The sequence below is a fragment of the Squalius cephalus genome (assembly GCF_949319135.1).
Source record: "Squalius cephalus genome assembly, chromosome: 13".
In the NCBI taxonomy this organism is placed as follows: domain Eukaryota; kingdom Metazoa; phylum Chordata; class Actinopteri; order Cypriniformes; family Leuciscidae; genus Squalius; species Squalius cephalus.
In genome coordinates, this window is record NC_137134.1 from 19,843,183 (window position 1) to 19,914,120 (window position 70,938).

The 70,938-nt window shown below is 37.5% G+C and overlaps 2 protein-coding genes across 6 annotated transcripts; one reads left to right on the top strand and one right to left on the bottom strand.

The window, feature by feature from the left end:
• Positions 1–34,519: 34,519 nt before the first annotated feature.
• On the top strand, positions 34,520–45,800 carry cirbpb (cold inducible RNA binding protein b). Of its 5 annotated transcripts, XR_013823043.1 has the most exons (8): positions 34,520–34,593; positions 35,239–35,345; positions 35,439–35,545; positions 36,035–36,152; positions 36,321–36,528; positions 36,633–36,691; positions 38,888–38,978; positions 39,134–40,630. XR_013823043.1 is itself a non-coding variant. In XM_079889536.1 (7 exons), exons 2-7 carry the CDS (start codon positions 35,246–35,248, stop codon positions 45,689–45,691), a joined length of 633 nt encoding a protein of 210 aa, XP_079745662.1. In that variant the 5' UTR covers positions 34,520–34,593; positions 35,239–35,245; the 3' UTR covers positions 45,692–45,800. The 5 variants fall into 5 exon arrangements, 2 of the variants coding, with proteins under 2 accessions (XP_079745662.1, XP_079745663.1); XR_013823042.1 differs by lacking the exons at positions 38,888–38,978; positions 39,134–40,630 and adding an exon at positions 45,651–45,800 and having other exon boundaries at positions 36,321–36,527; positions 36,625–36,691; XR_013823044.1 differs by lacking the exons at positions 38,888–38,978; positions 39,134–40,630 and adding an exon at positions 37,041–37,207 and having other exon boundaries at positions 36,321–36,527; positions 36,625–36,691.
• LOC307169110 (granzyme-like protein 1) lies at positions 40,646–45,077 on the bottom strand (the record flags this gene model as incomplete). The annotated part of the gene is made up of 5 exons (XM_079889535.1): positions 42,194–45,077; positions 41,946–42,102; positions 41,381–41,504; positions 40,936–41,169; positions 40,646–40,843 (listed from the first exon to the last, which is right to left on the bottom strand). Exons 1-5 carry the CDS (start codon positions 42,246–42,248, stop codon positions 40,646–40,648), a joined length of 768 nt encoding a protein of 255 aa, XP_079745661.1. The 5' UTR covers positions 42,249–45,077.
• Positions 45,801–70,938: the final 25,138 nt, after the last annotated feature.

Here is a 70,938-nt window from a genome sequence, read left to right on the forward strand (position 1 = left end):
TGTCTTCTTCCCTCATCCTTTGCCCATGTGACCACGCCTGCTCTGAGAGCAACTGCAGTCTCACTGCCAGAGGATTCTGCCAGAATACGAATGAGAATCCAGCTCTTCCAGGGAGAAACGTGGCTGCAAAATAGGAGGACACTGCACATACAAACACACTTACAGATATTGATGTGCCACATTGATTGATTCTGTGACAAATACTGGGTTAGGAATAGTTCTCATTTTAAACAGAGATGGTACACCCCAAGGGCTCTAATAGCCGGCGTATTTAATGTCGTTGTGCATTCTCTTTCCGTGATAGTTTAATATTGACCGTCTGATCGATAATAAAGATTGCATTCATATGGCGAGTCCTATCTGAAATTGATATACGCACGGAAAGTGACCTCGGATATCTATTAAAAATATTCAAAGCCCAAACATTACGTGATGAACAAGTATATTGATTTCTGGAGAGAGAAATAAACCATGTGTATGCCTTAGAAAGGCCACAGAATTCTCATTTGAGCCACATAGAGTTTGGCATACCCTAAATACTGCTTGTTTAAAACAGAAATCTATGCTGCTATATTGCCGCCCATTGAAGGATGGTGCTTCTCAATTCAGAAAGCTTTATTGGCATGACTCTGACAGGATGACGAGGCCTTAACCTTAATCTTACAGAGCCTGCAAGAACGATCAGCCTGTCAGGCACAAAGCGGTGCATCTTTCAGATATCTGCCATATTTCCTATTAAAACAGCATACTTTAATAAACATCACAGCCTGGCAAATCCATACAAAACTACTTTCTTCACAATCAATTGATCAATCGCTCATTATAAAAAACGTATTATATGCAATACTCACAAGTATTTCTAAATGTAGGGAGAGTCTAAATCACACTTCAGAATCTCGTCGAAAGTTGTAGGGAATCCGGGTACTTTTTTCCCTACTCTTTTATGAGTACAGTGAATTCGGACATAACATACTTCTTTTGTCACATACTGTTTTCCACCTACTATATAGTAGGGAAGTATGCAATTTTGGATGCAGCTCTTGTCATTCTAAAAAGCATTTGATTAGACAAAAATGTGCACCACGTCATCAATATTTTCCTGAAGAGAAAGACTTTACATTTTTAAATTGGCCTATGTATGTGCTAGAAGTTGATTTTGTCAGTGTTTCGGATAACACTAGTGTAACCCCTCCACCCGGGTCCTACTCTACTAGACTGCAGCCTCTAGCGCTAGAGCGCCTATTGAGATCAGAGGAGTGAGGTTTACTCGTACAGCGACTACTAGCTGGCCTCAGTTACACTCACCCCCCTTAAACCTCACTCCAATCCGGGTCACGGCACCAATGTAACCCCTCCACCCGGGTCCTACTCGCCCAGCTCTGTGCAGTCCTTGAACACGGGTCTCCGGCGTGAGAGTCAGGCACTCTAACAAGGAGGCTAAAGACTGCAGCCTCTAACGCTAGAGCGCCATCATTCAGAATGAGCGCCTCATTCCTCTGATCTGATTGAGATCAGAGGAATGAGGTTTACCCACACAGGGACTACTAGCTGGCCTCCATTACACTAGCATAAATTATTAGCCTGGGTGCCAGCCCGAACCCCGCCCACAATATTTTTTGGTCGGGAAGTTCGGTCTGGACTCGCTCCGTTGAGGAGCTATTATGCCCGAACAAAAATTGTTCGGACCAATCAAATTGTCAGGGCGGGCTTTATACGATGATGGACAGATGAGCAACGGTAACGTAATCACCTACGTCACCAAAGAGTGCTTGATTTGAATTAGTTTACAACAAAGACGAGTGCAGCTGGAGAATTGAGATTTCACGAGTTCACATTTACAAATAAGTCAGATAGAATAAATGCATATATAAGATTTCACGAGTTCACACAAATAAGTCAGATAGATTAAATGCGTATATGACGTGCTGTCCGAGGGCTGTGGGCTCGGTAGCCATACTCCCCCGTGTTCCTGGTTGTGAGAGAACAAGACAAGAGTGAGGATTCGGGGTGGTGGAGGGATGCTGAAAAACTGTCAAGGAGTGTTAGGTAAGTTGACAGAGTGAATATGCTTCCTCGGTAACGTTAGACATGGTATTGTTTGATGACAAGTTGATATTGGATTGATTATTTGCACGTGCTTCTCCCGAACTTTGTTTATGAAACATCATGTGTAGATTCCGCCATCGCGTCTGTTATAGAAGATATCCACAGCGCATTCATTTTAAAAGAGGAACAGAGAGCCGCGACATTTTGTTGGTTGAAAATATGAATGAAGAACATTTACTCCGTTGCTCTGATTGGTTGTAGGTCTATCCAATTGAGTGCAGAGTTTTTTTTTTTCCTGGTTCGGTTGAGACACGCCCCATAATCAAATCTCTATGGAGCAGTCTCAGACTCACATTCTGACTAGAATATGAGTATGACGAAGTCAGGCTAATAAATTATCTTAAAAGTAATAAACATAGAATAAAACCCAGAAAAGTTAAGTGCTTTGTGTGACTATAACTATACACGAGAGTTGATCAAGAAAAAAATATATTATATAAAAAACTTACTATTGTCAAACTACATCGCTTTCCAAAATAATTCGTGGTTAAGCGTTTATATTTACCTCAGAATCATACGGCCTCTCGGACAGGACAGTAATTCGTCCAAGCTCTTTGAGGTAAAGATTGACATTTGATACGCCATAACAAACAGTGTTTGGAGTAACACATTGCAGTTATGTTACTTCGTACAATATTTTACGTGGAATCCATGTAAAACATGAATATCTGCATTTCTATGACAGTTAAAAAAACACGCGTACCTCACACGAGCCGCCGTCGCGCCAATTCCAGTCCAGCTGCATTGATAATAGAAGCGCGCATTAATTGCGATCTAGTTTTGACGTGTTGCTCGCTTGCAGTGTAGTAAACACTGTGTAAATGGTGCATTAAAGCACAAATCAACTTTCCAATGCAGTAAACTCCAGACATGAAGATTGCAGCTTTATCTTTATCTCAGGTAGGCTGGGTGGGTGTACGTGGGCGTTTTTCTGTCATGGACGTTCTGTTGATCAATTGCGTTTTATATATTTCCCTTAACTTTAAATCACAGAAAACTTTCTTCAGTTTTATATTGTCATTAATACATAATTTATTATAATTTTTTCATTAATTTACATGTTTAAATTACATTTAAATTAATTTGTCAGTGATTTATTAAGTTGCTTGGCTGGCTGGTCCTCACAGTGTAGCTCTATACTCAGTTCTAGATTTCTTAATTTAGTGGTTGTAGGCATATCTCATTATTCATAAGCATTAGGGACCACCTACACTAAACCCCAAACAAAACAGGCTAGATCTGTGCCTGATACAAATGCTTTGTTATTCAAACATGTCAAAGTGTATGGAAAAACCAGGTCGAATGTAACAATGTGCAACTTATGTTCAAAGTGAAATTATACTGAAGTCGTTCTACATTTTTACAAAATACCACCTGGTATTGATAGACCACACTTGTGAGTTATTGACCACAGCAAAAATATATCTCTGTCTAAAACATTATCTTTTAAAATGACATTTTTTCTAAACTTTCGCCCCTGCTCTCCCCTACACCTTCAGTACAGTAAAATAATTGAATGTGGTACAAATCATTATTTTATTTTTTTTGGCATAGTATAAGATCTTTTCACAATTCCTGTGTGGTCTCGTTTTTCATTCTCATTCAACACATGCCTTGTGTGTGTTTACTCTTTTTTTTTTTCTTTTTTTTTTAAATCCAGAATGTCACATCTGTCTCCATGGCCGCGGAAAGCTCATCTCTCCTACGCTGATCCGAGACCAGCCTCTCCAGACGAACCCAAACAAGAACCATTGTGAAGGTAATCTCAAAACCAGTCTGAAATCAGGGTGAAAGAGTGATTTCCACCAATACCATCCCCATGGCAGTGGAAACAGGATCAGCACAAGAAAGACCCTTGTCCTGGCATATAAAAACGAGCCTTCTCGGCGCAAAGCAAAAACAAACACTCCCACCCTTTCAACGAGGCATTGAGGCACAGATTATGAGGCAGTGCACAAGACAAACCATGTTCCACGAACAGACAATCACTCAGAGACCACCCTGAGGACATTTCAACTCTGGAGCCCCCGACAAGGCTTCTTTGTCGTGTTCACTCAGCCTTGCCTGATTTTAGCTCTTTTCCAAAACCTAGCGAGCTGCTTCCATTTTGCCTTCTTATGCAGTCTACGTTATGTTCATTTTTTATATGCATTTTTTTATATTATGTTTTTTAATATTTTAAATCATTCACTTACGAGGTTCTGTTTATCTCTATATTTAGGCAACAACTGGCAGCTCACTAGGTTTTAGAACAGAATTACTCACTCCTATGTGATGTGTTCCCCCTCAGTCCTAGCGTGACTGACCTTCACCATCATGTGACTCAACCATTGTGGTCTTGTGGGTCCTGGTGTCATGACTAAGCTTGATTGTATGAAAAGAGAGCGGGCATCAGCATTGGTATTAGCAATGCCCTGGGCATCACAGAGGAGCAGCTGGCCATGAACGCTCCAGCGAGACTCAGCCAGGCTCTGGAGCACAGCACAAATGGACTGATTTGGAATGAATGGTCTGTTGAACATGTGCTAATTTTCCAGCAGTGCTGCTGCATGATCTGAGGCCTGGAGGTGAGGGACGTTGGGGTTTGTTTGGTTCATAAAGGGTGCTGTGAAAGCTGGAGATTCCAGATGATGTCCACAGTCAAGGAAGACATGGGACCCTACCATACACCCGGCGCAATGCAGTGCCTTTCGCCGACACAAGTGTTTTTTGCTAGTTTCAGCCCGACGCAGTTATCATTTTCACGTCCTTCATCACGTTGTTTTAATAGCAAATGCATTTGTGACCATCTGTTCGCCCATGGGCGTGCAGGTCTGAAAACGAGGTGTGTTCGGGGACATTGTTGGCACGTTGCTATTTTGAGGCAATATTTTTTTTGTTATTTAAAGACCGCGTTAGTAATATGCGCCTATAGGCGGGTCCACAACGCACATACACTTTGTCCCATAGATGGTTAAAGCGAGCAAGCAGATCCGTTTCCTCGCTAGAGAAGCTTTCAGTTTTTCCACTTGCAAATTCCGCCATGTAAATAGCGAATCCGCCATGGCACAAGCGCAACTGGCTTTTAAAGGGAATGGGAGATTCTGATTGGTTTATTGCATGTTACGCCCAAAACACACCCATGACTCATTAATAGGGACAACCCTTTTAGACCATGTGCTGGGCGTGCCAACCATATTTCCCGTAGTTAAACTAGCAAAAGTGGATTCGGACACGCCCTAAGTGCACTTTAGACCATGCGCTTAGATCGTTAAAATAGGACCCATAGTGTGTGGTGTTCTTATAGTGATAGTTGACCCAAAAAAACTTTCTTCTGTGGAACATCAAAGAAGATATTTTGAGAAACGGCTCAGTGGTTTTTAGTCTATACAGTGTGTCAAAGGTAACCAAAATTGTTTGGTCACCATCATTCTTCAAAATATCTTCTTTTGTGTCTCGCAGAAGAATGAAATGAATACAGATTTGGAAACGACACGAGGGTGAATAAATAATGGCAGAATTTTCATTTTTGGTTGAACTACCCCTTTAAATTTAACATGAAAATGTGCATTTTTGAGTAAAGCAGAATATTCAGCCAACGTGCTATTATTATAAATTGTGCACAGTAAAAAAAATATATATATTAAAGTCAAATGTCATAATCATTCATCAAATAATGTAACTTTTTTTTGCCTCCAAAACATTGTATTTTATTTATTTTCTATTGATGAAGTAAAATGTAAAATAATATTATCCAATAATATCATAGACAACTTTTCAAGAACCAATCAAATCCTGGTGGATAAAAAAAGCATAAAATTCCCTCCCTCTATTTCTCTCTCTCTCTCCATCCCCACCTTAGCAAAGACAAACTAATTTCCATATAAATGGAGTGTAGGCCTGCAGCCCAGGGACCAGGCAGAATTGCAAATATTTCATCTCTTGCCTGGAGAGCCCGCTGCTGTTTCTTTGTCGCCATCAACCATTGCTTCATTCCCATCTCTCTCTCTCTCTCTCTCTCTCTCATTTCAAGCTGCTTCATTGTCGTGCTGTTATGCACACCTGACCACATCACCCAAGCACCTGCAGGGGTCAAACCAGGCTCTTTGGCTGTGATCAGCCATCAGCTGTTGTAGCCAGGTTTGAATACAGAGGACGCCAGGAGATCTTTGGCTAAAACAGGGGAGTGAGCAAACAAACTCACTCTCTCTCTCTCTCTCTATCCTTCACCATCCACCCACAATACTTTTCTGTTTTTATTCTACCCCCTCTACCCAGAGGCACCTGACATCCTGATTTAAATCTTTTTAAGCAATATCACACTCGCAATCATGCTTTTAGTACTGAATTTCTGTGCAACTGTGATTCGGCCACAGGTCATTTTGCTTTTATATGACAGTTCAATAAAGTAAGTTGATAAGAAATATTCCGGGTTCAACACAATTTAAGCTCAATAGTACCAGGTTGAGTACCATGAAAAATACTTCTGAATCGTCCCTTGTTTTTTTAAAAAAAGAAAGAAAGAAAGGCTTTGAAGTACTAAAATTACATATTATTTTAATATGTTTGTGGAGGTTCACTTATAATATGAAATAAAGTTTGTTGCATAAAAAAAAATTACAAATAAACCATCCGCTTGTTTCCGACGCTAGGATCCTTCTGAAGTCTGTACAGAGACACAGCCGAGCTGTTTAAACTAGACAAGCGTTTAAAAGGCTAAAGTTTATTCACTCTTTCAGTTGTCCTGTTGTCGACAGATTAAAGTGCGCTGAACTGAACGCACATCTGTATACTGTATCCAGTGTAGACAGCGTCAGTGATTATAATGGGTTCTATTTGCTTTTGATGCAACACTCACATCCAGTGTTGGCAAATGTCAGCCGTTAAGCAACTAAACGCCAGTGGGCGGGGCCTATGGTGCGATGATGTGTAACTATTCGTCGATTCTTGCTCTGGAGGCGGGCATATGAAAATGTATTTAATTTGACCACAGATCCCGCAATATCAAAACGAGCTGTTTTTAGAGCGCGATTAAATAAATGCTTTGTTTATAATGAGGACGACATTTTAAGCTGTTTTAATGGTACAAAAAACTCTTATATGTCAAAAGATCAATGCAAATTTGATTTCTGATGTCATCATGACCCCTTTAAACTAAATCTGAAATAAAATAAATTAGCTAAATAGAAATATCTAACAAAATATAATATCTAAAGATAATATCTAAAATAACACTGGACCCTACTTTATTAATAATCATCCATGGGATGATTTATCCATCATCAAAATGTACTAACTTTCTGTGACAAAGTCAATATTATTACCGCAAATTTTTGTGGTTAGCAACAAATGCTGTCGATTGAGCTTGCATTGAATTTATTTATTTATTAATCCTTTATTGAAACAGGATAATTCCATTGAGAGCTTACATTCGCTTCTTCCAGAGGGAATTGAACCCAGAATATTCCTTAGTTAAGTTGATACCGTTTAGTACTCTTGGAACGCTGCTTTGCCAATCAGATTAGAGGACTGGAACTAACTGTTGTATAATTGTTTTTTGCCATAAACCTACTCTTCCAAATAACATTTTCCCCTTTTCTGTTTAGACATTAGTAAAGCGCTACAGATGGCCAGTGTGTAATATGGTTAGTTATAGTTACTCCAGTGCCAGCAGTTCAGATTACATGATCTAATTCCCTTCTCCGTGTGTGGCTCTTTGTCACACTCCATGATTTCCGACGACACTGTCCACATTTCACCGCCCAGAGGAGAGCTGGAGAGCCAGACCGCGGCAGAAAGAGGCAAGATAGCAGGATAGTGGGGGTAGAACACCATCTAATTGAGGAAGCATTATTTTTCCACCAGGAGAGTGCAATAAAAATTGAATGAGGAAATAAATAATTCAGTTTTAGTTTCCAGCAAGAAAACGGCTTTTCTCTGACTGATAGCAAAGAAATCAATGCTTTCTTACTCCTCAAGCGCTCGGAGCTGAGGGCTGGTGTGTGTGTGTGTGTGTGTGTGGGGGGGGGGGGGCAACTTGAGTGCGGCTCTGAAATGATGTGTGCGTGAGACAAAGCAAAAGTCTGTTATTAAACAATGTAGTGTGTCCCAGTAGCTACAAGTGACTGATGACAAATCACATGGAGAAATATGATTGACTTGATTTAATATTACGTTTTAAATAATTAATTTTTAAAATTATGTTAAAGGGACTATATAATGTTGGGACTATTTTTTATTTGCACACATATATATATATATATATATATATATATATATATATATATATATATATATATATATATATATATACATCATTTATTACAATTTATTTCATTGAAAAAAAAATTTTAATCCAAAAACTTGTTTTCAAGGTGGTCTCAGACAACTGTATTTCGTATATTTCAATATATAAGTCTCCTTTATAGAAGTTGGCAGTTTGATAAAAATAATAATTATAATATTCATAATTAGAATATTCATTCGCATAATTATAGCATTCAATTTTTGGAATTTATTTTTTTATCTAAACTCTTAAATTCTTAATTCTAAAATTCTGATTTTCAATACCGTGTTAAAATTGACATTTGGGTACAAAATGTAAATACTTGCATTATAGTTCACATAATACTTACAAATACACTACATACATTTTTCATGACGTCTCAGTTTTTGCATTTTTTTTTTGGTTGATGGTTTGATGGTTATTGGTCCCCATCATGGGATGCTGGTTGATGGTTTGATGGTCCACATCATGGGATGCTGGTTGATGGTTTGATAGTCCCCATCATGGGATGCTGGTTGATGGTTTTATGGTCCCCATCATGGGATGCTGGTTGATGGTTTGCTGGTTCCCAGCATGGGATGCTGATTGCTAGTAGACCAGCATATGTTGTCTTCTGGGTGCCGGTATGATCCCAGAAAGACCACAACAAAACTTGTGTATGTGTTACATGTCATGTTTCTATGTGTTAATAGTTAAATAAAGTCAATTATCCAATTAATTTTAATAGATTTTTTAATAAAGAAAAACACATGATTCAGGTTACAAAACCCTCAATGTTAAACTAACATTAAACTAACTTACTCTATAGAGTAAAAGTAACTGAAGCAGTGTTGCAGATAGTGAAATAAAATAGTGAAATAAAATAGATAAATTTTCATTCAGCAATTGATGAAAGTGCATGATATCACTATTGTCTGTAATATGTCATGCTCCTGACTGCAATAACATACCTTTTACTATTTACTATGCTGGATTTTGACACGTGAGTTATCTAGTTGCTATTAACTGCTTCTAACTTAACACATACTCAACCCCGCAAGCATGCTGGAGAACCAGCTTCACCTGCTTCAGTTTGCATGACTATGCTGGTCCACCAGCTAGACCAGTGCTATACCAGCACAAACCAGCCTGGACCGGCATAGAGGACATGCTGGTTTATGCTGGTTTTTCATCAGGGTTGCTTTCAGTTCCTTAGGTAGGAGTTTATAAAATATAGTTATGTACGAGCTGTGGTGGATTTCTTTTAGCTTACAGTTGGTATTCTCATGGGTGTTTCGTTATTTGTCAGATGTCATGCTCATAGAGTTACCCATGCAGGAGGATACACATGATAGACTGTCTAAAAATTGATTTTTAACCCCCTACGTGGAAACAGCAATATCAATCTGTGTGTGGCACAAACATCAGAATGGCAGAGCAATTAAAATGAGACTTCAATGAACAATTTTCAAACCAAACCAAAAATATGGCATGAATCAGTTAATTATAATGAAACAAATAGTAGAATGAAGAAATATATAGAATATTTCTCCTAACTTGCCTTTTCTGTTTAACATTTTACTGTAATATTTTTGTATTTTCTGTCAAATCTGTCCATTTTTGTTTAATATTCCATTAGGAAAGGGCTCTTGGAAGTGGTAAATCTTTGGTCTGGAATGCTGTAGTTTTAATATGAATCATGAGAAAACCACTGGAATGTTAATGAATTAACGAACGGCCTAAAAGATCATTCATAATGATATTACAGCTTTTTTTTTACCACATCGATGTTCTGTGGTCCATGGTTTGAGTTGAATTATAGCTTTGGTTTACACCTACGAAGAAACATTAGTTGAAGCCATTTGATCCTACACTGTTTTGAGTGTGTGTTTGTGTAATCTGTCAACGCAGGGTTCGGTTTACCATTTGCAGACATCTACGATGTTGTTTAATAGCCTGTCTGTGCAACCCAGGGAAAGACAATGCAAGGTTAATGAAGCGCTACTCCATCTCGCTGGCAGACGTAAACGCTAACTTCTGTTTATTTGGAAAATCCTAATTCCCCTAAGAGAGACGATGCTGGACAGGCATATGGGAAAAAGAGGGGGAAGGATGGATAGCGAGCAAAAACACAAAAGAGAACAAATGGATGATGCTCTAATCCCACTCTGACACCCACTCATCCTGCTGAGCCATCATTCCATGCGCCGAGGGAAGCCGAGTCTGTTGTCCTTCCTCTGTCAACAGTTCCTTTCCTCCATCCCTCACTCTTGTCTCTCTCTCCCACTTTCCTTCCTACTCAACGGCTCAAAGCTCACACCTAGGCAACGTACCACAATGTTGTAAGATTTGCCCTTTATGGTGACCATGTGAAAAAAAAAACCTTTCCAAATCAAACCTCAAACGTTATGAAAAAAGGGATATGCACAGAAAGTCACAGAGAACCACTTCCCCCAATCCACATAACTTCTTCCGCCAACTCGCTGATAGTTTCGCAAAGCCAGAGTTTCGCCTATTTGCATGAAACTTTGTCAGCATTACATAATTTTGGCCAAGAACAAAACCAAACTTTTTATGCATTTTGGCCTAAAATGTTTTGCGGGCATGAAAACGCAAGCTTTTGAAAACGGGTTTCAAAGTGGAAGTTTTTGAAAATGATACCGTTATCGTCCCGTGTAAACTTGAAAAACACGAATCTGTGAAAACGGTGACGTCATGTGCATGCATATTACATGTTCAGTCTATAGGCGTGTAGAGTTTCTTTACAAAGTGACATCGCCACCTACTGGCCTGGCATGAATAATACAGGATTTTTAGTCATTTTCGTGGATCCGTGTGAACGGGGATCATTTTGACAACATTGTCCTTTGTACGAGATAAACGCAAAGAAAAAACTTTTCTGTTTTTAGTGCATTGTTGTGTAAATGTACCTTTATACTGGAAGTGTTTAGTTTGTTTGCCTTTTAAGCGAGTTCATCTGAAATTGGACGTAACTCTGTAGGACTGGGTATCCATACAGATTTCATGATTAGATTCAGTTTAGATGATGATTCAGATCTTGATTCGATTTTCTGATTCATTTTTGCTTATACTATTTAATTTTGGGATTTTTTATTGTATTATTATTTTCATTTTTCATTTTTTATTTCCCCCTAAAAAAAAACATTAAAACTCAGATTATCAATGTGGTCTCAGACTTTTTAGACCATGCTATATTTTATTTAAATTAATATTTAAATCTCCTTTGGAAGTATACATTTGAATACAATTGCTTAATTATACTGTTTGATTTTTGGATTATTTATTTATTAATTTATTTTCTCCAAAACAACTTTAAATCTCAGATTTTCAATGTGATCTCCGACTGTTTAGACCCAACTGTATTATTGTATTATTATTTTATTTAAGGATCCATCAGACGGAATCAAACAGTAACTCTTGAGTTTGTGAGTCTTTTTGCATGATTCATAAAAAAAAAATTGGTTCTTACGAGTCATTTGTTTGTGAATCAAATATTAGTCTGAATAAAAACTGAATAGAAAAAGGTGCTTTCTTGCCATTATCTTATGATAGCATGGCCCTTATATCTTGTCACATTCAATCCAGTTTGCAGAAAGTACAAGATCGATTGATATAAATCAGTATTTTTACCCTAACTCTGAGAACAAAACATACGTGGACACAATATATGAATCTACAAATGTTTACAATTCTAAAAATTGAGTTGTTTTCTGTGTTCCAGAGAATCATTGCTCATATACAGCGATGAGTAACTCCCATGATGCATCAGGATGAATCATGCCCACCCTGGTGATTGGCTTTGGCTTAATGTCTTGCTTCTGTTTCCACTATAGGCTCTTATGGTTTCGTATCTCGGTAAAAGACGAGTGGACTAACACCGTTAGCCGTAGCACGTGGAGGGTGCTGCGAACTCGCACCATTATTCACTCTTGGAGACCCATAATTAATCTACTGATCTGTGGCTAATTGCCGTTTCAGGGTTGAAAGAATCCGCTGAGCTGGAGCTTTTTCCCTAAAAAGAGTGTCAACCACAGCAGAAAGGAAGCTGTGCAATCCTGGACTTCACAGAGAGATGAGAAAAGTTGTGTTTTCCAGAAAAAAGAAAGAAAAAAAAAACTTAAGGCCTGTCAAAATAACTGGGAATTCATCTGCAAAATTGAGGCGACCAATGACGCAAGAACTGTGGGAAAAATATATGTTTGTGCCACTAAATCTCATCACAAGGAAACCGAAGAAAGTAAATCGTTGCGCATTCAGTAACAATGACATCATATTCCAAGTAAATTTCTGGGAAACTAATCAGTGTTGTTTTTTCCCCCCATTTCTTTCCAAGGTGTAAACGGGGTGAGCGTGTCGCAGCATGCTCTACATGCAAAGAACATGGGAAGCAGGAAACGCTGCATTCAGACCACCCCGTGGTTGATGTGACTCAAAGGAAGAACATGTTCCTCTCAAAATGTAGCTTCCCTACGATGACCAAACCCTTAAGAACTGGCCCTCTCATGCCCCTTATACAGCAAGTCCTGTCATGAGCAAGCATATTTTCCAGTAAGACTTCACCACAGGGACGCACTGAATCCAGAGCAGTTAGGAAATAGACATTCTGGATCCTAAAAAAAATAGAGCGTGAACTATAAGGAATTCATTTAGCCAGCTGTTACGTGATTGTGAATTCTCAAAGGGTGGCAAATTATGCTCAAAATACACACATGCATGCAGAGACATATTCCGTATGATGAACTAGTGACTTAAATAAAGCGAGACAACAACCAATTTTTTTGGCGACACAAAGGAAAAAGCAATTTGCTGCTGAAACAAGCCTTCGTTGAGGTCAAAACAGGGTCTTTGGGATGTTTGTTTACGCCTCACAGCTCCAAATACGGATGCATTTATGGGCAGAAATAGACTCTGGTAGGTGTGGTTCGCATTTGTCCTTTGACATTTGTCGACGTAACTGCTTTTTCACAGGCAACATGAACATGCTGCAAATGATGATATTCAAGCTTGTTGAGTAACCTCACGTTGCGCTGTCTAAACAATAAACACGTACATGCAACACATTAGCTCTGTTACAAAACCTGGTGAGCTGCCTGTCTGAATACATTTTGGTCAAAGTATTAGGCAGCATCACACGTGTCCTTTTGCGGTACAGTAAATCTCAGTTTGTGGAAAGTTTATTGAGAGAAAAATCCATTTAAGATGGCAGACAAAGTGAAAGTATTGTCAATTATGAGTAAAAATTTTGAATAAAGTTCAACAAAATATATCAGTTCAATTAAACAATGCACCATTTTACAAGATATTCATGTAAATGTAGTACTCCCAGATTATTTATTTATTACATTTAATATAGTACATTTATTAGCAGCTGGAGTATACTCTTATTTGTAGCTAAAAGCATGCAAATTTGGTTAATTTAATATATTAAATGAGTCTTACTTGTAGCATTAAAACCATTTAACACATTTGTTTAATTTATTTAAGTGAGAATACTAAACTCTTATTACTATCCAAAATCATTAACTAAATTTACTTTTGTATGTATCTTGTAATGGAATGTATTTAACAAATAAGAGTGTTGTATGCTCACCTAATAAATGTAGGCTAAATAAATAAACTGGATTAATGCTTTCAGCTACAAATAAGAGTGTAGTACTCTCGCTTAATCAATTTTACGTCATTTTTAAATCATTTTTCCACAAAATTTAGCTTAGGAAATACATTCACATTCTCTGTCTGGGCCTACTTTTTAGATTATTGTGTTATTTGCTTATCAACATGTTGGTTTCCAATGCGAGTCGAGTCTCATATGCAGAGCGCTATATGCATTGTCGCATGAATTTGCTGCCTGTATAGAGCAAGTAGCAGGCGAGTGCTCAATAAGGGTTTACACGACAACGATGTACTAAAAACGGAAAAGTTTTTCCTTAGCTTTTTTCGTGTATAGACGACAACGCTGTCAAAACGATCCCCATTCACATGAATCTACAAAAACGACTAAAAAGGCTGTATTATGCTGCCAGGCCAGTAGGTGTCACTTTGTAAAGAAACTCCACGCACCTATAGACTGAACATGTAATACGCATGCGCATGACGTCACCGTTTTCACAAATTCACGTTTTTGTAGTGTACATGGAAACAATAACAATATCATTTTCAAAAACTAGCACTTGAAACCCATTTTCAAAAGCTTGCATTTTCAAGCCCCCAAAACGCCGTTGGCGTGTAAATGAACGGCCAAACCGCAAGTTTTAACAGCTAGATTTAAAACGAAAGCTTCTCACATTTTAAATCTAGACAAATTTTTACTGCTTCACACTAATGACGTAGTAAGAGTCTCTCATGCAGTGTCTACATTATATATGAAGAGTCAAGCACTTCCTGTCTATTTAATGCTGCATGTTCTAAAGAAGGTGTTTCAGTGTGGGAGTGCACCATGACTAAAAGCTTTATCTGGGGAATTCACAATGGCGGACGCCTCGAATCAGGCATGTTCCACAGTGGATCACTTAAACGCGACTCATATCTGAGTTAGCACTCATTAACATATGAACTATCATGAATGAGGCAATTAAAATGTGCATGTGAGGTCCTTTCCTATCAGTCTGCTCGCATCTGCTGCGCGTCGGTTTGTTGCTGTTGTGTCAGACTGAAGTGCTGTGAGTTCTTGGCACGAGATGCCTATAATCACAACCCACACCCATAACCCACACAGTACAGAGTAACACCCACCCACACACACACAGCAGTCACATGAACATCCTGTCATCCCCCTGAACAGGACTGGACAGACCACAGGCATTTACACCATCTCACACAGTGAAATACTCACAAACAAAGTGTGCCTGTCCTAAACAGACAACGGACACAGAAACACACATGGATGAGAGACATCCAACCCACTCACACAATGCTACACCACCTACTTAAAGGGATAGTTCACCCAAAAATGAAAATGTTGTTATTATATACTCGCATGATTTTGTAATGACAGTATTTTCATTCTTGGGTGAACTTTTCCTTTAAGCCCTTGTTTTGATTCCTCTTTGACTGTTGCTAAACTCCCTTCCCATCTTCCTGTCACGGGACTGCAAGAGGAAAAGGGAATGAGTTAATTTTTTTCTTTCCCTCTAAGTTCATCACGTTCACTCCCCGACAATGACTAAACAGCTCAACAACTTTCACAACGCATGACTCACAAACGCACAATCGAATCTGTTGCCGCAGAGGGCGCGCTGATCCTCTCGCACACTTTTAGTCCTTACACGTTTGAGGCCTCGCTCACATTTTCCTGATTTTCTTTTTATGAGCTGGCCGGCTCGGTTTATGACTCGCCACTGCCAATCATACTTCCCATAGTTTGGAAAATAGCTGTCTGCCTGACAGTGAACTCAACTTGAGACTTATGATATTAAAATTACAGATAAGCTGACAAATGGCTGAGATTCACAGGCAAAAAAAAAAAGAAACTGAGGAGACAAAACAACAGACACAACAAACAACTGGAGACACAACAACAATAGAACTATTGTTTAACTCTTTCCCCACCAGCGTTTTTCTTAAAAAATTGCCAGCCACTGCCAGCATTTTTGATCATTTTCACAAACTTTCATGGCCCCCAGAATATTTTGTTGTATAAATATCTGAACATGCAATATATCAAAAGAAATAACAGAGCCTCTGCTTTTAAACAAACAACAGAAAAAAAAAAAAGATTCTAGCTTCTTGCATTCTTTTTTTATCAACACTTGAATGTGGGTAAGTTTTTTAAAAAAAATAAACATTTTGAGCAAAAAGTTGAGAAAATCGTGTTTTTGTCAAAGACTACAACGTGCATAATGCTTCTATCGTTTGTTTCTGCTTCTCGTTCACCTGTGTTTTGATCTGGAGATTCTGTTCTCTTTCAGAAGATACGTACTAGCGCCCCCCTACCGTATAACAGTGAAAACATGGATTGCTGGAAAATTCCGTATTAATAGCGGTTAAAGAGTTAAACAAGTTACAAAGACATTTTATTGTCCATAACTTCTGGAGAGAAATGGCACAGACACTGGACAATGACCAAATTTTCTAGTTCACATGTCGAGCACCTATCAAAAAAGTATCTTTTAAAGTCTATTTTTTCAGCTGTATGTATACGCTAAGCATTTGTTTCTAAACTGAGGAATACTTTGACTTCTAGTTGCTCCACAGGAACTGAGTGGCCTTCATATTAAAATATTGGCACAGAATCTTGACTGCCAAAGTTCATGATCCTAACAAACCTTCCCATGAAGATCTAACTATTTTGTCCGTATGGTCTGACGCTAAACCACTGCATTTGGAATGGACCAACAGGCAGTTTCATGCAAAAGGTCATGTTCTTTTGCTGGATGTAGGCCTGCATTTCCCAGGCTCCTGCATCCATGATATTGCCAAGTAGAACATGTTCCTGGATCAACAAAATACATTCCTGTCTGAAAAGTTAGTCCTAACCCTTTCCCCTACTCCAAAACATAACAATATCCATAACGTATCCCTTAAATCAGAGGGAAATTATAGGTGAATAAAACTTGACATAAACTGTAAACTTATCCCTTAAAGGTACAATATTATGTAAGAATTTTGTAATAAAATATCCAAAAATCAATTGCACAGTGTGATCTATTTCCTGCAGTTGTGTACTTACAATATCCCAAAAGTTACCAAAGAGAAATTCCAATTTTAAATAATGGCTCGTCCCTGGTCAGTGTCGCCTGTCAATGACGTAATATCCGCGTTATCCCTGGTTTCCGCTCGTACTGCCATAGTAACCATGGCGACAGACGTGGACAACAGTGTTATGTCTAGCGGCACGTTCACGCTGTTGTTGTTTCGTTCGAACATTATGGACCATGGCAAGCAGACTTTGGGACAAAAGGAGAACTAAAACGAGAATCAATATCGGCGTGGTGTTTTCGACGTCCGCGACTAACTTTGACTTGACAGAGGCGCTGCTCTTGCATGTACTTTATTAGAGAGGTGAGCAAATGTACATAAAACTAATCAATGTTATATAGCTCAACATGATGAAATGTTAGAATATGATCTGTATGTTATTCTAATGTTGATCTAGCTTACTGCTACTTTCATACAGCCAACAAGCTAACACATAGAATAACTTTCAACACACTCAAATGCAGTTTAGTGTGATAGTGTAGTAGACCAAGTGAAACAGCGCTGCGTTACCTCACAAGTTTCATTCGTCTAATAAACTGACCTGTGTGAGTAGTAATACAGCACTTGCGGGCAGAGGCGAACCAACACTGTGTGGGGGCCCCAGGCAAAATTAATCAATGAGGCCCTTTTTTTAATATGTATTTTATAAATGTTTTATACACTACGTGCGTGCGTGTGCGGTAGGCTAGTCGAGATGGCCATGCCTAAAGGACAGTGAGATGTATCATCAGGCTACTGTGGTAATATATAATATATACACTTTAGAATAGATTTGTTTTGTTAATACATCTTAATACATCTACACAAAACATCTAAAAGAGCATTTGTTTAATTTTTACAACGTGTTTTTTAATTAATTAAAAAATTAAAAAAAAAATAATTAACGAAAGGTCCATCTTCATCTTTATAACAGAAGATGCAATTCAACAATCTTCAAGATAGCCTACAGTAAATCTTCTAACGTGTAACAGATTGTCACCTTAAAACAGTAATTTAAATTACGTGGTGGAACAATGCTAAATAGAAATATATAGTTAACATCTTAATTTAATCTTATTTATTTTTTTAGTTAATAATTAAATTGTTTTTTAAAGCTATTAGTATTTTTTTCTACTAATACTAATAGCACGTTTATATTAATTTCTGCTAAATACTGGGTGAATGGAGGAATACATGCTGCGCCCAAGCGCATGCATAAATCTCGCCGCAAAAGCAGGCTAAATATGTCTTACATAAGGAGGCATTTTAATTTATTCTAAATTAGTGATTTCGACCTCCTCGAGCTTTTATTTTGGCACTTCCAGTTACCGGCATTTTAAATTTGCATATTAGTTAAATATTTAGTTTCACTCGTAACATTTAGATTCAACATTTAGATTTAGATTCAGATTTAACATTTAGATTTAACATTTAGATTTAGATTCAGCATTTAAATTTAACATTTAGGTGTAACATTTAATATTTAGATTTAACTATTTAAAATATCTCTAAGTTGACAAATATTGTTGTAAATGTGCTAAAAAGTGACATACCAAAAATTCATACCAGTTTTTTAAACATTGTTTGAAGCTAAATGTGACAAAATGTTGCTGTTATTTTCAGCGTGCTGCAAACATATCTTCATTCATTTCTGCTGTAAAGTGCATGTGCCTTTAGAAAGAAATTCATCTTTCATACCATACGGATTACATAATCAGATGATAATTGCTTTCCATTCAAATTTTTTCGTTTAAAAGTGGACATATCAAGCATAGGCTATATCATGTATGTGAGGCTAGTATACCCTACGCCGTGTTTCTGTTTATTTTTGAGACACGCTCCAGTTCACGGAGACCACGAAAGCGCGCCCTGATTGTTTATTTTATTTTACGAAAGCACAACGTTTACTTGTTATTGTGAGTTTACACAAGTAAAAGTAGTTGCGACTGATGCATCATTCTTTTCTGTATGGACAAAAATATAGTATTTTTTTAGTCATTTCCACTGTTTATAGCAAAATGCAAGTAATCGCGTTGCCGCCTCATGCAGTGCCCTGCCAGACGGATAAGTCCTCTTCGTGTTTAACAAATCGAATCATGGATTTTCTACATACCCGCGAATCGCTGCTCCGGTTTGAAAAAGGCGGCTGAGGCGAGACGGTAAAAGCATAACCAGCGTAACGAGAAAGGGGCCCCATTAAGGGGGATGCAGAGCTGTCGCTGCGGCTTTATATTAACATTCCTGATTATTTGAATGATCAGCCCTCGGGGGGCCCCCTTAAAATGTGGGGCCCCAGGCAATTGCCTGGCTTGCCTGCCCTATTGCGGCGCCTCTGCTTGCGGGTAGTTCAGTAGAATAAAAAATTTCCTTATTTCTTTATATCCGTGGGACTCGCGTGTTGCGCTGATATGTCTCTCATTAGCAATCGCGACCTGCTTCATACACACAGTCATGTTTAAAACATCAATGTATTCACTCATCCATAAACATTATTATATCAATCGGCATGATGACAAGTTCCATAATTCCGCTTATGCGTCATCAACCTACGCCTTTGTTATTGTAAGAGGTTAGCGACCCCTAGCGGTGAAAAAATTTACATATTGTGGCTTTAAATCTGATTGGTTGATTTGGAATGTTGTTCCAGGATCAACAGACATTTTGATCTGGGAACATGTTGTACTTGATGAAAATACCTTATCCATCATGGGCAACACAAGGCCTGACCTGGGATTTGCTGAAGGTCTCCTTTAATTGTTTTCAGCAGGCCACAGAAACTAAATAATTAAAGCGGCCATATACCTCTCCTGGCGTTTGAAGTTTAGGGCCTCTTCCTCAACCTTCACTTGGAATCTTTTCTTCCTCGCATTTCTTTTTTCTTTCTTTCGAGGCTACCTCTTCACTCCTCCGCGTTCCTCCCCATTCGCTCTCTCTTTTTCTGCCCACAGGCACTACACCCCCTCTTCTGTTTGACAGACTTCCTCCTACTCCTTTGCCCCCTGGCCTCGTCCCCAGGGCCTCATGCACCCCCTACATTCTTCCACACTGACGTGCCGTGTTTACACGGACGTCGTACTGGAAATGCGCACTCACCAAGCTCGAGAATGACATTCAAGCATGCAAAAATTCCTTTTTACTGCAATTTTGCCATTTAAGGTTTCAGATTTGCAAATTAAAGTCAGGGAGTTAAAGATAGAAAGGACACTTTGACTTTATAAGCGCACAACACAATAGCAGCCTTTGTGAAATGACATTTTGGAGCTCGCTTTATTCCTTCTTATTGTTCGTTCATGGCAAGTCGTTCAGAGCATCATTGGTTATTTTTTGTGAAGTTTTGAGTGATAACAGACTTTCAAAAGAGCAGGGTTTTAGTTTTTAAAACATTTGTGACTAATTAAAATGCTTAAATAGGCACGTTTTGGCAGCTAGCAGGAGTGCAGAACATGCATTAGCAGTGCCCCTATCGAGAAGGTCATCTTTTTCCATCACATACACATGCGTGCTGCCTCCTAGACAGTCAGCACATTCAAATGTCATTGTCTGCAGACCTGTTGCATAATTCACACTTTGGAAAAAAAAGGGTCATAGAGTTCTAACTGCTCCCGGCCTCTGGTTGCTTCCCATTGTGCAATGTCTTCCAAACCTGTTTCTTTAAAAACTGCCATTGGGGTATTATTTGTAAGGAACACTGATTTGGAAACCAAAAACTATATATAAAAAGGTCATTGGGCCACCTTTAAATATGCAGAAACCACACCATGACCTTCTCAAGTGTGTAACCACACGCTCTATACACGTGAGTTTCACACTTGGTTCAATTGGTTGGTCCGAACAAGCGTTCACATTCGCCTCACTCCCTCTGCCCCCGCAGATCTCCGAGCCTCCATAGCATGAATATCGCTGTTAGACTAGGTATTGAAGACAGTATTTGTACCTTTTGTCCACCAAAACTTTACACTGAAGAGCAGTTGACATTCTTTCTTTCTTTCACACCATTTGCAAACCGAATTGGAGTTCAGATTAACCGAACAGTGGGTGTTTGCTTAAAGTGTTTAAAAACCAACCAAGTCTAGTGTGTGCAAGCAGCCTAAAGCACAAATGCACTAACAATTACAGCAATTGTAAAGCGACTCGATTTCAATCAGACGTTCAGTTTTCTCTCGCCCAGCCAGACATGCATTCTGATTCCAGCAGCCTCTCTGGGGGCGGTTAAGTACAGACACACACATTCATTGCCCGAGTTGGAGTGTGAAAACAGGGGGGTTGCGAATGGGGAGTGGGAGGCAGCCACAGTGAGCGTCCGGCTCAAAGGTGACAAGGCTCAGGGCCGCTGAATCGGCTCTGCACAGACGTTGCCCTTTGCACAGAAACACCCATGCACCACCATCCCGCCTACACCCAGCGCTCTCCACTCTAAACGGAGCGCTTCTCCCTCTCTCTCCCCTCGTTAACCGGCGTCGCCTGTTTTTCGAAAGCCAGCGTCTGGCTGAGGCGTCCGGCCTCCGCCAAAGAGACGCGCACAGTCCTTAAAGGCACTTTCGGTTTGAGTAGGCATGAAGTGAGTGGGAAATATAGGCTCTCTCGAAACATGGATTTATGTGCTTGATGTTAATCAAGGGCTCAGCGTGTGTTTTGCCAGCTTAGCTTTGACTCATCGTTATGTCGTATTAAAGCAGTCGTAAAAATCCAACTTGGCAGAGGGAAGAAGGAAGATAAGGATACCGAAGACGGTGAACTTACACTTACTCCGATATAGTGCACTTAACCAAATTAACACATATTATCATAGTAACAGTGCAAAGTTCATTTAGCCTTTTTCTCATTTAACACTATTTTTATTACAAATGATATGAGCACAACAGTTGAGTTACAAGTTAAAAATGAATATGAATTTGAGAATGACTTGGTATTTGTTGCTGATTATTTGATAAGTCCCTTATATTGCAGAATCTTTTTTTTATAATGTTCCTTTATTAGAGTATTTTATAAACACCTAAAATGTTGTTTATTTCCAATTATATTTTGAATTCCAGATTTTCAATGTGGACTCAGACTTCTAGATCCCACTGTATATTTCAAATATACCTTCCTTCAACTGTGGAACATATGTCTTATGCTAAATATGCTAAATGCTAAAGGTTCTTTAATATGACTCTTTCCCATTAAGAGGCGTTAACACTGACAACGATTTGCATAAGACAATAAAAATAAGTCATTTTTAATGACAGCTAGCAATTTGTAGACAGATAAGTGACAGAGACTGTTAGAGTTTAGCAGAGTTCAATGTTATGTTATGTAAGTGCAGTGACACAATGAACAGCTGTTTTTTAAAGATTCCTTTAAAGTTGGCGTGAAGTTGCGATAGTCTTTTCTTCTCGATATTGTGACGTATATCTGAGTAAATTGACTTCTCGACAAAGAACAAATGTGGGGTGGGACTTTGGAATGACAAGATTGTGAGTAAATAATGACTGAAATGTTTTGGTTGAATGCTCATTGCTGACTTATAGGGCTAAATTACATGTTACTCACAGACTGGAATGTGGGGACACAAATTTGGTGGGCTACCCTTCCCACTGACTGGATTACTGGCAGTATGGAACGTCCTAGAGTGGTCAGTACTTCGCTTGAAATAGCAATGCTTGCGTGTTCCACCTCTATTTCGTAGGATACCTCGGAGAGGAGAGGCCTTGCTCCAGGCCACCTGTGCCTAAAGAGGGGTCATTATGTCCTCTGTCAACACCACCTGCCCTGGCTTGTGTGGACTGAGTTCAAACGACTCCCACAAATAGAGCCGAACCCTACCTCATACTGTGTGTTGGTTAGTTAAGTGTGTGTGTGTGTGATTCCCATTTGCAAATCACCAGCATTGCATACCAAATATGGCCATTCCTTAGTATTTCTTGATGGAAAATCATTCACACCCAGCGCCAGCTGGACACAAATTATTACAGACATTCCCAGAGATCCTTGAGCTTTAAGGTTGTACTGCATGTCAATGAAGACTGAATTTCAATCATTACAATAATAAGGCTGCAAGACATGACTGTGTGAAAGTAATATTTAGTGAGGTTTATGCTTGAAACAAGTGCTTGAAAACTCCCAGTGGAACATAAAAAATATTCAAATATTCACAAATCTTAATCTCATTTTTGCATGTATAAGGATGCAGAGTGCTTAAATCTCACTGTAAAACAATGGCTCTTTTTCTGCCAAAGTATCTCCGATTTATTCTCTTGTAGACATTTAAAAAATTGTTCATTGTAGAGTTTTCAGCCTTGAGCCAGACCAATCCCGAGACGAATCACAACATGACAACATTTAGTTCCAATTAAAAAAAGTGACAATATTGTGTAGGTAGGGAGTGAATGAACAGCAAACAAAAGAAAAAGCAACAAAATGTTATTTTAAATACAAAAGCTTTGCATATTCGCTTGACAGTGTGGGTAGACAGCTTTGTTTGTCATTTGCAATGCTTTAGGTGAATGTTAAATATGAGGGGTATTCAGGGTCCATGAACAATTTGAGGGTTTGAAAATGTTTCAGTAACCCTTATTTAGTAGATACAACTTTCAAATGCAGCACCACAATAAGTGACAACACGTGTATTTTTAAAGTGCTTTTTATGATTGTGAATTATCATCCCAAACTAAAACTAAAACTAAACCAAGAATTTTCTGTTAAGGAAGTTTGATCAAGGTGAAACGTTCAGTTGAGGCGTAATACAATACTTGGTTTTGAAATGATTCACCGCTCACTTGACATCAAAGGAATGTTCTGAATGCACATATCGCTTGGCCTTCGAGAACATATATTGTTCACAATGAACTCTCCTTGCAGATAGTGAGAGCCCTGATGCTGTTTTCCATCTGCAGACAAAAGCCCATGTGTGTGCGCTGTGAAGGCATGCAGCATGACCTGAGGGTCCGTTTCAGCGCATGACAAAACAAGCTCGAGTGCTGGATGAGGCACAGAATGGGGATCTAGCGCTTGTTCCATGACTTCAAACTCCCTTTCCCCTCTTCTTTTTCCCCCCTCCTTTCTGGTCCCATCTTTATTTTTGTTGTATCGTGAGTTTCTTCCAGCATTTTTGCTCGGTTTTCCCGGTCCCCCCTCTCCGAGCATTCCTTTGTGGGTGGAAGGTTGAATGGGCATGTGTGAGTCCAAAGGGGGCAGATGAAGGAATGGCTAACACACGGTGAAGGGGGTTGAGGGGGAGGGCAGCTGCTCGGCCTTTCCACGAAAGAGGGATGCCGTGCAAGGTACCCGAGGTGGAGTGAAGTCCCGACCACGGGGGTGGGGGGGGGGGGGGGGAGGAAACGTGCCTTAGACAGCTGTCCTCCGCTAAGATCAGCTACTCTACCCAAGAGGCCGTCATCCTTTCCTCTTGCCCTAGAGGTGAGCTGATCAGTGGGAGACCCCTACTGGTGTGGTTATGCCACTGCAATGTCTTTACAGCACTTTCGTGCTCTAACACAAAGTACAGTATCATGTGTTGATGGATATATTAAATCAAGGCCATATCCATATCTTGAACAATGGGTTGACCAAACCAATGGCCACTCCAATGTTCATGGTCATTTTATTTAAAGAAAGATTTAAAGGGATAAAGCACTAGAATTGATCTTTTTGCAAATGCAAAAATGATTAAAAAGATTATTTTGCACAAATTTCCCTCACCATAACCGTAAAATTAATGTTTCTTGTCACATTCAATTAATAATAACACAAAAATGTTAGCCTACATTTCCAATTAAAAACACAAAATGTGACATAAAAGCCAAGTAGTTTGCATCACTGTCGGTCGGTTAATTTCTATTGTCATTTCTATTGTCAAATAATAAATGTTTAGCTACTTTCATCATAATGGTGTGTATATATATATCATTGTTTTTATATATTATTATTATTAATATGATGTAGGCTAAAAATTTGATAATGCATAAATTCAAGGTTTGATTTACACCTGAGCCTATATTTAATGTGGGTTCATATTCTATTTTACTTTGCATTATATATATGGTTTTCGATTATGAGGGCATGTCACGCAACCTGTTCATGGGATCTGTATATATATATAAACATATATATATATATTAGTAAAAATACACCACTAATGCATTTGCATTAGTTCCGTTTTTGCACCGTGACCCACCAGTTCAGAACCTCTGACATAGTGATTTTCTCAAACGAGTTCCTGCCACAAATATGTATTGTTCTTGGCTTTCTCCGAATGCATGAAGAGTACTATATCAGGTCAAACATGCAGAACTCACATGTTGCGCAAATGAAATTCACGGCAGACGTTTGGCACGGGCTCAGGGTGCTGACTCAAGTGCATTATCTTATTGTGCGCCGAACAATGGCAGTGAATCAGAAGCCGAAATGAATTCTGGTTTGTTAAGCAATTAAGGAGGGTTAGCAAACAAGGCGGTGTTGTTGTACCAAGGTGTCAGTGTGTATGTGTGTGTGTCACCCAGCATTTCCCATCAAACCTTCTTTATTTACGGCTACTTTGCACCCCTCCATCTCATCGCATGTTTGTTTGGTTTCATGTCCTCTCCCCAATCAAACAGGTTTTTTCGAGGCCGAGCTGGTCTGTGGGCTGCTGGTGAGGGGGCGGGACAGGAAGAGGTGGGCGACCAGAGAATTGCATTTCCTTGTGCGTCTCCACTCCCTGCCCTCAGGTTATCGATTCAGCTCCTACTAAAACAGCACACACCCACGTGGGCTGGCGCAATACACACACGTTTGTTTGGCCGTGGACTCACACATGTACAAGAAATACACATGTACGTAATGCACTTGATCCGCCGAGCTCTACTAATAAAAAGCTTTTTGCGTTTTTGGCTTGTTTGCAGTTGTTCATTTTACACCATTTTCTCTCCCCCAGCTCACACATTAGAGCCCACACAGATATGATACATGCACACACACACACATACACACACCTCTACATGCCTCTTCACTCAGACAGCTCATCCAAAGGGACAGTACTGAAACATTGTGACTCACACAGCCTAATTATCTAAATTAGGAAAATAGAAAAGGTGTTGGATCAAATCAGGACAGGGTCTATTTATAACTCATAATGTCTTGAATGCATTTCCAGAGGACTGTTGCACAATGATGTCTTTGTTCATGCCGTTTGCCAAACATGGTCTGCAAGTCAGGTGTGTTATGTGGTAAACACTGTGTAACTGCTTGAAGAGATAATTGCATATTTGTGTGTTTGTCTGAATGACGATGCAAGTGCGAATCTCACATAAACACAAAACCAGGTCATGGTGACATTTCATAGCAAAATGTCACCGTGAAAAGGAAAAAAAAAAATTAACCCAAAAAAAGGGGGCTATTTTTTTTGACCACTAATCTTTGTTGCTTTGTGACATTTCATGACAATTAAGCACATTTATCCCTCCAATTCTCATTACCATAATGAGTTCATGGTTTATAGTATTTTTTTGTTGCTGTATTACAGTAAAAAGGCTTTAATACAAATATTTTATTATTTATGAACACATGCATTTATATTCATTTATATAACAATATATTATTTTTATTTGTATTATGGAAATGACATTACAATACTTTAATTTAAGTAATGTATTGTCATTACCATAATACAAATAAAAATAATATATTGTTATATAAATGAATATAGTAAATAGTAAAGTATTTATACTTTAATAGTAAAGTATTTATAAATTAGTAGCCTATTTGTTAATCAAAAAATGACCATTGTGGTAAAGATAATGAGATGATTTATACAATAAATAAATAAATAAATAAAACTATTTCATTGTTATTACCATAATGCACATACAAATATTACCGTATTAGTTAAATTATGAAGTACTCATAAATCATGTTAGTATTTGTTAATCTCATTATCATTACTGTAATGCAAAGAAAAATATATTGCTTAAATTGTAAAGTATTTGCAAATCATGTTAGTATTTGTTAAACTCATTACCGTAATGGTCATTCTTTGATTAACAAATAGGCTACTAATTTATAAATACTTTACTATTAAGTAGCCTATTATTATTCGCATTACAGTAATGAGAATGACATATTTTTGTTGCATTACGGTAATGAGAATAAAATTACGGTAATGAGAATGGGGGGGGGGATGAATCTTTAAACCTCTCTGTCAGGATTTTAATGTTTTCTTTTCTCCACCCCCAGGTAAATTATCAACCATCTCCTGACATCAAAGCAGCTTTCATCATATTATCATTCTCTGTGGCGCACACATCTTGAAAGCCTTTCGGTAAATACTTGATTAATATCGCGTCCATCAACGTGATGATCAGCAACTCTCTGAGCGCTGAGAGAGAGGAGGGCAGACAAGAAAACAGTAATGTTTCATTGGCACCAGCTAGTGTATAATTGGCTCGTAAAAGTCTAATTAGTCTTACAACCTGCAGGAAGGCAGAGAGCACAAACAAAATTATAATAAGCAATGCACTATAGCTGATGGGCAAAGTTGATTTTCCATCAGCATCTGTCAGTCATGCACTGTACATATGCTTCGATTCGCTCAAAGCAAATTGTGTTTGACAGGGGATTCCAAATGTTTAATCTGTCTCTCTATTGTTTATCTTTCCCTCTATTGTTTCATATTTGTTTTTACACAGTATTTTTTTGGTAAATAATGATTTGGGAAGTTTGTAATTCCAGTCACAGCCATCATTATTCCTCATGTACGATGACAACACAATGTCTGTTGGTTGCCAAGGCAGCGGCATGTCCTGTCAGCCGCGCGCTCACCTTGTATGAATGGAGACCTGTGGGATTCGCGTAACAGCCTTTAGAGACTGCGGAAGGAGGGTGGAGTGGAAGTGCGTCAATCACCCAGTGTCGGTACACCCCCACGGCAACGAGCGTTGTTTGTGTACGGCCCAGGATACTGAAAGACACAGCAGCTGCCTCTTTCCCAGGTCTCACCTCAGCGACAGCTCACAACAAACCAACAACCTTCTTTTCAGAGTGTATTCTTATTAAGGATGACATGTTCTCCTTTAGTTTATACATATCGTATTCCAAGTGCCTCATTTGGGGTAAGCCCTGTTTACACCATAGAAAAACATAGATTCCTCATTAGTGGCCGTCTGCCATATTGGAACAGTCAAAACTCTATATCTGCAATAGACTTCTTTTGCTAAACTAACACAATAGAGTGGTGCAGGTATGACGTCACTTTGTAGGCCAACCGGCAGTTAGCATCACATTGGTTCCCTCAGAAAAACCCAACAGGATTTTCCCATAGGCTTTTGGATTACCTATCACAAAAAAACAAACTCTGTGATCAACAAAGGTTTATGATACTTGCACGTTTTGTCCATCAAGATAATTATCACAGATGAACACAACTTTTATGAATTTTGAAGCCTAAATGCAGTTGGCAGAAATAAAAAGCTAAAGGTATAGGCTATAAACTAACTACACCATGGTCGCTCGCCCTCAACGTCACCATCACTAAGCTTCGACAATCCCAGTTCTTCAGGAATTTAATTCTCGGCAGTTTCACAAGCAGAAGTTACGCAATGTTGTGGCATCGTTGATTCTTACTGTGAGTGACGACACACTGATCGTTCCAAGATGGCGGGCGCAGCGACGTGTCTTGAGCAGTCGAATGTGAAATCTACATATACATAACTATGGTTCACACCAAGAACTCTGGCTGCATCCAAAATCACATACTTCCCTAGTTGGCGAAAAACAGTATGTTACAAAAGAAGTATGTCCGAATTCACACTACTCATAAAAGAGTAGGCGAAAAGTACCCGGATGACCTACTACTTCCGGCGAGATTCTGAAGTGTGCAAACAATGGGGCGCTTTACTATCCCATGATGCCACGGGAGAGGATTTATGAATGTCAGTGAAGCGACGCAACTGACACTGGTAGGTCACATGATAATGACAACATGCAAATGTAGTACGTCCAGACTACATTCATACTACACACATGCATAGAACGTACTTTTTTAGCGGTCGCGTATTTTATTCAAATTAAGTACCTACTCAAGAGATTATAATTTCGGACGCAGCCAATGACTTGGTGTCCACACCAACTTTTTATAATAAGCGTGTGCCGCAGTTATCATCTGCCACTTTAAATGCTTGCGCTCTTTAAAGTTGGGTGGATTCTGATTGGCCAGCAATGTTTTTATCGTTTCATGTATACATATTCGTCCTGAAAGTGATTTGAACGACATTTGTTCCTCTGTGGCGTATGGTTTCCTAAAACGATTATCAAAACTTTATTATAGTTATCGTCCTTGGTGTGAATAGGCAGGTTTGATCAGTTGCTATGACAACAGGCCAGCATGTCCTTCTCTTCGGTGGTGCTAGAAAAGGTCTCTCGTAGCCGGGTAGGGGAATCGGGTAGACATGATGTTCAGCTGGACAGGGAAACAGCTTGTCATCTCCATGGATGGCAGGATATTTAGAGCTTGGCTGCGAGACTGACGCACAACTGCTGCGTTACACCTGCACAAGAGTGTAATCATGGACAAATATGCCCTATCAAGGCATTGTCCATCAAGGACATTTTGCTGAGGCGGATATGATTACTAATAGCTTCCATTCAACGACTTATCAAAGAGAAAGTGGTTATATCATGATTAAGCAATCGTCTGCATGTGAAATGAGGTCACTTCTTTAAAGTAATACCATCAGCTTTTACAATGCTAAATATGAGGTTGTATCGATACAATAAACCTGGATCTGGACTGTTTTGGACTTTCATGGTAGCATATAAATATACACACAGATATATCACTTCTAACATAAAAGTTTGTGATTATATTATACATAAACTATAGGCCCTATAAGGGAACTCACCAGTTCACCAGCATCCAAAACACAACATATGCTGCTGACAGCAAGAAGGGAGGACTTTAACGGCTTTTATAGAACATATAGACTGAAAACAAGTGGTGAGTCATAGGTGTTTGTCTGAATATATACAAGCACACATTGCATGAGTCATACGCATCCAATAATAATGTGTGAGAATTATGTTTTTTTTTTCTTTTGCAGGTGGTGTTCAGGGCATAAACTTGACAGTATCAAAATGTCCTATTTGAAATATAGCCTCACCTAACAGAGCTATGAGTCATCCTCCACCAACACTGATAAATCTGTGCAATGAACCTGCTGTAAAAGTTGCAATGTCCTCGCTTTTTCCCAGAAATGGCACAATAGCGGCAATCACTTGTGATTTAATGATTTTGAGGATGTAAAATGTAAGTCGGTGCCAGGAGTGTGAAGCTCGGAAATGCTCATAAATTTCATTCTCAGAATGTTATGTAACCCAACTTTTCAATGTGAATGAAGATATATGCTTGTGTTCATACGCTAGCACGCCATGGTCTTGCTGTGCAACCAACAAAGGCAGTAACCACCGTCAATCCACCCCCACAGTAAGCTTGTAAACAAAACATGAGCTCATGCCTTACAAGCTGCAAAATGTGTGCTTACACAAATGTCAGACGAAATCTTACCAGTACAGTCAATATATAACATAATGTAAGGAATTAATATTCCATAAATAGGCTCTCTCTCTCTCTCTCTCTCTCTCTCTCTATATCTATATATATATATATATGGAGATATGTGTGTGTGTATATGTATGTATGTATGTAAAGTAAACATATATAATACTAAATATACAGGCTAGCTTGATTAGCATGTTGACTGTCTATGTATATAGACTATATGGTGGAATTTTGAATATGGTAGAGAGAGAGAGAGAGTGTGTGTGTGTGTGTGTGTGTGTAGCCTAACATAGATGTATAGCATATACGTCAACAAACAATATGTTGCATATAGGCATGTATATATTAGACATATATACAGTCAATACATCTCTTCTGTTCCATATATAGCTATCTAGAGAGTCAACCGGCTGATCTAAGCTTGCTTGATAAGAGGCACAAGATCAGACATGCAATTACTGCCCTCCACTGGTCAAATAGTTAAATGGAACAACACATTTCTGATATCTGCGATGGCAGCCCCTGTCTCTGCATTGTAATACAATGCATGAGGTTTTTATCTGTGCGTGTAAGTGTGTGTGTGTGTGTGTGTGTGTGTGTGTGTGTGTGTGTGTGTGTGTGTGTGTGTGTGTGATTCTTGTCATTTAAGGTAGTAAGCTACATTTTAATATTGTTTTATATAACCATGTCATATCATGATATATTGACCGTGCTGAGTGGCTGGGGAAGGGTTTGTTCGAGAAATGGAAAGTTGTGGTAAGGTGCAGGAAGCGCATGCGTGGGTGTTTGAAGCGGAGGACAGTTCTCAAGGTCCCAAGGCTACGATATTTATAACTCAGCTTGTTCACCCTTGCTCTAGCTTGCTTTCTCTTGCCTTATAGATGAAGGAACATTTTTATCCAGGTCACTGCACAATTCTGAGAGAAGTTATTTTTAGCTTCTTGACGTTCTTGCATGAGCAGATAAGGCGCTGTGCATTTTGCGTGTGTAGAATAGGCCTACCACAAATGCTGATTTGCAATTTTTCCATGACCACGAGAAACCTGATATAACCAACATGGGTGTGTTTTATTATTGTTGTACTTAACTGTATGTTTGCGATATTTTACCCTACAGGTAAAACTACGCGTCCCGTATCAAACCAAAACTGGACGGGAGTCACGGGACGCGATTTGTCCAGTAGGCTACATAGGCCCACACATAGTTGAATAAAAACATAAGGATTTTGCAGTGTTAATTGCAAATAGCAAATATAAAGAAATCAATTTCACAATAAGTTGCCTAGTGGATAAGCTCATTTTCGCGTGATTGCATTTTGTTTCCATAGCGACAGAGTCTCATGAACATGCGCGGTAAATCTGCGCGGTTTTTTAATCCCTTGAGCACTGGTGCTCAAATGAGTTTGCTGAAATAAAAAAAAAATATATATATATGTCCAAATGGCATGAGACTTTGTGCAGTTGTCAAAACTTTCTAGATCTACAAATAATAATAACAATAATAATTTGAATGATATCTGTTTTTTTATGTTAGTGTGGGGGGGGAAGTCACGTGTTGTTTGGGGTCTCCAGGCAACAAAATGTTTTTTTTTTTTGTTTTTTTTTTTTTAACAAATGTAATTTTACTCAGTTTATTAATGTTTTTACTCCCCATTTACTCCCACGAGTTTATATAAATAAATATATAACAAAAACATTTTTTACATTTTTATGTAAAATTCACTTTATAAAAGACACACATTTCTAACTTTCATTCATGGGGATAACATGATGGATAATTTGACATGGTTTAGTGTAAGATTTTTGCAATTTGCCCACCTTTCGGAAAACGGCGTTTTAAAAGTAAAAAAGTATCATTTGAACCAGATAGCTGCTAACTGAAAGACATCTTTTCACAAGTTTTTCTTGTTGGAATCATATCTACACATATCTATCACAATTATAACAATAAAAAAATACTTTTTGTCAAAGTTTAGAATTTTTTTTTGTACTGAAAAAAAAAAATCTGTTTTTCAATAATGTCATTATGATTAGAATCAAATGGATTTTGTCTGACCCCGCTTAGAAAATGGACAAAATATATCCTCAAAATCAGAAACAACACATGAGATGAAGTGGCACACTTTAAATTTGTAGAATTGTATGAAAAATAGATGTTTGAAATAAATGATAAACTGTAAAGACACCAACTTTTCTCTTGGAGAAAGGGGGGCCGTGGATGGGTGTCCATTATTCTGCCACACTAAAGGTGGCAATCCTAGTTGGGGGGCAGGGGGTCACTCGGTAAAAAAAAAAAAAGGTCTCCGGGTGGTAGCCTACAAAACGAGTTTCATGGGGGACTTAAAATACCGCGGCAACGATGTAAAAGTAGCTCAATTCCGCGTGAAAATTAAAAAAATAATATTAATAATTTTGCTAACAAAAAAGTAAGAATGCATTTTGACTACTCTTGAGCCAGCACATTCTGTTGTAGGCTAGCTACTTGATTGTCACACATTAGCACATTCAGAACTATTTCATTGTCCTACCGAAAGAACCGTGATAGCAACACTTCACAATCATTCTGCCAATCTGCACCCAACTGTTTCTGGGTGGGGTCATCGCTGCCCTGCAGGGGGCCTCAGTCTGCCGCATTGTTCACTATGCTAAAGAGGAACATATGGTGATAGCACTGTTGTGCTAATGTACTGAGTACTACTGAAAGCACGTGATATTCTTTGAGGAACCATTAACAAGTGATACCAAGACCAGTATCTTATTTGCACAATCGTTGCTGAATGCAAAGGTAAAATATTGTTTTTAGTGCTAATAAATTTAGCACTATTCTAAGTTAAATACTTTTAGACCTGCATAGACCTTATTTTATGGGATTGTATTAGATTTAAAAAGAGAGCAGAATTAGTTAAACCTTTTTAACTTCTCAATAGCACAAGTTAAGCGTGTTTTTCAGCCTTTTGTATTCTTTAAATCAAGAAACAGCAGCCTTTTAAACGTTTTACATTCATTTTTACTCATTTTGCGTTTAGGAATCCTTATTACACTGAAGCAGGATTTCAAGAGATTTTAGCAAATCTGCATGTGAACCTAAAGTATGGGGTTTGAGTACAATAAAGATTCAAAAGAAGTTTCAGTCAGTTCATCAGAAGCCTATACAATTATAATCGCATGTCTAATTGTATCCTCGAAAGGAAACATGAATTATTAATAGGTTTCAGAATAAATCAACTTTTTGTGGTAAATAATGTGCTATATTATTGAGAACCGAAGTCATTGTTAAGCCTAAAAAAGAACAGGAACAGGATTAAAAAGTAGCCTTGAAAGATAATCCATTTTATTTATTGTGTGTCGTGATTCTTGCAAACAATGCAAACACTGCTGAATTAGAAGATATGTTCCCAGCTCTTATTGATATAATCAACCTCTAGTGTTACCACTATAGGCCTATTGAAAAAAATAGGCTTTCATGATAACCACAGACTGTTCCATATCAGTTAATGAAATTGCATTTTATCACAAAGACGTGGCATTGATTGATTCGTTAAGGTTATTTCATTAGGGTTGTTTGTCTGTAACTATGGCCTATACCAGGATTTTTGATCATACAATGCTATATTTAAACAGATTCTAGGCTACTTGTTCAAATTATAGTAAACACATCATACCTAGCCTATAGAATAAACGAGCATTGCAATGTGGCATATAGCCTACATCCAAATTATTATTATTTTTTTTTTATTGCAAAACGTTTTTAAACAATACAATTGTTCATTTTGCTTATAAGGTGGTAAGGATTAATTTAAGACATTTACGTAAGATTATATAAAATCTCTCTTTGAGATCAAGTAATATAGTTGTAAGGGTGACAAAAGGTATTCTTTATTCATGTGACCTGTGACGCGACGAGATTTGACACGCCCCCAGTGATCTGCAGTCACGTGAAGCATTTAAACTGGCGCCATTTTCTGTGCCCGGTCTCATTCTGCCGCAGTCGGCTTCGCGTTCTGCAACCTTCCTGTGTGTTCGAGAAAAACTGTGAGGTAAGGAATACATCTTCTTCTTTTCTTCCTCAAACGTTCTTTCTATGTTAAAATGAAGTGTTATATCATGTTGTTGCATTATATTGATGTTTAATTTGTAATTCTGGTTCATTTGTCGTATATAAACGGTTTTTGCGTATTCCGAATCTTTACAAATATTTTGTAACGTTTTTTTTTTATTGTTATTGCTGTTTTTAAATATAATGTCTCACATGCGGTATATAAATCGTTTTGGGTCAGTCGGATTAGATGGCTTTCTTTGTTCATGTTGTAGCTCTAAAGCTCTTCGTCGTGACCTAGTTACACTGACCTACTTTTTTCAAAGCTAGCGCGTTTAATATTGAATGGTTATTTTCATTTCGGCTTTACAAATGTGTTTAGTCGAAAATCTGAAACTATAGAGTTCAAACGGGTTTGAAAGATTAAGCCTTTCTTTGTGGCAAAATGGCTGCAGCACGCTGTGAGGAAGAGGAGGGGATGGGTAGAAAATGGCGCTTCCTTGTTGCGCACTTTGAACACGATGCGTCTGAGCAACTCGACGAATTTGCTTCCATTTTACTTCCGTTCGGGCCTTTTTATTTTTTCATGTTTTTAACTGTTTTTGCGTGGTAATATTGTAAAAAAAAAAAATCTATTTTTCTGCAGATTAATCATGTCTGACGAGGGAAAGCTCTTCATTGGTGGTCTGAGTTATGATACCACGGAACAGTCTTTGGAGGAGGCTTTCTCCAAATATGGAACCATTGCCAAAGGTTTGTGTTCACTTCAATTTAATTTAGTTTTGTGTTTTTAAAACACCCGTTACAGCTTTATTCATGATTACGCGCTGCTTTTGTTTGTTTTAGTTGATGTCATAAGGGACCGTGAGACCGACCGTTCCAGGGGCTTCGGCTTTGTTACGTTTGAAAATCCAGAGGATGCAAAGGATGCCATGGCTGCAATGAACGGAAAGGTGAGGAGATTGATGCCATTAATGACTAAACCTGAATTTTAGCCAAATGTTAAGTTTTTCTAAACTTTAATATTTTAATGGTGGCCATTTTTTTGCCTGCTGATTTTAGTCTATTTTAACATTTAAACTTGTAGTTCACCCTAAAATGAAAATTAGTATTACCCTCAAGTTGTTCCAAACCTGTTTCTTCTGAACATAAAATAATTAATTCTGGTAACCAAATAGTTAATGGTAGCCATTGACTTCGATAGTATAAAAAAAACTATGCAAGTCGATGGCTACCCTCAACTGTCTGCGGTTACCAACATTCTTCAAAATATCATTTGTGTTAAGCAGAAAAGTCATGCAGGTTTGAAACAACTTGAGGATGAGTAAATTATGACAATCTAAATTTTGGGTGATCTATCCCTTAAAAACCAAGTGACATGAAATTCATTAACTGGGCTGGAACCTAAAATGCATTAACCATAAGATGCATCTTTCTTGCAGTCTGTTGATGGCCGCATGATTCGTGTTGATGAAGCCGGCAAATCTGGTGGAAGGTCTGGTGGATTCAGAGGCGGTTCTGGAGGTGGCCGGGGATTCTTCAGGGGTGGCAGAGGAAGAGGTTGGTATTAGACTTGCATACCTTTGCTACCAGATGGCCACATTTGCATTTGAAGGGGTCTTGACGCCATGTAATTATCATGACAAAGCTAATGGTCCACCATCTTGAATGTCTTTCTTGCTCATGTCATGTTGACTTTGTATGCAAATTTTTTTCTTTGTTAAACAGGCGGTGGAGGATACAGTGGAGACAGAAGCTACGGTGGCGACAGGAGCTATGGTGGAGACCGCAGTTATGGCAGTAGTGATAGAGGCTATGGTGGAGGAGAGAGAAGCTATGGTGGAGGTGACCGTTCATACGGTGGTGGTGGCGGAGGTGGATACTCCAACAGGAGTGGAGGGTACTCCAGCGGCGGCAGTGGGTACAGGGATAACAGGTGAGGGATCTCTTACGGTTGGAATGGTTGTGCAGGAGGAACAGTTTTTCTGGTCATGTAACCGTGAACCCCTTAAATATGGCAAATATTACTTTTGGTTTTAGGAGCCAGGGGGGATATGACCGCTCTGGCGGATCCTACAGAGACAGTTACGACAGCTACGGTACGTATTGCTTGATTGATTACTAATTTTACTAGTCAACTGCACCAATCTGCACCAATAGATGTCAGGCCACTGTGTTCTTAGAATAATGTCTAGACCTAAGCAGAAAGAGAACTGCCATTTCAACTTTTGAGATCAGTCAACTTGGTTGCTTTATCATGGAATTGCTGACCACAATCCTAAGAGTCACTTTTCAATATTAGCGACTAAAGTCGGTTTGTGCACTTGATCAGAATAGTCAATAAGACCTTGTTCGAAAAGAATCATATCATGGTGTCAGTTCACTTTTTGGAAAGGATGTTCACAATGCTCCAGTGCCTTTACACTCTTGCCTACTTCTTGTCCTCAGCTTCACACGAGTAAAAAAAAATCCTGATTCCAAGATCCATCCCTACTACGCTGGCTGTATTTAAAAAGATGCGCTCTTCGAAGACCTTTTTTTATTTTTACTTTTTTCTTTACGTTTTGTGTTCTGGTTCAAATGTTCTATTAAAGACAGACTCCTTTTTTACCGTGTCAAGTATCCGCAGGATGTTCCTCTCATTGAGGAGCTGCCTAAAATCCATGAGCATTCAGTTACTATAAGAATTTCAAGCCTAGTGAGGCTTCCTGTATCTGCCATTTTTTTACCTTGCGATTGTTATAGATGCTCACAGGGGGTTGAAATTGTCTTTGTTTTTCTTTTTAGTATGTGTTTAAGAAATTGTCTCTGAAACCATGCGTGAAAATTGACCTGTCCAACACAGCCTGATAGCTTCTAAGACCAATTTCCTCAAATATCTTTGGACCAATTTCTTAATATCGGCTCACTGAAAGTGCTAGGGGCATTTGCATTTAAACTGAATTTTAAAGCGGCAAGCTTCGCCATCAGAAAATATTCTAATCCGATCCTCCAGTAGAAGCTTGATAAGCTGTGATGTGCTCTTTATGGCTCCTTGCCACCTCCATTTTGTGATGCATTCCTTTAGTGAAGCAAGGCAGGCATGTTGCGTTGGAGTTGTCTCCGGCAAACCTCCTTGATGTTGCTAAAGATTTGTAAATATTCATTATCCAAAGAGTAAACCACTTCAGCGGGTCATTGAGCCTCATGTTAGGACTAATGACCCAAGGTACTTTGCTCTTTGCACAGTCTAAATTTATTTTTAAAAGTATGCTCTACTGTGGACTGAACTTATCCTCTTAAATGTCAAGGTTTTGTTCCTTCTTGGAAAGAAATGTGCTCTGTTTCTGTATATCAACTCCTCAGAATCCTTTTTCTTTTTTGTATTAATCTGGCTTCATGAAGCCCATTAAAAAAATGGTTGGAAACTGCTCTGATTTCTTTTGCCTCCGATATGAATCTCAATGCAAGCCAGATGAATGTTTTGGAATGGATAGCTGGGAATTTAGCTTCTGGGATCTTAAATGTTCATATAGGAAAATAAAATTTAGCATTTGTTCAGCAAACAAATATGAAGATGAAACGTTGCTGTTATGGTATAGCAAGCAATGGCTCTGTATAATGCTTCATTGGATCCAAGAGTTCTCTGCTAGCAAATTCGGAAATCAACAATGTCCTTGGAGAATGAAGTGTTGTGCCTTCCGACTCAAGAATCCTGAGATGAAAGCTGCTCTCTTGACTAGGTCATTTGTGGAGATAGGCCTGTAATGTGAGGTAAAAACTTTTGCTCTCCTGTACGCATCCTACAACAGTTCTCATTGTCCATGTTTTCTTCGAATATTGCCTCGACCAGTGATCTATTACGTCTGCAGAATCTAGTCAATCCTGTTCCACATCTTCCCCCTTTAAAAGAAAATAACAAGCTGCATGACTCGACTACTTTTTATAGTGCGCTCGTGTTTGGTGGAAAGTACCTCAAGCCGCCCTTCAGATGAGATGTTTTAAGTCCCTGTTCTGATTGCTTTTTTTTTTTTGTCTGCACCCACTTTAAAGACTCATCTTTTTGTCACCAATGTCAAAACCAGACTTGAAATTTGAGATGTAGCCTTTGCGTCGCCTCATCGTCTTTTGAGTGATTCACTATGGAGTCCCTATAGAAATGCCTGGTCCTTTTTCAACGTTAGTTTTGTGTGAATTTCTTGCTTGTTTAATATAGAAATGTAAATCCAGTTTCTTATTTAAAAACTTTTTAAATGCATGGTTCTTACAATTGTTGTCCCATCTACTATATAGTAAAATATGCTTTTATTTTCCAGACTGATGCATTGGACGTGTTGCATTTGAGAACTAGCGGAGGAAGCTAATCTTTCAGATGAAATGAGTTCATTTTCATGGTAAAAATGAGAGGTATGCAGTTGCTTTTAAAATCCACGTTTGATTTAACTAATTTCAGTAATGTCCTAATAATCTATTAGAACAGAAATAAGTGTTTGAGTAACATTAATTTGCTAGTTTCTCTATTTTAATTTCTGACAAGATGTTTTATTTTCATTCTTCCCCAGAGCTCATGGAAAGCTGTTGTGCTGATGAAACCATCTCTCCATAAAGCAAGGAAAGCATCAAAACACTTGCTAGAGACGAACAATCGATCGTCTAGATTGAAGTTTGTGCTGTATTTTGCTGAAAGTGGTTGTGACAATGGTAACGTCAACCAGTAAGGCTGATTGTTACAAGGTGATGCAGTAGAAAGGTGTTCATTTTAAAGTCTTGAGAGTGACCAAGAAGTTCAATAAAGTTTGTTTACACTAATTTGTTCAGTATTTTGCTTTACAAGTTTATTAGCATAGGTTTTTCCCTTGAGACTATTTTAGCAGTGATCTACACTTTGACCACAAGGTGGCAGTGTTGGCCAACTACAGGAGTGGTTCTCTACAGTTTTGACTCCCAAGGCACCCCATTTAAATCTTATTTTACCAGATAAAGATTTTTACAAATTAATATTACTTTCTCCCAGAAGTATTTTACAGCTTGGGGGGGAAACTAAATTTCATCAAAGCCCATGGAGTTTGATTGACACCACTCTTTAAGATCTAGAAGTCACATATTAGGCTACCTTATCCAGGTTTGACAACCAATAAAAGTTTGGTAATGTCTTAAAATAAGAACTTAGTTTTGTTTATAATGCTTGTTTTTAGAGATGGAACAGTAGGAAATGTCATGATTATAGTGACTAAAATTATGGTTATCAATATCATTGTATTTATCTTCTGGAAATGTTCAAGAAGTACCTACACAAAACAAATCATTTCACTGAGTTTTTTTATTGAAAAACGACAAAATTAGCATGCAAACAAAGTGCTAAGCATTATATAACAATAGATGTATTTTAAATTAAGTGCAGCATAACATGTTATCTACCAACATTATCAAATAAAGTTTTGACAAGTCATAAAATGAACCTCATTTCTCAGCCTTTAAATAAATTGATTTTAAAGAGAGTTAAAATGATTGGTATTTTATCTGCACTGTAAATAATTCTAAATACCTTAAAAGAATTTCGATTTTTAGAATTGTTTATTTTACATCAACTGGTTCAAATGAACAGCTTTGCATAACTCAGCCCAATTTTCATATTGGTCAGAACAAAAATGGTAGACAGGCTCACTGCCTTCCGCCATGATTTTTAACACTAAATGAAGCCTATGTTACATTCTGCGCCTGCGTGAGACTTACTTTATTTTGCTTAATGCAAATACAGTTTTAATGATAATTAAAATATGTAACCATAATGCTAACCCTCAGGGATTTAATCATCTAACTGGTAACCATTTCATTCCTACCATCTTGAGCCCGCCTTGGAAGTTTGAGGCCCCCTAATGGGCTCCGGCCCTCTGTTTGAGAACCACTGAACTACTGCATGAGTGCTTGGTATATACATTTTAAACAGACAATAAAATGCATATTAGACTTTTGTGAAACAGTGACAAGCGTAAGCCTTTATTTTAAAATTGCACATTTAATGTTACAGATGTGCTGAATGTTGCAATAGTAAAACCAAACATGGTTGTTTTGAACTAAATGAGTTTATCCAGGTTGCCCTTCCATGTTTCATATTGCTGCAGAGTAGGTGGCTTCATGCTGCAATTAATCCATTTAAGGTATTGGGAAATGTCAGTGTATCTTGTGCAGAGCTCTCCATTTGACTCCTTTTTGTAATAAGATACAATTCCATGAGCAACATCTCCACAAACAAGTGGACCCCCAGAGTCTCCCTGTGGATGATATAATTTGATTATTAGTATATCCAGAATGCACTAACAATACACCATGGATAATAATTTGTAAGTGATGCCACTTGAAATACCTCTGCTGGTCCAGTTGTTCCCTCGCTGCACAGAGTGTCTTTTGTCCTACACTTTTTAGAGTCCAACAGAGTTACATTTGCTTCTTTGAGGACACTTGATGGAGGCCCACGACCGTAATCCTCCAAGCCCCAACCCAAGACCATGCAATCCTTTAAGATCGCATGTTTGGGATTCTCTTTTTTTGGCAAGGCGATAGTCTTCACAGTTTTGTTCAAAGTTGCAGGGGTTTTAAGCTGAAAGGAAAGGTGCAAAGTTCTACATTTCTTTCTATGTTTTTCTGTATTTTAAAGAATGTATTGATTAGATTTTTTGTATTCATTTGATTAGATACAAGTTAATTAGATTTAGCCAAATGATATTCTACAAACATCAGATTTCCTGTTATGAAAGGTCATTTTTCAAAGGCGTGATTCCAATTATAAATGGTTCAACGTTATATATTACCTTTAAAATCATGATGTCATGACCTGGTGTATTGCTCTTGAACTGTGGATGTGGAAATGGATGAACAGCTACACCGTCAGGTAAAAAGTTGGTGTCGTCGACGCCTAAATACACCTTAAGATGACTAAAGGTGACCAAAAAAAAAAAAACAGATTTACAAAAAATATATATTTCAGGTAACACTTTACAATAAGGTTCATTAGTTAACATTAGTAAATATATTAACTAACAATGAGCAATACACGTGTTATAGTATTTATTCATCTTTGTTAATAGTTAATAAAAATACAGCTGTTGTTTGTTCATGTTAGTTAATACATTTAATAATGTTAACTAGTACAACCTTTGATTTTAATAATGTATTAGTGCATGTTGAAATTAATATTAACTAAGATTAATAAATGCTGAAGAAGTATTGTTCATTCTTAGTTCATGTTAACTAAGATTGTTAACTAATATGAGCCTCATTGTAAAGTGTTACCATATTTCAATACAAAGATATTGCCACTTTGGATATAAAAAGTCACCTTTCTAATTCCAAAATATGATAATTCATTTCACCAACCTTCCTTTACAGTGGGCGGCTGTCATCACACAATCCTCTCTTACCAAAAAACCATCACATACTGCTTCGGTTTTAGAGTCACGAATGTAGACCATGAAGGGTCGACTGTGTGGAATGGAGACTTTCCCGCCAACAATACCATCATGCATGGAGAAACCTAAGAAAGAGTTTAGTTCTATTAAACAATTCGACAGCATATTCTGAGAAACAAACTTTTGTAAATACATAAGTAGATTAGATGTGATCACCTGGAGTGCAGGAGTGCAGCAGTAGCAGACTAGTTATGTGCCAAAGGAAGCTCATTGTTGACAGCTCAGTCACACTCAGTATGCACCACAGAAAGATTGTCTCCTGCTTTTATACAGAGTCAAGAGACCAATACCCGGAAGTTAATGGTAGAAGCTGCATCATGCTCTGTATCCAGATCAGTTTCACTTATGTAACAGCATTTAAGCTTGTTATGATCACAAATCAGTGATTATCATCAGCTCTCGCTGTCTGACAACTCAAACTTTGGTGATAACATCAGACAGCACACGATCAGTTGAATTTCAGTATCTGTAATTTAAGCAACTTCTGGTACCTCGTTTACCACACTTTATCAGGTACAACTTTTACAAACCCCTTTGACCCCAGAACAGCTGTAATTCTTTGTGCCACTCATTCAGCAAGACCCTGGAAACATTCTTTAGAAATTCAAGTCTCTATTGACATGGTAGCATCACGCAAATTGCACATTTGTGATGTGAATCTGCCCTTTCTTCACATTCCAAGGGTACTCTTTTGAGATCTTGAGACTGTGGAAGCCATCAAAGTTCACCGAACCTCTTGAGCATGTGTGCATGCTTTTATGAGTGTTCTTTGTGTTTCCTTGTTGCTCAAGACACAACACATTCAAGTGTCATCTTTTGTGGTGGAATAGAGTCTCTAGCATTTAACCTCTTCACACTGACTTTTCAAAACTTGTTAATGGTTGGTGTCCTTGCAGAGGTGGAGATTAAAGGTGTTATTTGGTGTGAAATTGTAGTAAGTAGCTGACAATCAAAGGCTCCCTCTTTCAAAGATGGGTCCTCATTGACGAAAATCTTGACTTCGCCCTTGGATGTTATCCTTGTCTTTTAGATACAGATACACTTGTCCAAATGGGTTTGTCCATCTAAGTTGTGATATCTATTTTGACAGTTGTTGTCTGGATTCCCAGATGTACAGCTCTGGCCACTTGGATAAAAGGTGAAACATCTTGACAAACAGAAATTAATTAATCTGAACAGAATAATTTACCAGAAAATGTGACTAAAACTGAGAATCTTCACAGTCAAATGTTATGCATTGAGTTATGCATCAAAGCTTGCACTGTAAATGCGACTACTGAGATAAAATGGTACAGTGAAGTTACAGCAATGGAATTACATTTACCTGCCTAAATAAATATGCAAACAGCAATCCTAAAGGGTTTGCTGTGCTTGCGTGATCACCCTTAAAGTTGTTCAGCAACAGAGTTCAGTGGGCCAGAGGTTTTGTAGCTCCTTGTGGAGTCCTCCAAAACAGGAAATCCATTTTCATGGCTTTCATTACACGTCTTTGATGGATGTAATAAAATGCGCATTGAACAAAAACGCTGTTTTCAGTACCTCTGATATTAGCGATGTGGTCACATAGTTTCTAAAGGCTGTAATGCTATATGCTTGCTTTAGCCATGCAGATACGCCAAGCAGTAGCACAGGAATGCCCATTAAGAAACTTCCTACGTCTAGACTGAGGTATGTTCTTCTCATACCTGAACCACAAGACGTTATTATAATTATTGTGAATGAAGCGCAGCCGAGGTTTCTGTGAGCGAGGGATGGTGGGGAACGGGTTGCATGCAGAAGACTGGGTCTCGAACAGTAATGGGAATTACAGGAGGAGGTTTGGAGAGGCCGAGTAGAAGGGGGGGTGTCTAAAAGGACGTTTACCGGCAGACTGTCAGCTTTATTAGAACCAGGGGGTTGACTATGGGATGGTTAAGCAATTAGACGTCATGATAGAAGCAGGGAACGAAACGACAGTTGTAAAAAGTCCATCAATCACCGCGCAAATCACGATTATTAAGAAGAAACGGAAATGACAACAGTGCGCTTCCAAATAAGAAAGTAGCATAACACACTTCGATATCTGGCCACTCTTAAATGAAAATGCATATGAGGATCTAGTCAGATCATGTCACTAGGTTTGTGTAATCATCAAAGTCTTCTGGATTTGAATGGTTTCAGTTGATAATGTCTGAGTGTGGTTCGTGACTTAACAAATGTTCACCGTGATGTTTTGCATCGCTTTCAGGCCCAATCAATATCGCTATTTGCATCGTCTACTCACAAACAGAGGTTGTTAATTTTATTTTGCAGTTCTCAGAAGATCACCAGATAAAGCCTGCACATGCAATGTTACGTGCCACAGTGGAAATGTGTGAGAATGTGGTTTTGAGTAAGTTTCGATATGTTATCTGTATGCTTTCCTGAAGCTCATCTCTGTACCAGTCAAGACTAGAAGAGGATAGGAAAGGAGACATGAATTAAGAGGGAAAGATGAGCAGTGACAATGCGTTCCAGACATGACTAAATACCTATTTGTCTGAGCACTAAATCCACCCTTTGCTGCTTCCCCATAAAAATTCTACTCTTTAAATTTATATTTTTCCTACATTATTACTCATAAAATTGATCATCTGTGTCTGTGCTAGTACAAAACAGAGGTGTTTCATTTGAGTGATGAGACAGGGTAGTCTTAAAAGACAAAATAGCTCCATAAAAGTATACGACTTGGGCACTATTGCTAGTTTTCGGAAGACGTAGTAGTTTTTTTGTGAAGAAAAAGTGCAATTTACACCATTATTCATTGACAGTTACTTGAATGTCAGTAAAATTTTTGAAATTGTATGACGAGCTGTTGATTGTAGGGTAACTTGATCTACTGCCTCTGTACACTGAATTGTTTATTACTGTAATTTATATATGTACCTACTGTTTATTTTTCATTGTCTTCCTTTTTTTCTTAATGCTGACATCCATTGTTGCTGTATTTGAATGTTCAAGAAAGTTTTGTTTATATCTGTATTATCTGATTTGTTCATAAATCATTCAATAAAGTTTTCTTTAAAGTTTATATTTCTATAAAATACAAAATACATAGAAGCCTGATTGGTCCATGGATTGTACGTCGACGGCGCCGCCATATTGGTCCAGGCAACTTGCCGTAACTCTCATATGTGGACTGAGAAAAGAACCCTGACTATTTTGAGGTTTTACAAACCGTCGTACAATCCAAACCATTTCTCGGGGAATTGCCTTTCACATGTAAGTCTGAAGAGTTGTTTTTGGTTTTATTTGGTCATTATAACATTATGCTGACAACTAGTTGGCCACCAAAGTCAGACTACTAATAGCTAGCGATAACGCTAGTTAGCATTGAGAACTGAGGCTTTAAAAAAAATATATATAAAGTTGACATGATTCTCTTGAAGTCTGATTTTATATTAGAGTTTATATTATGAATTAATCCAAATCGCAAGTGAGTCTTCCATGCATTGCAGTGAGCCAGATGCCTTTGACAGGATAGCTCAGGGTGTCAGAATTACAGATAGAGCTAAACCGTATAATCTCACCAAAGAGCAGGTGTTTTGATTGCTTGTCATCTAATTGGCTCATTTATATTTTTTCCCCATTCTAGCCAGTGGCAACCAGGATAACGAAAACGTCAAGGAAGACTGAAGAAAGCCTGTCAGTGGACTGTTCTCTGCATTTCCAACAGACGTGCGCACCTCTCCTGCCTATCATATTATTATATGACTTAAACAATTAAATGATGATATACTACTGACTATTTTATTTACTATTTTTATTTTATTGACTATTATTTTACAGTTTTTGATATATATATATATATATATATATATATATATATATATATATATATATATATATGAATAGTTCAGATGCAAAAGCCTCTAAGTGCCATCTGAAATTTTCTTCTATAATGATAATTTTTATCAAGCTCGTATATTTAAGTTCAGTAATTTCACTTAAATGACAATTAATAGGTCATTTTCATTGCTATTTAAGTGAAATTACTGAACTTAAATATACGAGCTTGATAAAAATTATCATTATAGAAGAAAATTTCAGATGGCACTTAGAGGCTTTTGCATCTGAACTCTTCATATATACTATTTGGTGTTTTATTAATAGTTATTATATTACTACTATATTATACTCAAACTCAATTGTATTTTTAGGCTATTATTATTATTATTATTATTATTATTAATAATATAGGCTATTAATAATAATAATATGCTATAGCATAAAACTGCCCTATTGAAATAATACATCTGACGTTAAATTTTTACTTATATTTCATACAATTTATATTGTACTTTAGTTGTACTATAAATGTTTTTCCGCTGTAACTTAAAATGTTTACTGTATCCATTAAGGATGATCTTATAATTAGAGGTACAAGCTGTGATATTAATGTTGCCCACTAGAGGAAACCACAGGTTAAGGAATCTTTTAAGTCCAATTCTTTTCTATCTGTTTCCATCCATTTGAATGGAAAGTAGTTCATTTAGTTCATTTGAATGACTATGGTGTACTGACAGTAAGTCTGTGAAATGCTTATAGATCATTAAATGTTTAACTTTTTACAACCCAATAAAACACATTTTTTTCAAGTTGCCAGAAACAATTCAAAATAATGCTGTCCGTTTAAAAAGAAAATAATTTGATGTATTTTTTACTATAATATTAAATTTATCTAAAGACATTGTTATGGTATATGAACAATAAAACAAACATTTGTGTGTTAAACTGCAAGCATAAGATCAGGAGGCCACACATATAACAAATTATAAAAAATGAAAAGGTGAAGATGCTTCAAATAAATAAGGGTTTGAGCTGCAAATTATCTTTACATTCACTTGAAATTGTCCTGTGACATATGACGTGATTTAAGAGAAAAAGCTAAAATGACGGACTGGAGTTGAAGACAGAAAAAGCCATTTCTATGATTAAAAACTATGTGCACATTTCATGTACATTAAATTACACTCACCTAAAGGATTATTAGGAACACCTGTTCAATTTCTCATTAATGCAATTATCTAATCAACCAATCACATGGCAGTTGCTTCAATGCATTTAGGGGTGTGGTCCTGGTCAAGACAATCTCCTGAACTCCAAACTGAATGTCAGAATGGGAAAGAGGTGATTTAAGCAATTTTGAGCGTGGCATGGTTGTTGGTGCCAGACGGGCCAGTCTGAGTATTTCACAATCTGCTCAGTTTCTGGGATTTTCAAGCACAACCATTTCTAGGGTTTACAAAGAATGGTGTGAAAAGGGAAAAACATCAAGTATGCGGCAGTCCTGTGGGCGAAAAATGCCTTGTCGATGCTAGAGGTCAGAGGAGAATGGGCCGACTGATTCAAGCTGATAGAAGAGCAACTTTGACTGAAATAACCACTCGTTACAACCGAGGTATGCAGCAAAGCATTTGTGAAGCCACAACATGCACAACCTTGAGGCGGATGGGCTACAACAGCAGAAGACCCCACCGGGTACCACTCATCTCCACTACAAATAGGAAAAAGAGGCTACAGTTTGCACAAGCTCACCAAAATTGGACAGTTGAAGACTGGAAAAATGTTGCCTGGTCTGATGAGTTTCGATTTCTGTTGAGACATTCAGATGGTAGAGTCAGAATTTGGCGTAAACAGAATGAGAACATGGATCCATCATGCCTTGTTACCACTGTGCAGGCTGGTGGTGGTGGTGTAATGGTGTGGGGGATGTTTTCTTGGCACACTTTAGGCCCCTTAGTGCCAATTAGGCATCGTTTAAATGCCACGGCCTACCTGAGCATTGTTTCTGACCATGTCCATCCCTTTATGACCACCATGTACCCATCCTCTGATGGCTACTTCCAGCAGGATAATGCACCATGTCACAAAGCTCGAATCATTTCAAATTGGTTTCTTGAACATGACAATGAGTTCACTGTACTAAAATGGCCCCCACAGTCACCAGATCTCAACCCAATAGAGCATCTTTGGGATGTGGTAGAACGGGAGCTTCGTGCCCTGGATGTGCATCCCACAAATCTCCATCAACTGCAAGATGCTATCCTATCAATATGGGGCAACATTTCTAAAGAATGCTTTCAGCACCTTGTTGAATCAATGCCACGTAGAATTAAGGCAGTTCTGAAGGCGAAAGGGGGTCAAACACACACTGAAAAAAAAATTGGAGTAGGATTTACTTGAAAAAAGCTAGGAAACTTTTTTCACTCAGAAAATGCTAGTAAATTTACAAAGATTTGCCAAGCAAAAACCTAAACATATTTATCAGTAGCTTTAATTAGAAATCTTTAAGTTAAATTTACTTGGAATATGGAATTAAGTAAACTTTACTTAACCTAGTTAAAGGAGAACTCCGGTCAATTTTAACATTGAGCTCATTTTTTTGGTACATTTGGAGTGCTGTCAGTGTACAGAGAACAACGACAAAAATCGGTGTTGCCTACACCGTGTTATCCTCTTTTTAAAATTTGCACCCTGTTGTCTTCAATGGGGCAAGTTTTAAACCTGCTTTTAGCCTCTTAACATCCTTGATGTGTCATTACAAGTGCCCAGCCAATGTGAGTGATTCCTTCAGAGTCAACACGCGGTGAATCTGACTGCAGTAGATGTGCAAGATATGAATAAAAATGATGTTATTTCAGCCAGCGCACATACCTGTATTTACATCCTGTTTTCGGTTGAAGTCCACAGTAGTCGATTGTCGAGTTCGGCGGCATGATCGTACGTACTACACCTATGCGCGTGAACTCGACAATCGATTACTGTGGGCTTCGACCGAAAACAGGATGTAAATACAGGTATGTGCGCTGGCTGAAATAACATCATTTTTATTAATATCTTTCACATCTACTGCAGTCAGATTCACTCGCGTTCACTCTGAAAGAATCACTCACATGGCTGTGCACTTGTAATGACACATTAAGGATGTTAAGAGGCTAAAAGCAGGTTTAAAACTTGCCCCATTGAAGTCAACAGGGTGCAAATTTTAAAAAGAGGATAACACGGTGTAGGCAACACCGATTTTTGTTGTTGTTCTCTGTACTGACAGCACTCCAAATTTATAAAAAAATGAGCTCAATGTTAAAATTGACCAGAGTTCTCCTTTAAGTGAAAGTAACAAAGAAAATAAGTAATTTTCACTTAGCTAGTAAAAGATTGATTAATATTGATTTATTTGAAATTTCCTTTGCATTACATTTCACTCAATCAATAATACTAATTTATACCAGTCATTTATAGTATGTGCTTTACTTAGATTATCTAAGTAATATATACTACAACATGTCAGATGTTAAGCATCATGTGAATGCAAAGACCTCAATACTTGGTAGACAATACACAATGACGGTAACATTTGATGGATCGTTTTTGTGTTTGAATGTGTCATTTTGAGCAGAAAATTTACTCGAAATGTCACAAAATGGCAAGTTACTAATCCTGACAACAAAATCAATGATAAAACAGTGTAAATACAGCTGGAAACCAGTGAAAAATTAACCTCATTAATTATTCAAGGTCCAGTGCATGATGGGAACCCCAGTATCAGAAAAGTTGAGTAATTTTTACTTAATTTTATTGAGTTGATATTTACGCTTTCATTTCTACTCGCTTGAATTAAGTACTGATATGGAATTTACTTCGTTTTTTTAATTCTTGCCTGATCTAACTTTTTCATGTAAATTACATTGTTTTTTTTCAGTAGTATTTACTTCACCAAAAAATCATTTTTTATGGTGCAGTATTAGTATGGTGTTCCTAATAATCCTTTAGGTGAGTGTATATTACATTAGGGATGTCTCCACAATTATTAACCAAGAAAAACAAACAAAATCTATGCTTGACAAGCGTGAGTTTTCACAGGGCCGTAGGTGGGGAATCTGGGATCCTCAGTTGAAATGTAAACTATTGCACTTTTTGTCCAGAAACCTGTTACCTGTTTACTTGAGCAGTCTTGCCCAGACCAATATGGCGAACTCATTGACATATCGCAGCAATGGTCCAAAGCGGCCAATTAGGCATCTATGTATACAACTATGTCCAGAGAGGATAAGAGAGGGTTTCCTGTAGCTTCAACAGTAGAGCGTTGGCACTTGCAATGTCAAGGCCATGGGTTCGATTCCCAGGGAAAGCAAGAACTGATAAGAATGTAAATGTGTACCTTGAAATGCAATGTAAGTCGCTTTGGATAAAAGCATCTGCCAAATGTAAAGAGAGGCTTGTTCTCGCGTCCCAAAGCATTTACGGTTGAGCTTTTGTTTATGTTTGCTGATCAATGTTTATATGAGAATTAGATTAGTCTAAATTCAATCTGTTCATCATATAAAGTGATTGAGTCTCTTCAGAAAATGTTTACTAAACTGCGCGCTTCATGGATTAGCTTTACAATCTCTTTATGAACTTTTTGAAGTGTCAAAGTGGTAGTTGCGTAAACTGTCAATGGAGGGACAGAAATCGCTCAGATTTCATTGAAAATATCTTCATTTGTGTTCCGAAGATGAACGAAAGTCTTGCAGGATTGGAACGACATGAGGATGAGTAAATACTTTTGGATGAACTAACACTTTGAGTACATTCACTATGGCTCTTCTTTTTTTCTTTTCTTTTTTTTTGCTTTAGAAGAATCCAAATTAAAATGGACTTTTGTCTAAATCCTCATCTGGTCTCAAATAACATCTGCTGATGCTGTACTGTGTAGACTGAGGGTTCTCATGAGATGGATATGCAACATGGGAATACCCTCCCTGCCAACAAAATTATATCTGTTATTTTGATTGAGAATAAAACACATGAGCATATTTATTTTAAAATCTAAAAGCCAATGTATGTCTTGACTCAAAGCAGAGGTATTCCGCAGTTTGCTACATACCCAAAGTGTGCTGACACTAAGCAACCTTAGATTCAACTAGCAAACATGACATTTAACATGTACACCAGAGTTTGATATCCCTTTTCACTTGGTTAGACAGGCAATTAGGTGCCTTTTGAGGATTATAGAGTATTTCATGAGCACAGACTGCCCTTGACTCATAGTTCAGGGTGACTGTAATTTGCATAAGAGCTGGTGGTTAGCTGCCTCAAATGAAGTCAATCCCATTGCAAAAAAGTCTGTTAAATTGGTTCTGTTTCAGAACCTATTGCACTACTTCTATATGTTAAAAATATTTTTTTTAATTGTACAAATATATATCGGTCCCATATTGGTTGATTCCAAGAGAAACACTCATTATAACTATACTTATAATTCATTCAATATTGAAAATATTTCAAAATGACTATTTTATCCAAGTCAGGTCTCCAATGAGCTTCTATTTGTATGATTTACAGACTTCCTGCATATAGAGCGTTTCAAATCAGTCACTTATGAGGTTTCGAGACAGCTCACTAGGTTGTGGAACAGAGCTATTAAGTTTATCCGGCACTCCGCCAGCCAGTCCAGTCATACATACCGAACCAGAAAATACGATTTTTTTTTAAAGGTTTCTCACCGATACCTGTGATACATTCAGAAGCTGTGACAGAGATGAAGCAATATGTGGGCAGCACTATCAGCCAAAGCACACAGGGACAATTTTTAATGTTTTGTACAGTTTTATTACTTTCCTCTGGACCATGACACACTTTCTCTTATTCACGATCCGTCTCTCTCTCTCTCTCTCTCTCTTCCTCTCAGAGCGATAAGACATCCATCACAAACTGCGGTTGAAGGTCTGATGTTACAAAATGAGTACATCAAGTGCATTTTTATTATCTCTGGCAAGGATCAAATGTGCAACTGTGCATGATCTCATGTCTTTAGTAATGGCGCTGTAAACAGAGAACCTGCTTCATCTGGTTTTTCAAACGGATACACCAAGGTCCAAAATGAACAGTCACAGGTGCCAAATGCGCGAAAAATTGGCTTTTGCGAGATACTCGCCAGTTTTTGGCTGGTAATTTTAAGGAACTGCAACGTAATATGTGGTTTAAGTCGAACTGTAAGAATCATAGTCTGACCCTCGCTGCTGTAAGTCATGTGAGCGAAAGATAGTCGTGGCTTTTTGGTTTGGCTTTTTGTCCTTTATAATTTCATCTAGGATGCCTAAGTACACTGTAAAAAGTGATCAGTTGACTTACTTTAAAAAAGTGAGGAAACCCATTGCCTTAAAATTAGGGATGCACCGATATGAACATTTTGGCCGAAACCGATAATTCTTTAAAAGCTGATGAACGGTATATTGACAGATAAATCTAAATCCAAATTTTCACCAAAAGTTTCACCATTAAATCCATGTCCCAATCACACAATTATAATGTTCTCATGATAATTTTATGTAGCCACTTAACTGTATTTTCCTTATTTGAAGTGATTCCAATCATATTTTTAGCAATTTAAAACCATCATGGTGAACAGTGCGCATCTGAAGTGTCTCATGTGAAGGAAATAATCCATTATTTATCGGCTTTAATATATCTTATCAAATTTTCTTATCGGGCCAATAACGATAACATTATAAATTAACCGATATAGGTCGATACCGATATGGTGATTGATATATTGTGCATCCCTACTTAAAATTATTAAGTAAATAAACTTAAAGCTTAATTGAAAAAAATTAAGTTATGTGAACTTGTCAATTCCACATAACTTAATTTTTTCAATTATGCATGGTTTATTTACTTCATTTTAAGGCAACGGGTTTCCTCACTTTTTTAAAGTTGTGGTGATGCAAATGTAGAATATTTCTTACAGTAAACCCACAAAATAAAATGAGGAACTGAACGACGATAACCTGGGATTAAGCGCAGTGTGAAAAGCCCTCTCAAGGCAATTCACTACGTTTTGGCAAATCGGGGGTTAGGCTAATTCATATGATTTTGTACAATCTCATTTGTATGTTTTTGTACAATCTGCTTACACCCCAATGAGGGTTAGGTTTAGGGATGGATCTTTTTTTTTAAAAAATAGTATGTTTTCATACAGATAAAATTATACGAATACATATGAAATCACCAATACGTAAAATAGTTGTTTTCTCATGAGATTGGGTTGTTCAATTCACATGACATTGGCAGGTGTGGCACAAAATAAAATAATTTTGGACCCTATAGCTGTACTACGGACTTACAAAGTTGGACTGGCATCTGTTCTTCTGCTTGCTTCAACTGTATAGCTAAAAGGATAGGCACTGAACTAATCACATGGTACCAATAATTTTAAGCGATGAGGATGTAGAACTTCATGACCTGCATGCGAAACCTGACAGTGGTGTAAGGCAAAGGCATGTGTTACATTCACTGGAAATAATGATGCTCAATAAAAGAAACTCCTGGCAAGTGTTTGCCAAAATGAAGCTTTTCTAGAAAGCCCTTGAGACCAAGAACAGAGAGATCAACGACATGTTAGAGAGAAGAGGTATAAATTATGCTGAACATTTGGATGTTCTCCTCTTCCGAATTTGATTTGTAAAACATATGGTGTCTGCCCGCATCAAAGAAAGTCCTCGTTTTAAAAATCAATCCAATGATGACCAAAATGACATATTGCGAAATAATTCACAATCATATAATCCCAAAGCCTATTGAATTAGCAAGACTCAAAGGCTCCACCGCAAGCCCCAACCTCTGCAAAGAGAAGCACACACTCAACTAGAGGAATGTAAAATCGCAAAAAATCATCTCCTCATCTTCCCGCAGATGTTGTTCTAGAATGTGTGGGTTGATTAGAAGCAGGGAGCTCTGAGAGAGATGAGATAAGAGACAAACTGCCAAACATTCAAGCACTGAACTTATGTTTCAGCTTAACGTGATAGACATGGAGATGAAACATACTCATCTTGCAACTACAAGATAATGGCTCAAAGTTCAAAGGTAGTGTGCAACTCACATTCATTCCTTTAACAGATATAGAGCAGCCCAAAATGAGCTCTCTTTTGAGTTTACCTTTGTAATTTGTGTAGTTTGTGAAGCCTCAGACCATAATGAGACTGAGTTGCATGAGCCAGACTGTGGAGACAAATAGTAGAGATTTATTGTAGGGTTTATTAGAATTACTTATCTATTGACCAGACTGACTGTGGGCATGATCTTGTAACCGGAGGCGTGAGAATCCACTGTTGTATTTTTAGCAAGTCTGCACGGAGTCGCTGGCAATTATTTGGTAATGTAAGCCGATATATTTAGAAAGTTCTTTCATCATTGTTCGGACCAGGAGTAATTGTTTGTCCAGATGTGGTCTGGACCAAAAGAATGTGATCGGTAAAGGATTTATATGTATGAAGGATAAAGCTGTAGCTATGGCAAAGGCTGTAGTAAAGACAGTAGGCCTATACAGTAACCTATGACTTAAGCACTTTAAATGACACATCTCGTAATATATGTTCAAATGCTGGGAAATTCCATTTGATAACAGTTGTGCAAACCCCGTCCCCAACCCAGCACTCCCCTGTGTGACTTTCATACACAAATTTAGATAACAGAATATTAATCTGAATTTTTGTCTTGTTTTCCGGTAACAATATTTTAAACCAGACAGATTTAATTTAATTGTTTAAGAAAATCAGACATCATAGAATATATCTCAAATTAAGCTGCTTCTTTTGTACCTCCAGTGGTAAATTGTTTTGTTGTTGTTTTCTAGTTTTAAGCATAATTCTAATAAGATTTAGCAAGATATAGGGGGCCCCAAAAAGCATTTGGACACTTTAGCCATGCTTAAAAATATCATACGGCAAATAACACAGAATCAAACCTACGTTATTGTAACTTAGTTCTGAAAAAAGCTCTAGCATCTTCAATTAATTCGTTTTTTTATTTGTATGTATCAAGATTTTTTTGTATTGCTAATATAGGTCTTGTCTTACCCAAAATGTACATTGTTTAGATATTTTTCTGTAATTTAAAAAAAAATAATTATTCTAATCGCAAATAAGAATATTTCAAGTAAACGACTACATTCAGACTGCAGGCAAAAGTGGCCCAAATCTGATTTTTTGCTCATATGCGACTCGAAATTCATGCGATGTTTACATCACTCTAGATCAATATTTGTCACGATTAGGCTAACCGGCAGTTAGCATCACACTGGTTCCCTCGAGATATGATTTTCCCATAGGCTTTTGAATAAAACAAAATAAAACAAGCTCTGTGATCAACAAAAGTTTATGATTCTTACACGTTTTGTCCATCGAGATAATTATCACAGATGATATGAACACAAGTTTTATGATTTTTGAAGCCTAAATGCAGTCGGCAGAAGTAAAAAGTTAAGGTAGGCTATAAACGAACCATGGTCGCTCGACTTAAACGTCAACATTACCAAGCTTTCAACAACTCTTCAAAAACAACTCTAAAAACATTTTCGCTGAAAAATTTTGTTATAATAGTTTACAATTATAAGCATTAAAAGCAGACTGAGTTTACCTGTTCGGCGTGATGACGTTTAATCTTCTCAATATAGTCTCATTTAGCTACTTGTTAGCAACCGCCTTTTTTTAAAACGCGCAACAGCTTAAAACATTTTTAAAATGGGGTAATACTGATATATTTTAAGTCGTAGAATAAAACCTGAAAGTGTCTTGAGCTTGTGTTCACCACAGACCTTATTTCAGCCATTTAAAAATTCATAGCCATCATAAAAAAAAATTATGTGAAGAGCCAAACAAATAAATTGAGCACTAAGGCTTGCAGCATGAACCTAATTGTCTCATTGTAATTGCTTAAGAAGAATCTATTTACTCAACACAGCTTTTTTACATTTTTATATTTCCCAAAGGTATGTTCTCCTCTGAAACAAACAAAATCATATTTCTTTTCCTTAATGGAGTCTTTCACGTCGGAAACCCAGGGAACAGGTATTCTGGGTATTTGGAGAGGAAGAGCAGATATTTGGGAATAAAACGCGAATGAGTGAAACAAAGAAGAATGGATTAGGGGGCGGAGGGAGGGGGGTCAGGCGAAGCAGACAGTCTGCATTGGTCATTAGAAGAAAGAGAGGATGGAGAAAACAGACTGAGGCCTTAAGTGGACAGTCCTCAAAGAATCTGGTGATGAGAAGAACGCTATGTGCTTCAGTTCCTCAGCAGAAATCTCCCAATCACTTCCTCACCCTCCTTATTGTTGCTATGATGGACAAAAACACGTTCTTATGTTTCACTTCATAACACATCAATCAAATCACACAACCTAGACCTTGAAATACTCTTAAAAATAAAGGTTCCAAAAAAGGGGTTTTCGCAGCGATGCCTTAGAAAAACCATTTCCCCAAAGAACCTTTCAGTGAACAGCTCCTAAAAGAACCATTTTCTTAGAGTGAAGAACATTTTTTAATCTAAAGTAACTTTTTTCCACTAAAAAGAACCTTTTGCCGAATGGATGTTAAAGGTTCTTTATGAAACCATCAATGCCAGTAAAAAATCTTTATTGTTAAAGGGGTGGTTGATTATGATTTTTTTAATCATATTCACTTTTTTAACTTTAGTTAGTGTGTAATGCTGCTGTTTGAGCATAAATAGCATCTGCAAAGTTACAATGCTCAAAGTTCAAAGCAAAATGAGATATTTGCTTTTTAAGGAATACAACAAACGGCTGGAAGGGACTATGCCACATTCCTCCCGGGTTAGTGACATCACCGACCCTAGAATTTACATAAACCCCGCCCCCATGAACAAGATTTAAGGCTTGTTCGACTTCATGCAGCTCTGTGCAGGCTGATCGGCGGCTGACTTGAAGCAGTGCACGCCGATTAAAAATTTTGTCCGACTTGATACAGCGCCGACGCCATGTGACTGTGACGTATGCCATCTAAGTACCGCGAGAGCGATTCGAGAGTAGCCGGAGAACTCAGCCAGCGCGGCTGCACGAGGGCTGATAACGACACAGCTGTTCCACGATTGGCCGGATTCACTGCATGACAACAATCACGGGTGTTTCGTGTTTATTCGAACACCTTTAGTTCCTCTAAAGCTCACAAATCAGTTTTTTATAACAGTAAACACTCTTTTCATGTCGTTGCGATGTTATATTGTGTCATGTTTATTAAATTAAAACTGATTAAAAAATGTAGACTCCACTTCATTGATAGTAGCTTGTGTTGAACTTTATTCTTGTTCAAACAGACGCTGTATGAAGCAGTACATAAAGTATTGAATGAAAATGTCTCTGAAACATCTGTGTATTATTTGGTAAATATTGCATTTATTTCACTTCAGCTGTGGTAAAGTATGCAAACACCACGTGAGCGGTCACTACGGGAACCAGAAAGTGTCCGACTTCCATCTCCGTTTGCAGCTCCTCCCCGCCTGCACGCGGCTACTCTCGCCGATTGGTTACATCCAGCCGCAGCCGATGTCGAACACACCTTTATAGATTATAAAAACAGAATATGCTAATCAATGACTAGATAACTACTAAGATAACTACACATAAGCTACATAAATTCAACAGCAAACCATTCAGAAATGTCCTGTTGCTTATACATGTTGTCACTTCTTGAGTCTCTCCATCTTTCTGACTTCGGTTTGAACATAAAAGGCTAAAAGTTTTTGAAATTTTCAGTGCATGTCTGTGTGAGGTAAAAGGACAAGAGCTCTTGAAGCTCCGCCCTCTGTGCTGGGAGCAGCAGCTCATTTGCATTTAAAGGAACAGACACAAAACGGTGCGTTTTTTTTGGTCACCCTCAAAAAGTGACAATTTTAACATGCTATATAAAAATATCTGTGGGGTATTTTGAGCTAAAACTTCACATACACACTCTGGGGACATCAAAGACTTATTTTACATCTTTTGAAAAGGGCATTATACCACCCCTTTAAGAGTGAAGGTGTTCTTAACAAATCATATTTTCAAAGCATTGACAAATACTTGGGAGGATCCTTGTAAATAATATGAATAATTGCCTTTTATACCATTGTCAAGGTTCACAAGATCTTACGATTACCTCATAATGTATGTTATAATACGTTCAAATTATAATGTAATAATGTAAAATTAAGTACAATTATTTTATGCAATTGCCAAAATGGACAATTAAGTTGACATTGTATTTAACTGGAATTGATTTAAGTCTTTTGGCTTGTATAAATATTATTTTGATAAGGAAATGTCTGCAATAATATCACTATACTTAAAATGAAAAGCAATGGTTAAATTTGAAAAATGACATGTACTGTTTGTGGAAGCTTAATTCAGTGTAACAATGTTGAGGCTAGACATCGGTCCGACAGGCCGTCACCAGCTGTAAGTGCTTCTGTATTCAATTTCTGCGGGATACTTCTTGTTCATAACTTTCTGTCCAGAGCACCCAAACCTGACCAAAATAACAACTCTTGTCCTAATGTAAGGTCAGTGGAGAATTCATTATTTTATATTATACTTGAGAGACATATTGCCTCAGGACTATGAAACATTTTGCATAACCTGAAAAAGTATGGCCTATTACAGAGGTAGGCCTATGTATTTCCATTAGTGTTATTGTTTTATTTCACGTTTTTACTAAGAAACAGTGTTTTGTCATTTATTGTTTCATACCACAGATGTTTGGAATTGTTTTTTCTCACTTGCTTTTCATTCCCATGTCGATAGGGGACATTGGTATTGGATTCACACTGTGTTTACACACGACGTGCCAAAACGTCTTGAGGCTTTTAGGCTGATTATAATGGATATGTCAAAGCAAACGTTCCAAATACATTTGAATTTGTATCGAAAATAGCGTTAGCGCGTGTAGTAACTGGGTGTCTCTTACTGTGGGCAATAGAGTGCAACAGTTCAGCATCAGCGGTGTTGTTTCCAGAGGTATTTTTTCCATTAATTTCTCCCATAGAGATTTCAAAAAAGTCTTCCACCAAAACAACCAACTACGAGGTTAATCGCATCATTATAAAATTTTATGCGATTCACCTCGTAGTTGGTTGTTTTGGTGGAAGACTTTTTTGAAATCTCTATGGGAGAAATTAATGGAAAAAATACCTCTGGAAACAACACCACTGATGCTGAACTGTTGCACTACAATACAAAAATACAAAAGACTGTGTACTTAACGGCTTTAGTTATAGGGAAAGAACTTCAATCCCATGAAGCAATACGAACAGGATAATCGAATTAAAAACGATGGAGAAAAATAAAACTACTCATTTAAAAATGTTGAATATATATAGCCTAAAACAATATATTTTAAGCTTATTGCAAATATATTCAAATATTTAAGTATTTTGAGAGCATAGGGAGACTAACTTAGTTACGTCATTCGCAGTGCTTCATGGGAGTGGGTGGAGCTAACAAAATATTTTTACTCTCTGATTGGTGGAATTTTCAGTACAGCATTATGGGTAATGTAGTTTTTCACCACGAATTCTGCTGTTAACTACGATTATTTAAAAAATAAGTTGAAATAATGCATACTTGTAACCAGTCCTATTCGACCCGATCCGAACAGGATTCGAAACAGGATCTCTGGCGTGGGAGGTGTGCGTGCTAACAAGGACGCTAAAGACCGCAGCCGCTAACATGCCTCTTGAGGCCAGTGGAGTGAGGTTTACACGCACATCTGTCTCTCACCCCCTAAACCTCCCATCCGGGTCACGGCACCACGTGTAGCCGATCGTACTCAATCCTCTCCGAGAGGGATTCGAACCAGTGCAGGAGGCGGGTGCGCTAACAAGGATGCTAGCGCACCTCTTGAGGCCAGGGTAGTGAGGTTTACACGCACAGCTCTTACCGGCCTATGTCCGTTACAAACTGACGGCTTCAACAAAAGCAAATACTACTGATTAACAACCTTGTAGCTCACAGTAGGCTGTCTTTATAGGTTTACAAGTTAAAAGTCTATTTCCCTATGGAGAAATTGGATAGAGTTTTGAATGAATGAATGAATATATGAATGAATGAATGAATGAATGAATGAATAAATTTAAAACAAAATTAATTATTTGTTGCAGATGAGATGAAGTCAGCAATCAAACAAATCATGCCATTAAAAGTGATTTCAATGTTCAATGTCAATGTTTTCCCTTTGAAACAGCCACATTGTCATTTTAGTTTAGTCAGCATATTGTGTGGATAAACATTAGTCAATTGATCAAAACAGATTAAGGTTTCGAAACTCTCTTTTCGGGGGGAAAATCTATCATTCTCGATCTCAACTCATCAGCAACCTCAGATGCATTCTTATCAGCATCCTGTAATGATGACACTGATACTGCTCGAAGCACAGAGGAAACGTGCTGTGTAGAAAACAAACTACTGCATTCATCGCTACAAAACGAGTTGTATAAAAGAGTTATATATATATATATATAAAACAATACCTTACAAACAATTTTATTTCTTAAGAATACACAGGCAGATGGTGTAGTTACAATATCTACCAGCAGGGGCTAACCGGACCATGCTAACTCGCAAAACTTGACACCTTGCCCAAGACAAGAAAACCTTGCTCATTCAAAAATGATGAATTGCATGAAAACATACATATGTTACTGCTATTTGGGAATTTAACAGGGTGTAACTGTCTGGAAAGCGGTTAAAATATTTTTCAGGGCATATAAAAATGGTCACGAGGGCTTTGCTTTGTACCCCCAACAGAGACAGACTGCCGTTCGGGTGAGAGGAGCTAGGCCTATCTGTCATTTATCCACATCTGAGAGTCAGTAGAAGCATTTGTCATTCCCTTCATCTTGTGCTGTTTTACAACGCTCCTCTTTTAGCCCCCTTAAAGTGTGTGAGTTCCAGGCTGAGCACATTGTTCTCTGCATGTCTCTGGGGTTCACTGCGATGAGCTGTGGCGGCATGCAGGTTTAAAATTAACCGAGGCGGGGGGAAAAACATGCACATGCTTTGGCCGAAAAGTTGCCTGACTTTAGCAAAGAAAGACGTGTTTTGACATCTGTCTAAGGACTGAGAAAAATTAGCTTGGCAAGACCATTGGAATCAAATGAAGAAGTAAAATAAATGTTTGAGGCTAATGTCCTGTCATTTTCAATTAAGTGCAAATCATGTCATGTCACAATGGAAGATTATTCTGATTGACACACGGCTATTCGTTCGGGTTTTCTTTGTGCATGGGCCAGAGAGCAACAACACAGGCAGTTTCACTCACCGTTTAAACTGGGAAGTGTTTAGGAGTGTACTTGATTTGTGTGCAGGACAAGATATTATGGGATTATTAGAGAATGAAGTAGTTTTAGTTCTTTATTGATACCTTGGGGAAAATTGAGGTGATTACAGAATAGGAAATTACATTACAAAAATACTAAATATAGCGAGAAGATTTATTTTTGTTTAAGTACCTCATTTTATTGAGATGTTAATATAAAAAATGTGTATATATATTTGTATATTTATATATATGTATATATAAATCTTTTTTACAAACCCAAACCTAACACAATCCTTAAATTATAGGCTACACAAAAATAAATGAAAATAAAATTGCATTTAAATAAAATAAACAGTGTTCAAAAAATAATAAATAAATAATTTAGATATTAAGTTAAATTATTCATTATTTACTTTGTTGAAATACTTAATTTTATTGTAATGTTAATATGAAAACTTAACCCTCTACAGTGCAGCGTTACCCTCAGGCAACGGAACGTTTTCTTAAGAAAGAACAGTCCAATAAGGTGTTGGAGTCACTATAATGCACCATTTGAAAGTGGGACTTCCTTTTCTGTCACATGGTCACAGGAGCACATGGTGTGAGAAGAAGGCATGATTATCTGCATTAGTAATCTTACTTAAAATAACATGAACTGTGTAAAAAATATGTGTGTGTATGAAGGTTTTTTTATTTTGCATGTTCAGAAATTCACTTCTTTCTTTTTGTTGCCTCAGGGCAATGTATTGTGCAATAAGGGGTAGTACTCTTATTCAACAAAATGCCTTGATGAAATTCTGTGGAATCATTTTATCATGTACCATCAAATGTAGTAGAGGGTTAAAATATTTTTACAAATCCAAACCTAACATAATCTTTATATATATATATATATATATATATATATATATATAAACAATAAATCATTTAAAAATTAAATGAAAGCCCCCCTGGCCTGTAGTCAATAATTGTTTCCCTTAAAACTCATCTTTGATCACCAAAATGACATATTGAAAGTTTTTTTTTTCTGTGAAAATTTTTTTCTTCATGCTTTAAAATATCTTGTATTTATCTTGCTTCAACACCCTTGCTTCATTTAGTAGCCTAGACGTGGAACCCTGAATATGCAAATTAGCCCCGCCTCAAAAAGCTGTACAATTTGTATCTCTCTTTACAACGTCGGACACATAATGATGATTAGCCTTTTGTTTGACTACATTATCAAACAGCTAATAATATACCGGGATAACCTGGCTTCTCTTGAGACTCCCCTAGTTAATGATATGCTAAAGCCCGCCAGCACATTGACCTGATTGGTTACAAGGTAGTTTATGACGTCAGAAACACCAGCGATTTCAAACCGTGTCTCATCCTATTTTTTACAGTCTATGGTCTCATCACTGCAGTTTTAAAGATAAAATACTCGGCAATGGTGTTGACTTATGAATTTGCACATGGTTTGTCTTAAAGGTCCCATGACATGCTACTTTTTGTAGGCTTTAATATAGGCCTTAGTGGTCCCTAGTACTGTATCTGAAATCTCTTTTCAAAAATTCAGCCTCGGTGCAGAATTATAGCCACTACAAGCCAGTCCCAGAATGAGCTTCCTTCAGACAGGCCGTTTCGGTGCCTGTAGCTTTAAATGCTAATGAGGAGGAGAAAGGCGGCGCAAGGTGGAGGGTGGGTGTGGCCTTGACTATCTTGCGCAACGGTACCGGTCCGTGCATGTTTACGTTGGATATAGCAATGGCACGAAGACACGCAGTCGTTCAAGCATTTCAGTTTGACCCAGAATCTGATCCGGATGGAGAAGCAACAACTCAGCGGTTCCAGCAGGACGTTTCCGAATGGTTAGTTTAAAATATTATGTCTGGATACGGTACTTTATTCGGATGGTTTACAGTTATTATCATGTAGCTAACGCTAACCTACTGTTGCCTTTTCATGAGAGATCTGTAACATCTGTAATTTATCTTATTACAATTACATCATCAAGCTCTGCGATCTTGAAATGCGGATATCGCGCGCGCCGTATAACCAACAGGAAAACGGTTATCCAAATAACAAAGAAGTGTACAACACTCGCGTTACAGTGTGTGTATTCACACACATAAACTGCATAGCTGCATAGCTAATGTGACAGCCACATTCTACGTGTAACAGTCTAGGCAACCATAAACAGTAAAGCAACACACTTATATATCATTAGTTGACTTACTTGTCCGAGGTGTGTAGCTGAGCCAAAGAGAGTGATCCAGACTTTAGTTTCAGACGTTCAGCAAGCCCAGCTCTGTATTAACCCTTCGGTGTTCATTTGTACATCCAATTATTGAGCAATTGTTATGCTTCGCTCGCTCAAAAGCCATGATATCTCTCGTGGACTAACTAAAATCGCGCGCGCGCGTTCCTACTTCCTAGCTCATTTTCTCATGGGCGGAAAATATTCTCTGGGCGGGCAAAGCAGAGACAGGGGAGGTAACATTCCTCCTTGTAACGTCACAAGGAGGAGATTCAAGATCAGCGCGATTGAGCTTCCATTTTCTCAAAGGCAGAGAAAGATAGCAAAAGCTCGATTTACACCGATTGAAATTTCTAGAAACTTGGGGACCATATACAGGCTAGGGGAACTCATATTAATGTTAAAAAACCTCAGAAAGTGAAAATTTCATGTCATGGGACCTTTAAACCATATTAAAAACACCACATACACAGTAAATTCCCCGGTGTTAAATTAACACTGCTCGGTGTTCATATGGGAACCACCAGCATGGTGTTAAAAGTAACACTGAAGCAGTGTTAGAGTTAATTAGATAATTAAATAAGTAACTGAGTGATGATTGTTTAATTATTGAAGACACCTGATGATAACAAGCAGAATCGCTGAAGAAAAGAGAAACAAAAGAACCACAACTGACTTCCAGACACAGCTTTAGATTAAATCAACTGAAAAGACATGAATTCACTCTTATTACAAACCAGTTTGACCTTATTTCTGTCATTCATCTACAGAAGTTCTTTTTGAGAATGAACAAATTTTTAGATGAAAATGTTTGGTCACCATTGTGGTGATCGGTGTTTCCTCTAGTTGGGTGGTTTGACAATTTATGTATTTTTTTATGTTATTGTCTTTGTAACAGTGTTCACTGAAACATAATTTGTTGCAAAGGAAACCATAAACTAAGATATGATATGTATTTCATCATCATCATAAAAAAGCATGTTTGACATATGTCATAACTGACCAAAAGATCTAACTTGTTATTAACAGATTTTTCTACCATCAATATTTATTTTTCCAAAGATCAAACATTCTGAATTTTAACTTCTAAATACATTGTGAGAAAATAAACCGAATACACACACACACACACACTAACATCAAGAATCAGCTTATGAATCACAACAATGGTGACATGCTTCATGCTGCAATGCATGCTGGGAGCCATTAGTTTTATAATATGGTGACTCCCAGCATGCATTGCTGCAGGAAGCATGTCACCATTGCTGAGATTCGTATGCTAATTCTTGATGTCTGTGTGTGTCTTAAATAATTTGCTCCACAATGTTCACAAAAATAAATCATAATTCAGAATGTCTGTTCTGTGGCAAGAAATTACCATTGGTGAAAAAATTGTCTTTTACTAATAAATAACCATTTTTGGTATTTTATGAGATTAGTGAATCATTTCATTCATTTCAGAATCACTTTGTGATGGTTAAAACTACATCACTTGATCATCTTTGTTTCTGGCATACTTTGTAACAAATGTTTTGATAAACACTGTTACACAGACCACAAACTTGCATAGCAAAGTCAAGAGTCAAACTGCCCAACTAAAGCAAGCACTGATCACCATAATGGTGACATTTTTACTAAAACATATTATTTCCAATAAAACATCAACATCTACACCTCTATTAATTCTCAATAACTAGTTGGTAATAATGCTGTTTGTGGAGTTGTTTAATCCTTCCCTTGCTGAGATCTTCACAGATTTAATGTCGTCTTTTATCTTTAGTTGATTTCATCAGTTGTAGTTCTTGTGTTTCTCTTTTCTTCAGTGATTCTGCTTGTTATCATCAGGTGTCTTCAATGCTCAATCATCGCTCAATGAATCACTTAATTATCTAATTAACTCTAACACTGCTTCAGTGTTACTTTTAACACCCTGCCGGTGGTTCCCATATAAACACCGAGCGGTGTTAAATTTAACACCGGGGAATTTACTGTGAATATAAATAACATTAAAAACTTGATTTTCACCACAGGGGGACTTTAAATAATAGGCTACATTTTATTATTACTTATTTGCTTTGTTGAAATACTTAACTTTTTTGAAACTTTAATATGAAAACTTTATATATACAAACCCAAACCTAATAAACTTTAGGATACATGAAACATGAAAAACCCTGTGGTTTATAGGGCTTTGTTGGGTTTTGGCAAATACCACATCTCTAATGATTACATTTGATAACAAGATATCAAGGTTGACTGATTGGCGATGCTGTAAAAGTTTTCGCCTTTGAAAGCCATAATTCTCTCTCTTTGATACATATAATTCCTCAAACCTTTCATAGGAGCTCAGCAAAACATTTTGAATAATTTTGGCTGTCAATGGATAAAATATGTTCTTTGTTTTAGTTACGGCATGCATTTGCCAGCAGAGGCTAACAGCACCATACTAACCAGAACCAAAAACCAACCTCCTTTTAAAATTATACCACAAACAGCAATGATTGCGCTCGGGCTGATCGCCGAGATTTTCACGCATAAACCAGAATAACAATCATGAATCATGTATGCAGAGATGAAAGATTTTGGTCGAAGCGAGACTGGCCACCCTTGGGAATACGTACAAGACTTGAGGGCTTTTGTGTTTATTCCTCTTTCATCTTCTGAATGTGTCGTCCTCTGATAACAGCCTCTTCCAGACAAACAAGCACTGTATCTGGATATAATTATGAGTGAAGACATGACGGGTCAGGGACGCATTGATCATTTAAGCAGACACGGAGTTCAGGAGAGGCCTGAGAATGGATATCCTCCACGCTTGTGTTCATCATCTCCCTGAAGGACATTTATCAACATCCACACTTCCTCCGTTCTACAGGGCCCAGTCGATATTTCCCGACCTCAGCCCAGCAGGCACTAGCAGCTGTGCCCCATCATTCATGCTTGATGGGGTACAAAAAGTTGGCACAAAAAGACATAAAAAATCGTAATAGTGACTTTTTATCTCACAGCTCTGAGTTTATTTCTGTCTTGTCTCGGGTGAGATGTGTGATATAAACTTCAGTCTTTCTCAGAATTTCAAGTTTATATCACACAAGACTTACATTTCGTAATTCAAACGAGATATAAACTCAGAATTGCAGGAAATAAAGTCAGAATTATATGGTAAAAAGTCACTATTACTATTGTAATCGCACTTAGCAATATGGCTATTGAGAGGTGACACTTAAAATCCTTCCATTTCAACTTCTGGACAAAATATACACGTACCCTGGATGAACCCTAATCAGTTGCCTCTCCAAGGAAAGGCTTTTGTTTCTCACAGAGCAGTAAACCAAGTTCAAAGTTGGGCTTTGTTTCCTGTGGAACTCCCCTTGCTTCTCAATCATGTCTGGATAAGAAAAGTAATGGTGGAAAGGGAGAATGGATATTACAATAATTCTCCAGTGCCTCAGGGATACCGGGGACCTTAACCTTTTTAAACACCGGACAGGTGTTTTAGGGAATAATTTGCGCAGATTTCAATCAATCTTATCCGCTGGACTGCCACACTAATTGCAAGTGAGAAATTTTTGCAAGGGACAAATCATGCTGTTGACTGATTTTTTTGTTGATGTAATAGAAGCTTTCAGCAGGAGTTACACAAATGAAAACCACATTTTTTGGAGATCACAGTGTCTGCTCTGGGCTTGAGGATCAGGAGACTTTTGAGGGTATAGATGCTGGTGGAACAAGAACAACCATATTGTGCATCAGTGGATCCTGCACAGCTTGAGTAAAGTTTTGTCCAAGCTTCCATATTGTGTCATTAGGAGCGTTTTCAACAAGGCCAACATGCCTGTGGCAAGTTAGCTTTTCTGTGCAAAAGTCATTTTGTCTGTCTGGCATTTTTGCTTTGCTATATCACTGTCTAAAAAGCGCTGTGTTCATTTTCAACTGCCAGACTTGTGCCTTGGCATGATGTCAGTTCTATGACATCATAATCACAGTCCTCATAAAACAATGTAATTGTAACAATGCATGCGATGGTTTTGAAAAAAGAAACCGAACTGACATCCATAATCAACCATTAAAGAAACTGCTTTGCAGAGGTAATTGTACTGTGTGTGTGTATAGCTGGGGGAATGTATTAATAAACGTTGACCTTTGAATTCTGACAGAAGTAGACAGTAACAAAGTACATTTACTTGAGTACTGTACTTAAGTACACTTTTTGAGAATCAGTGCTTTACTTGAGTATTATTTTTTCTGGAAACGTTTTACTTTAACTACATTTGAAAGACAAATATCGTACTTTCTACTCCACTACATTTCTGTCAAGGTCCTTGAGTAGAAAGTAGTAACGTCAGTCAGGGAATGAATTTGGTTGCAGGAGTTGCATTTTGGTTGGAAATGAAAGTCGGGTTGACGTCAGACCCCGACTGATGTTGGTTTCTGACGTCAACCCGTTTTTCATTTTCAACCCCAATACAACGTCTGTCAAACGTTGGAGATTAACATCAATCTGTTGGATTCTGACATCAACCTTATTTTAATTTTCAACATTGGGTTTGGTCTTCTAAATGCGAATTTTGTCATTGTTTTGGAGCACACTAGCTTATAGATAACAGTAAGGCTAACATATTCATACTAAAAGCCAAAAAGCTTTAAATAGGGCACTATTTGAGGGAACAGCCATTTGGGTGTCCGAAACCATTGTGGACGTTGAGTGCACTTATTCAATCTCACATTCTGATATTGATATGAGGGTACTCAGGTAGGTATATGGCATAGATTCAGAGACATAAGGTACTGTAAGTATTACAAACAACAATGCAAAATTAATTTACTTTTTACTTTTGATACTTAAGTACTTTTAAAAACGAGTACTTCATTTTGAGTAATATTTGACCAGTTGGCCTAGTATTTGTACTTTCACTCATAAGGAAGTACTTTGTCCACCTCTGGATGGATTACAAGTAATGTGCATATTCAGAGCTGACCTTTATTAAGGATGATGTCATTTTTGTGACTGTGAATGAGTTTTAACTTGTTTTTATTTAAATGGAGGCCAGCAGGTTTATATGACTGAAGTATTAAGACTGACAGTAAGCTGTGCTCAGAACATTCATTTGACAAATGACGTCATGTTTCAGTCACATTTTGAGCCTTTGCAAGCCTATATTTTTAAGATCACTGTGTAACTAAACATTATATGGGAGAATAGAGCAACATGCCAACGAAATATTCTCTCACACAGAATTATGGTGATTTGAGTTCGGTTCTTGAATTGGTGCGGGCAAAGAATGAGTCACTGCGTGAACGTGCACCAAGCACGGAAAACTCAACAAATGCTCTTACTGAGTCCGCTTGCGTGCCAGAAGGCTGGTGCAAGTCCCTTGTCTGGCTTGTTTCAAACAATGGAAATTCTGGGCTACACATAATTGTACTAAACACAATCAGAACAATCCTCATTTAATGCAGTAAACTGCATTGGTTTGAGCTTTCGCAATAGTTTGTTTTCAAATCGTGAAATGTCTGGAATTTTGCAATTTCATTTAATAGCAAAAACTATATACTTTATCTTTAAAATTAATATCATTTGTATAAAGGAAAGTGTACGTTTTTGTCTTCACTAATTTAGTTTTGCGTGTCATATGAATTTTTTATATTCCATCCATGCAGATTCTCAATTAATTTGAGCTTATAAAAAACATTTATAACAGTTTGGTGGATTTTGGACTGAGCAGGTTTGCTGATTTATTTATTTATTTTTTAATTCAATTACTTTTTAGTCTTGTTAGAGGGAGGAAATGTCTGTCTAACACACTGGTCAAGCTCAGGTAGTATAACCTAATAATCCTGACAAAATATTTCACTTTTCACATTCACATTATAGGACATTTTTCAACCCTGTTATTTTAGCAATGCAATGGTATAATAGGGTGGACGTTTGAAGCTACACTATAAAAAATGATTGTTGGTTTAACTTTAAAAATTAAGTAACCTGGTTGCTTTAAAATGTTGAGTTCATCGAAATTAAAGATCTGTGTTAATACAAAGAAGGAGATTGGTTTAATCAACAGACACTCAAAATATTATGTTATCTGAACCATATTAATTATCTAAATTGATTTGACAAAGATGAAAAATCATGAAAATAATATTTTACAGTGTAATCAAGCCCACTAGCTAGGAAAGAACAACATGCTAGTGGAAGATTAACATTTAGAAAGAGTTTTAAGAATTTTAGGAGTATTAAATAAAAAAAAAAAAAAAAGATGTCCAGTAAATTGACACAACATGGTGGATATGTTGTTTATGCTATTAGATAGGTCTTCTAAAAATTAGGAAAAGAAAAAAAGTTCATGACTGATACTTTGACTGAGATTTTAAAGGGCAAGAAGCACCAGCGCAACAGGGTGGACTGGAGTTTAGAGACATAGCCTAAAAACAATATAAAAATTAATGGTTATACACATTAAAAATGTGTATCACAAAAAAAGTAAATGTGTATACTAATACTCAAAAATGCTAATTTAGATATGTAACTATTCATTTAAAAGTGAAGTTGAGAATACATGATTGGGGACATGAGAATTTTCCTGTCAAGTGCTTAAATTTTTTTTATTTTTTTTTATTATTCTTAGGTACTGATAATTGTTAATTTGTGTTAATTAGGGTACATGCATGGAAAACCATGTAGCATGAAAATTAATTAATATTTTTGTAAAATATTCAGTATATATATATATATATATATATATATATATATATATATATATATATATATCATAATAAATACAAAAATACCAATTGCAGAGTGGCTCAAGTGGGTTTTGAAAACGTTTCATTTGAGGGGAATGAGAATGTGAAATGTGCTTCTAATGATAAACAGCCTTTGAGTGTTTGTCTAGAGCTTGGATGTAATTGACCAGAGAACCTGTTAGCCTACATTTAATGTTTGTGCTGTGTGAAGCTGTCTTAGCATGGGTTCATAATTGTTCTCTCATTTAAGTAGGCCTATTCAGCTCACTCACTAAAGATTATAGTGTAGAGAAAATACAAGGCTTTTTGGATACTGGCCTTGTCCCTTTTTTCATAGTGCTCGACCAGATGTTCAGTCATAGCGCATCTAGCAAGCATCTTATGTTAATCTAAATGCAAGCCAAATGCTAGCAACCTGCACTATATCAGCACAAATTATTCTGGAGAACAAAGTTGCATTGTGATGCACATTGTAGAGTATGCTGCTACTAAGTTTTGGTGCATGGCTGATTATGCTTATGGAACTAATCTGACTTAATAAGTTATACTGATTATGAATAATTGAGACAAAAGCGAGGGACACAGTTGATTGAGAATGGCTGATTGCATAACACAAAGGTGGACATCATAGCTTTGAGAAATAGCTAGGACATTGTGAAATAGCTTGATCTGTTTTTGTTATTTCTTGTTGTAATCACTGAGAACTTTATTCTTTGAGTTTGAGTTATGTATATTGTAATAAACCAGTCAGGGTATGCTTGTTTTAATTTCCTTCCCTGTCCTCAATATTTTTGAGTAGGCTACTACCAGAATGCTGTAAGCACC

Bases quoted from the DNA above. Each gene is read 5' to 3' on its own strand.
- cirbpb (XM_079889536.1), top strand. From the start codon at position 35,246: ATGTCTGACGAGGGAAAGCTCTTCATTGGTGGTCTGAGTTATGATACC. The intron at 35,546-36,034 runs GTGAGGAGATTG...TCTTTCTTGCAG, and splicing joins TGGCTGCAATGAACGGAAAG to TCTGTTGATGGCCGCATGAT. The intron at 36,153-36,320 runs GTTGGTATTAGA...TTTGTTAAACAG, and splicing joins CAGGGGTGGCAGAGGAAGAG to GCGGTGGAGGATACAGTGGA.